Consider the following 68,999-nt stretch of genomic DNA (forward strand, 5'->3'; position numbering starts at 1 on the left):
TCTATACGGATCATAAGAGTCTCAAGTACTTCTTTACTCATAAGGAACTCAATATGAGGCAGAAAAGATGGCTAGAACTAATAAAGGATTATGATTTGACCATCAATTATACTCCAGGAAAGGCTAATGTTGTAGCAGATGCCTTAAGTAGGAAGAGCACTGGAGGAGTGGAACAAGAGTTATCACCAGAGTTGAGGAAGGAAATAAGCCAAGCCCAAATACAACTTTGGGAGAAAGAGGCTCATGAAGGGCTATCGGCTTTACAAGTAGCCGATGAGCTAAATGTTAACTTCAAGAATGAGATAATGATGGGTCAGTTGGACGATCCATTCATCGTGGAGGAGATGAAAAGGATTGACGAAGGAAGACCATCAGAATTTCACCGAGGAGAATCAGGATCACTATGGTTCCAAAAGAGGATTTGTGTTCCAGATATTGCTGAGATCAAGGAAGTAATACTCCGGGAAGCCCATCAAACACCATACTCCATACATCCGGGAAGTACAAAGATGTACATGGATCTCAAGGAGTTATTCTGGTGGAATAATATGAAGAGAGAGATAGCACAATACGTGGCGGAATGCCATACCTGCCAAAGAGTGAAGGCTGAACACTAGAGTCCGGCAGGAAAATTACAACCTTTACCAATCTCAGAATGGAAATGGGAGGAGATAGGAATGGATTTCATCACCGGACTACCCATGACCAATAAAAAGAAGGACATGATATGGGTAATCGTGACCGGTTGACGAAAAGTGCACACTTCTTAGCGGTAAATCAGCAGGATAAAGGAGAGAAACTCATCGATCTTTACATCAAAGAGATCGTGAGTAAACATGGAGTGCCCAAGAAGATCGTGTCGGATCGAGGATCCGTGTTCACGTCAGCATTTTGGAAGCAATTACATGAAGCTTTAGGCTCTAAGTTGGATTATAGTACCGCCTATCATCCTCAGACGGGTGGACAAACAGAGAGAACTAACCAGATCCTAGAGGATATGCTTAGGGCTTGTGCCCTAGACTTCGGAGGATCATGGAAGGAGCACTTGCCACTAGCAGAGTTTTCATACAATAATAGCTATCAAAGCAGCATCAAGATGGCACCGTTCGAAGCTCTGTATGGAAGGAAGTGTAGATCACCCATATGCTGGTATGAGGTTGGAGCAAGCAAGGAGTTTAATCCTGATTATGTCAAGGAAAAGCAACAAATCATTGACATTATAAGAGATAGGTTGAAGATAGCCCAAAGTCGGCAAAAGAGTTATGCCGATCAGAAGAGAAGAACATGGGAGCCACAAGTTGGAGACATGGTATATCTCAAGGTGAGCCCGATGAAAGGACTTCAGAGATTTGGAGTAAAGGGGAAGTTAAGCCCTAGGTACATCGGACCTTTTAAGATTCTGAGTCAAAACTGAGGGTTAGCCTTTGAATTGGAACTACCCGGGAGGTTATCCCAAGTTCACAACGTATTCCATGTGTCGCAACTCAGGAAATGCTTAAAGACCCCAGATGAGCCAGTGTCACATGATGAGCTCGAGTTACAACCAGATTTGACCTACATCGAGAAGCCAGCGAAGATTCTCGAGGAGAACTGGAAACAACTCAGGAATCGAGCTATTAAGTACTGCAAGATACAGTGGAAACATCACCCCGAGAGGGAAGCCACCTGGGAAAAGGAAGAAGACCCGAGGAAAACATACCCCGAACTCTTCAGGTATTACAACCACAACTTCGGGACGAAGTTTTCTTTAAGGGGGAAAGGCTGTAATGTCCCAGGTTTAGAGACGATCGAGGGGTAGATTTTAGAAAGGGATGTGCATTGCATCGTAAATTCTGGGGAAATTTCGCGCTTTTAAAACAAAACTGCATCGAAGGGGGACAAGTTTCTCTCTCGACACCTTACAGGGTTAGGGTTTCGAGAGTGCGACAAACTTGCTCTTATTCAACTAAACTAGGGTTTTGGAGAAGAGAGAAGGGATATTGCATCACAAACTTAAGTTGCATGATTGAATTCAATTTTAAGTTGCATGATTGAATTCAAACCTAAAGTTGAATTTGAATTTCAAATTCAAACATTAAATTGATATCTCATAATTCAAACTTGAGATAATTCAATAAACAATTATAAGTAATCAAGAATATAAATAGTACAACAATTATATAAAGCTCATTAAGGAAAATTGGAGCTTTATTGATAATCACACATGATACATTGTCATTTACAATATTCAGAATTGAATTATGACTTTACAACACATTACATGAAATGAATAAATGAAATAAGAAAAAGGAAAATTACAAGGAATTGAAATATCCTAAACTACACAAGTTAAACTTCAAGAACTTCTGTTTCAATATGATCTTGAGCTTCTCTTGATCATTTTCTTGATCCCTGCATAAAACAAAAAATCAAACATAGCATTATGCCAAGTGGCATTGCCACTTGGCAGGTTAGCAAAAACAATGTAATAGGAGAGGATATGGTCAAAGATCAGCCGAGCTGATCCATCCCAGAGCCAAGTCCCATACACACACACAAGCAGCTCACACAGCTTGAGTGCATGCTCAACAGCAAGCCAGGGAGTGCTGCATGCATGCCACACACACATAGCCAGGGGAGGGTCACCAAAGTGACCAGACATGTGCTGTCGACCAAGAGAGGCATGAAGAGGGCCAGTATAAAAGTTATTCACAGCAAACCCTAGCCATTTCATCGACAAGCATCACCAGGGTAAGAACACCAAGAACAGATAGAACAGGAAGAACACCAAGCTTTCCCAACCAGCCAAACTATCCAAAACAGCTCCACTTGAACTGTTATAGAACAAGGCACAAGCAGGAAAGCAAGCTCACATCACAATCCTGAAGCCAAATCCTCTACACCAACAACCATTTCTAGGAGCTGGAGTGAGGTATACCAATAAATCATGAGCAAGCAAGGTTTTGCTCACATAAATCCATCATATGCACAAGTCACAGAAGCAAAAGAGGTTAGAACCCTGTGTGAGTCATCATATGGCTACTAGCCAATTGGTGCAAGCAAAAATAAGAGAAACCAATAGGAAATCACCCAGGGAACATTGGTTATGCCAAACCAGTGGCATAACCAAGGAAATCCAGCAAGGAGATGGTCCTATCTAGCTAGCCAGATTCACTTAGCACCTATGACCACTACACCATCAGACAGATAGACTATCAAGTGTCTATTCATGTTTGTCAACATCAAAAGCATCTGGCAACCAAATATGGTCAAGCCAGAGAGCAATTGTCCATACACATCAAGCCAACAAGGGGTGGGAGCTTCACGAACAAAGAAAGAGTTGCTGTTGAGGCCACCTCAACCAGAAAACCATCCAACAAAGCCACCCATCATCACCCAGAGGGTTCAGAGTGAGCTAGGGTCCCCAGCAAGTCCTGGCATCCCTCTAGCTCAAGTCAATTGAGTTAAAGAATCATAACTGCAGAAACAGTTCATCTCATTTATCCAATAAATCTTGCCAAGCTACACAGATAAATGATGTATACAAGTAATCAATACACCAGAGCCTTGCAGTGGATCCAATGGATCACTGCAAGCATCAGCTGATGCTTGAGCAAGCACCAGCACACACCAGCACATGTCTGTGACACACACACATCACAGATTGAGCAGAAAGAAGGCATGCATGAAGCACAACAGTTAACCATCAAGCAAACTGATGATCATATGATCATCAGAGCTTGTTAGAACTTGCTACAGACTGCTAGAGCCAATCATGGCATAAGTACTTAGCCAGATACTGAAGAAATACCACCAAGCCATAACTGAATAAACAAAAACTGAATTAATGACTTTATAATTGTATCCAGAAGCACATCAAAGGCATGAGGTACCACTGGATTAAGTTACACAAGGAAAGCACACAGCACACATCACTGGTCCCTGCTCAAGCAATGATTACTTAAGGTAATCAAGCCAGGGATGAGCCATATAATTACACAAGATCAGGCAGTAGCCTAGCAACATCTGGAGCAACATGGCAATGCCATGAGCATCACAACATGCTAATGAGCAAGGGCAGAAGCTTCACAGCAACATAACAAGCATAGTTGGCACTTGCAAATGCAAGTATTGCAAGCAGCAGTAAGCCAGAGATGCTTAAACAGATGGCCTACACATATATCCAAACCACTGCCACAACTAGAGTGATCAAGCAAGCAATGAAGAAGACAGTAGCATAGACAGTAGCAAGGAAGGAACGACACAGTAGCAAGGAACCATGGCAAGAAAGATGAAGAAGAAGATACGCATAGCGTAGAGCAAGCACAACAGCTAGGAGTCATGGCGCATGTAGGCGTAGCAGCAGCAGCACTACAAGATGGATGCCCAGGCATCCAGAGTGAGGAGAGGAGGTAGAGAAGACAGGAGAGAAGGAGGCGAACATACCTGGAGCAGAGCACCGCGACGTGCCCATGGCGGCACGGCGGCACGGGCCGAACACGGCAGTGCCAGGCCGCAGCCAGGCCAGGCGTCGCCGGGCGCAAGAGCCCCAGCATCACCACGGCGAGGCACACGGCCGCGCCACGGCGCCAGGATCGTCGGCAGCGACGAATCGCCGTGGATCCCCACGGCCAGACAAGCAGAAGGGTTGGAGGCGAAACAAGGAGGCGACGAAGAACAAATCCGCGCGATGGATCTGAAGCGCCGTCGAACGACGGTTCAGATGCACCCCATCTCGCCGGCGGCGATGGCCGGAGTTGGTCGGAGAAATTCGGCGAAGGCGGAGGCGACGCGCGAGTCGCCAGAGCGCGAGGAGCTAGGGTTTCGCGAGAGAGAGTGAGGAAGGGGGCGACTGAGTCCGACCGAGCCGATCGGTGCGGCTCGGGTTAGACTCAACCCTATGGGCTCCACTGACAGGTGGGCCCAAGGGGCAATTTAGTATTTTCACAATTCCATTTAAAACCAGAAACTTTGAAATTAAATGGAAAATTGATAAGAGCTCTAAAAAAAATAACTAAAAATATGAAAACTGATCAGCATAAAATTCTCTACCTGAATAAAATATCAAAGGGAATTTTTGAAGACAACTAAGAATAAGTCTTAATTTGATGATTATAATAATCATTTAAATCACACCTTATATTTTCAATAATGAAAATAAGCCCATTAATGCTTTTGGACTTTAAAAACACCTTGATAACATTTCAAGGTTGTATTTTACCCTAAACAGAGTATCCCTAAATCATTCTTAGTATTAACCTCTCACATGAAATGATAAGACATTGGAAGGGGGGAACAAACCATAAAACTGGAATCATGCATAATTGCTTCTTTAACCATTGCCCTTATCGGACAATGATGCTATTTTTTAGAAACAGAGGACAAGGGTCAGTCCACACCATCCAACTGCAACACTTTGCAGTATTCAGGCAAGTTCATCACTTGCTCATGTCATTCGAGTATTTTTACCAAATTACTTGCAAAGTACTATGTTTATCACTATTGCATAAAAACCAAAACCACTATTTTCTTAACTATGAATATGACTATGTGGTGGGCAATGGAACCATGGATTGTGTTGATATGGTGGAGGTTCCATTGCAAGGGTTTATATCCATCTAGGATTAAACAACAAATGTCGTCCAGTGATTCTTGTGCCGCAATACCCGTGTTAACCATAAGATCCGGAGTGGGACGGAGTAGTCAAAAGTGTTTCCACCTCTCGTTCATCAACGGATGCTCATTACTGGGTGCACATGATCTTGCGAGACATGATGCAGGGGTGGGAACCCGTAGAAGTCCCAACGGTAATGAGGTCTATGATGGGTTGCAACTGCCAGCGTAGGAATGTATGGTAGAGCCCTGCATTGACGTCGTGGTCGGGGTCCACCCTGAAATATATGGGAATAATGGGACCGGCGTGGACCCAGGGTCGGAGTTTGCAGCAAAGGGTGGGTGTTCGAGGTAGTGGAGGAACATGATTGGCTAGACCTTATACCGGGCCTCACACCATGGGAAGTGTGGACAGGAAAGCTGCCCGGTTGGCACCATGGTTAAGATCTCTTATGGGTAAAGCAACACACCTCTGCAGAGTGTAAAGAACCGTGACCTGTTGATGCGTGCAGTTGACACGTCCGTTGGGAACCCCAAGAGGAAGGTGTGATGCGCACAGCGGCAAGTTTCCCTCAGTAAGAAACCAAGGTTTAATCGAACCAGTAGGAGTCAAGAAGCACGTTGAAGGTTGATGGCGGCGGGATGTAGTGCGGCGCAACACCAGAGATTCCGGCGCCAACGTGGAACCTGCACAACACAATCAAAGTACTTTGCCCCAACGAAACAGTGAGGTTGTCAATCTCACCGGCTTGCTGTAACAAAGGATTAGATGTATAGTGTGGATGATGATTGTTTGCAGAAAACAGTAGAACAAAGATGTGCAGAGATTGTATTTCAGTAAAGAGAATTGGACCGGGGTCCACAGTTCACTAGAGGTGTCTTTCCCATAAGATAAACAGCATGTTGGGTGAACAAATTACAGTTGGGCAATTGACAAATAAAGAGGGCATGACCATGCACATACATATTATGATGAGTATTGTGAGATTTAATTGGGCATTACGACAAAGTACATAGACCGCTATCCAGCATGCATCTATGCCTAAAAAGTCCACCTTCAGGTTATCATCCGAACCCCCTCCAGTATTAAGTTGCTAACAACAGACAATTGCATTAAGTATTGCGCGTAATGTAATCAGTAACTACATCCTCGAACATAGCACCAATGTTTTATCCCTAGTGGCAACAACACATCCATAATCTTAGAGATTTCTCATCACTTCCCAGCATTCACGGAGACATGAACCCACTATCGAGCATAAATACTCCCTCTTGGAGTTACAAGCATCTACTTGGCCAGAGCATCTACTAGTAACGGAGAGCATGCAAGATCATAAACAACACATAGACATGAATTGATAATCAACATAACAAGTATCTCTATTCATCGGATCCCAACAAACGCAACATATAGAATTACAGATAGATGATCTTGATCATGTTAGGCAGCTCACAAGATCCAACAATGAAGCACAATGAGGAGAAGACAACCATCTAGCTACTGCTATGGACCCATAGTCCAGGGGTGAACTACTCACTCATCACTCCGGAGGCAACCATGGCGGCGTAGAGTCCTCCGGGAGATGAATCCCCTCTCCGGCAGGGTGCCGGAGGAGATCTCCAGAATCCCCCGAGATGGGATTGGCAGCGGCGTCTCAGTAAGGTTTTCCGTATCGTGGCTCTCGGTACTAGGGGTTTCGCGACGGAGGCTTTAATAGGCGGAAGGGCAGGTCAGGGGGCCACACGAGGGCCCCACACTACAGGTCGGCGCGACCAAGGGCCAGGCCGCGCCGCCCTAGGGTGTGGCCACCTCGTGGCCCCACTTCGTCTCCTCTTCGGTCTTCTGGAAGCTTCGTGGCAAAATAGGACCCTGGGCGTTGATTTCGTCCAATTCCAAGAATATTTCGTTAGTAGGATTTCTGAAACCAAAAACAATGAAAACAAAGAATCGGCTCTTCGGCATCTTGTTAATAGGTTAGTTCCAGAAAATGCACGAATATGACATAAAGTGTGCATAAAACATGTAGATATCATCAATAATGTGGCATGGAACATAAGAAATTATCGATACGTCGGAGACGTATCAGCATCCCCAAGCTTAGTTCTGCTCGTCCCGAGCAGGTAAAACGATAACAAAGATAATTTCTGGAGTGACATGCCATCATAACCTTGATCATACTATTTGTAAAGCATATGTAGTGAATGCAGCGATCAAAACAATGTATATGACATGAGTAAACAAGTGAATCATAAAGCAAAGACTTTTCATGAATAGTACTTCAAGGCAAGCATCAATAAGTCTTGCATAAGAGTTAACTCATAAAGCAATAATTCAAAGTAAAAGCATTGAAGCAACACAAAGGAAGATTAAGTTTCAGCGGTTGCTTTCAACTTGTAACATGTATATCTCATGGATAATTGTCAACATAGAGTAATATAATAAGTGCAATATGCAAATATGTAGGAATCAATGCACAGTTCACACAAGTGTTTGCTTCTTGAGGTGGAGAGAAATAGGTGAACTGACTCAATAATAAAAGTAAAAGAATGGTCCTCCAAAGAGGAAAGCATCGATTGCTATATTTGTGCTAGAGCTTTTATTTTGAAAACATGAAACAATTTTGTCAACGGTAGTAATAAAGCATATGTATCATGTAAATTATATCTTACAAGTTGCAAGCCTCATGCATAGTATACTAATAGTGCCCGCACCTTGTCCTAATTAGCTTGGACTACCGGATCATCGCAATACACATGTTTTAACCAAGTGTCACAATGGGGTACCTCCATGCCGCCTGTACAAAGGTCTAAGGAGAAAGCTCGTATTTTGGATTTCTCGCTTTTGATTATTCTCAACTTAGACATCCATACCGGGACAACATGGACAACAGATAATGGACTCCTCTTTAATGCGTAAGCATGTAACAACAATTAATTTTCTCATATGAGATTGAGGATATATGTCCAAAACTGAAACTTCCACCATGAATCATGGCTTTAGTTAGCGGCCCAATGTTCTTCTCTAACAATATGCATGCTTAACCATAAGGTGGTAGATCTCTCTTACTCCAGACAAGACGGACATGCATAGCAACTCACATGATATTCAACAAAGAATAGTTGATGGCATCCCCAGAAACATGGTTATCGCACAACAAGCAACTTAATAAGAGATAAAGTGCATAAGTACATATTCAATACCACAATAGTTTTTAAGCTATTTGTCCCATGAGCTATATATTGTAAAGGTGAATGATGGAATTTAAAGGTAGCACTCAAGCAATATACTTTGGAATGGCGGAGAAATACCATGTAGTAGGTAGGTATGGTGGACACAAATGGCATAGTGGTTGGCTCAAGTATTTTGGATGCATGAGAAGTAATCCCTCTCGATACAAGGTTTAGGCTAGCAAAGCTTATTTGAAACAAACACAAGGATGAACCGGTGCAGCAAGACTCACATAAAAGACACATTGTAAACATTATAAGACTCTACACCGTCTTCCTTGTTGTTCAAACTCAATACTAGAAATTATCTAGACCTTAGAGAGACCAAATATGCAAACCAAATTTTAGCATGCTCTATGTATTTCTTCATTAATGGGTGCAAAGCATATGATGCAAGAGCTTAAACATGAGCACAACAATTGCCAAGTATCACATTATCCAAGACATTATAGCAATTTACTACATGTATCATTTTCCAATTCCAACCATATAACAATTTAACGAAGAAGAAACTTCGCCATGAATACTATGAGTAAAGCCTAAGGACATACTTGTCCATATGCTACAGCGGAGCGTGTCTCTCTCCCACAAAGTGAATGCTAGGATCCATTTTATTCAAACAAAACAAAAAAAACAAAAACAAACCGACGCTCCAAGAAAAGCACATAAGATGTGATGGAATAAAAATATAGTTTCAGGGGAGGAACCTGATAATGTTGTCGATGAAGAAGGGGATGCCTTGGGCATCCCCAAGCTTAGACGCTTGAGTCTTCTTGATATATGCAGGGGTGAACCACCGGGGCATCCCCAAGCTTAGAGCTTTCACTCTCCTTGATCATATTGCATCATACTCCTCTCTTGATCCTTGAAAACTTCCTCCACACCAAACTCGAAACAACTCATAAGAGGGTTAGTGCACAAAAAAAATTAACATGTTCAGAGGTAACACACTCATTCTTAACACTTCTGGACATTGCATAAAGCTACTGGACATTAATGGATCAAATAAATTCATCCAACATAGCAAAAGAGGCAATGCGAAATAAAAGGCAGAATCTGTCAAAACAGAACAGTTCGTAAAGATGAATTTTAAAATGGCACCAGACTTGCTCAAATGAAAATTCCCAAATTGAATGAAAGTTGCGTACATATCTGAGGATCACGCACGTAAATTGGCTTAATTTTCTGAGCTACCTACAGGGAGGCAGGTCGAAATTCGTGACAGCAAAGAAATCTGAAACTGCGCAGTAATCCAAATCTAGTATGAACTTTACTATCAAAGACTTTACTTGGCACAACAAAACACAAAACTAAGATAAGGAGAGGTTGCTACAGTAGTAAACAACTTCCAAGACACAAAATAAAAACAAAGTACTGTAGTAAAAACACATGGGTTGTCTCCCATAAGCGCTTTTCTTTAACGCCTTTCAGCTAGGCGCAGAAAGTGTGTATCAAGTATTATCAAGAGACGAAGTGTCAACATCATAATTTTTTCTAATAATAGAATCAAAAGGTAACTTCATTCTCTTTCTAGGGAAGTGTTCCATACCTTTCTTGAGAGGAAATTGATATTTAATATTACCTTCCTTCATATCAATGATAGCACCAACAGTTCGAAGAAAAGGTCTTCCCAATATAATGGGACAAGATGCATTGCATTCAATATCCAAGACAACAAAATCAACGGGGACAAGGTTATTGTTAACGGTAATGCGAACATTATCAACTTTCCCCAAAGGTTTCTTTGTAGAATGATCAACAAGATTAACATCCAAATAACAATTTTTCAGCGGTGGCAAGTCAAGCATATTATAGATTTTCTTAGGCATAACGGAAATACTTGCACCAAGATCACATAAAGCATTACAATCAAAATATTTAACCTTCATCTTAATGATGGGCTCCCAACCATCCTCTAGCTTTCTAGGAATAGAGGCTTCGCGCTCTAGTTTCTCTTCTCTAGCTTTTATGAGAGCATTTGTAATATGTTGCGTGAAAGCCAAATTTATAGCACTAGCATTAGGACTTTTAGCAAGTTTTTGCAAGAACTTTATAACTTCAGAGATGTTGCAATCATCAAAATTTAAACCATTATAATCTAAAGCAATGGGATCATCATCCCCAATGTTGGAAAAAATTTCAGCAGTTCTATCATGCGATTTAATGATTTAGGCGGTTTCTCGCTTTGCATTAGAAGTGGAAACATTGCTAACACCAATTCTTTTATTATTAATAGTAGGAGGTGCAGCAACATGTGTAGCATTAGCATTACTAGTGGTGGTAATAGTCCAAACTTTAGCTATATTATCTTCTTTTTCATTTTCTTCTTTTTCCCACCTAGCACGCAATTCGGCCATCAATCTTATATTCTCATTAATTCTAACTTGGATGGCATTTACTGAAGTAACAATTTTGTTATCTATATCCTCAGGTTTAGCAGCCATTTTATTAATTAAAGAAGATTGTGACGCAGACATGTATGAGATTCGGTTTTCAGCATTAGCAAGTTTAGTTTGCAACCCAGAAATCTCCATATTCAAATTTTCAAGTTGATTTCCTATATTCTTCAACAAGGTAGATTGCTCATTCATAGTTTTAGTAAACAATTTATTTTGCTCATATTGTGACTGCATAAAGTTCTTGGTGGATCTTTCAATTTCTAACATCTTTTCCTCATTAGGTGAAGCGTATCTACTATAAGAGTTACTATTAGCAGGATATGGCCCAGAATTGTTATAATTGTTATTTTTAATGAAATTCACATCAACATATTCTTTTTGAGCACCCAATGACGCTAACGGAACATTATTAGGATCAACACTAGGCCTACCATTCACAAGCATATACATAATAGCATCAATCTTATCACTCAAGGAAGAGATTTCTTCGACAGAATTTACCTTCTTACCTTGTGGAGCTCTTTCCGTGTACCATTCAGAGTAATTGATCATCATATTATCAAGAAGCTTTGTTGCTTCACCAAGAGTGATGGACATAAAGGTACCTCCAGTAGCTGAATCCAATAGGTTCCGCGAAGAAAAATTCAGTCCTGCATAAAAGGTTTGGATGATCATCCAAGTAGTCAGTCCATGGGTTGGGCAATTTTTAACCAAAGATTTCATTCTTTCCCATGCTTGTGCAACATGCTCAGTATCTAATTGTTTAAAATTCATTATGCTACTCCTCAAAGATATAATTTTAGCAGGGGGATAATATCTACCAATAAAAGCATCCTTGCATTTAGTCCATGAATCAATACTATTCTTAGGCAGAGATAGCAACCAATCTTTAGCTCTTCCTCTTAATGAGAAAGGGAACAATTTTAATTTTATAATGTCACCATCTACATCTTTATATTTTTGCATTTCACACAATTCAACAAAATTATTGAGATGGGCAGCAGCATCATCAGAACTAACACCAGAAAATTGCTCTCGCATAACAAGATTTAGTAAAGCAGGTTTAATTTCAAAGAATTCTGCTGTAGTAGCAGGTGGAGCAATAGGTGTGCATAAGAAATCATTATTATTTGTGGTTGTGAAGTCACACAACTTAGTATTTTCAGGAGTGACCATTTTAGCAGTAGTAAATAGAGCAAACTAGATAAAGTAAATGCAAGTAACTAATTTTTGTGTGTTTTTGATATAGCAAACAAGATAGCAAATAAAGTAAAACTAGCAACTAATTTTTTGTATTTTGATTTAGTGCAGCAAACAAAGTAGTAAATAAAACTAAGCAAGACAAAAACAAAGTAAAGAGATTGAGAAGTGGAGACTCCCCTTGCAGCGTGTCTTGATCTCCCCGGCAACGGCGCCAGAAATTTGCTTGATGCGTGCAGTTGACACGTCCGTTGGGAACCCCAAGAGGAAGGTGTGATGCGCACAACGGCAAGTTTCCCTCAGTAAGAAACCAAAGTTTAATCGAACCAGTAGGAGTCAAGAAGCACGTTGAAGGTTGATGGCGGCGGGATGTAGTGCGGCGCAACACCAGAGATTCCGGCGCCAACGTGGAACCTGCACAACACAACCAAAGTACTTTGCCCCAACGAAACAGTGAGGTTGTCAATCTCACCGGCTTGCTGTAACAAAGGATTAGATGTATAGTGTGGATGATGATTGTTTGCAGAAAACAAGAGAACAAAGATTGCAAGAGATTGTATTTCAGTAAAGAGAATTGGACCGGGGTCCACAGTTCACTAGAGGTGTCTCTCCCATAAGATAAACAACATGTTGGGTGAACAAATTACAGTTGGGCAATTGACAAATAAAGAGGGCATGACCATGCACATACATATTATGATGAGTATTGTGAGATTTAATTGGGCATTACGACAAAGTACATAGACCGCTATCCAGCATGCATCTATGCCTAAAAAGTCCACCTTCAGGTTATCATCCGAACCCCCTCAAGTATTAAGTTGCTAACAACAGACAATTGCATTAAGTATTGCGCGTAATGTAATCAGTAACTACATCCTCGAACATAGCACCAATGTTTTATCCCTAGTGGCAACAGCACATCCATAATCTTAGAGATTTCTGTCACTTCCCCAGATTCACGGAGACATGAACCCACTATCGAGCATAAATACTCCCTCTTGGAGTTACAAGCATCTACTTGGCCAGAGCATCTACTAGTAACGGAGAGCATGCAAGATCATAAACAACACATAGACATGAATTGATAATCAACATAACAAGTATTCTCTATTCATCGGATCCCAACAAACGCAACATATAGAATTACAGATAGATGATCTTGATCATGTTAGGCAGCTCACAAGATCCAACAATGAAGCACAATGAGGAGAAGACAACCATCTAGCTACTGCTATGGACCCATAGTCCAGGGGTGAACTACTCACTCATCACTCCGGAGGCGACCATGGCGGCGTAGAGTCCTCCGGGAGATGAATCCCCTCTCCGGCAGGGTGCCGGAGGAGATCTCCAGAATCCCCCGAGATGGGATTGGCGGCGGCGGCGTCTCAGTAAGGTTTTCCGTATCGTGGCTCTCAGATCGGGGGTTTCGCGACGGAGGCTTTAAGTAGGCGGAAGGGCAGGTCAGGGGGCCACACGAGGGCCCCACACTACAGGTCGGCGCGGCCAAGGGCCAGGCCGCGCCGCCCTAGGGTGTGGCCACCTCGTGGCCCCACTTCGTCTCCTCTTCGGTCTTCTGGAAGCTTCGTGGCAAAATAGGACCCTGGGTGTTGATTTCGTCCAATTCCGAGAATATTTCGTTACTAGGATTTCTGAAACCAAAAACAGCAGAAAACAGCAACTGGCTCTTCGGCATCTTGTTAATAGGTTAGTTCCAGAAAATGCACGAATATGACATAAAGTGTGCATAAAACATGTAGATATCATCAATAATGTGGCATGGAACATAAGAAATTATCGATACGTCGGAGACGTATCACCTGTCACTCCCTGTTCCGGGATATGGAACTGCGAACGCGGCCGGAAAGGAGCTCCATGAAGTTCTAGTAAACCGGTGAAGGCTGACGGACATAGTTCTTTGAAATAAAAGCAACCTCTTGAAGAAATGTTTATCAAAACCTGCATTGGTATTAGACTTTCTGGTCTAATATCGTAGCTAGTGCATTAAACACCTCTTTTCTATAATGAACTTGTTGAGTACGCTCGTACTCATCCCAATCTTAAATCCCCTGCTTAGATTGTCTGAACCGTCTGGAGGAGGACAACGACAACCCTGAAGGAGCCGAGATCATCGGCTATGAAGAACCAGACCTCTCTGGAGGTGTTGAAGGTGTAGACTACCTTATAGTCTACGGAACCGGGGAGGCTTCCGGAGGAGATCAAGTCTAGAGTGACCGAGTAGTAGTAGTATCCGAGCAGCACGAACTCTTAGTACTTAGCTGCTCGAGGGAATAAATGTACCACTTAGCAAGACTCTTGTATTATAAGTTAAGTTGGGTTCGCCTCGAACCCAGGAGTATTCCTCTTAGGACCCAAGAGGAGCTCCGAGATGATATGTATATTATGCTTGTAATAATAAATGAATAAGTTATGGACCTGCTATGTTCTGTTATACTACTCTGAGGGATGTAATATTTGCGGAATGGTACTTCGTGAATGTTATATCAATGACTGGCATACTACAACATGCAGTGGTATGCAGGGTCACCACACTACTCGTGCTGGCCGTACAAGTTACCGTCCAAATTGGCGTGTCCTGGTGTAAGTCCAGCCAGGGCGCCGGACAGGCCGGCTGGATCTCTCGGCCAGGCCGGGCAGGGTGGTGTTAAGTTCCAGGGGCTACTGGAACTGGCCGGACTTGTGGCCGGCCAGACCGGCCTGTCCTAGTGCATGTCCGACCATGGCGTCGGACAAGCCGCAAGAACCGCCCGGTGCCAGGCCGGGCGAGATGGTTTAAAATTCCATGGGCTACTGGAACTGGCCGAACATGTCGTCGGACAGGCCGGCTAGCGAGCTTGTTTGTCCGGCTTGGCCAGATGGCTAGCTTCGGCGATTTGTCGGTCTGTCCGTCCCTGGTGGCCGGCCTATCCGGCGTGTGTAAACAACAAGCATCTTGCTCTACCGGCCTGTCCGACAATACTTGCCGGCCTATCCGACAGATGATTTACACATGAAAAATCAATGTAAACAAGCAAAATTATTGTCAACGAAATTCACATATGAAATTACATGAAGTATCACAAACATTCCATTACAACACAGTAGCTAATGGAATGCAACACACGAAATCTTACACATGGAATCCAACAACATAGTCTTACACATGAAATCCAACACACATAGTCTTACACATGGAATCCATCAAACATAGTCTTACACATAGGTAATGGATAAACAAGTTTCACATGCCAATAATAATCAAAGATTGAGCGAGACATGCAACTTTATCTTTATCATTACTTATCGAAACTATCATTCTACTTGCTTCAACTATCACGCGGCCTCGCCTTCAATTTCCCTCGGGCTCATCTCCATCGCTTGAATCATTGTCGAAGTACTCTGTGTAGCCTTTGGTGGGAAATGTATACCTGGGAGAAGCGGTGCTTGATGATGCAACCACTTCATCATCACTAGCATGTCCACCAAGTTCACGAACTTGAGCTTTGTACTTGTTGATTTTCACACGATCAACTGATTTGAGTTTGGCTATCTCGTCGGCATTGGATTTGCAAATCCCAAAGAGCAATTTTTGAGTCTTTGCCATGAAGTTATTGAACTTGGAAGGCATGCTACAACGATCACGAGAAGGACCAGCTTGCTTTTTCTTGGAGGTTCGAGCAGCGGTGGCGGCCTCACCACTACCATCTGTTTGAGGAGTCCACATTTTGTGCTTGCAATCCTTGAAGACCTTCTGCTGAAACTTCGCATCAATGAGCACTTGGATGTATGGTGCATATGGGAAGGTCCTATCTTGCAGATAAGAGGCAAGGCGGATTTGTTCGTAAAGAAAATCTGCCAAATCAAACCTCTCGGTACCATTAGTGTGTGATGACCCACAAGTATAGGGGGTGTATCGTAGTATTTTCGATAAGTAAGAATGTCGATCCCAACGAGGAGCAGAAGGTGTTGACAAGCAGTTTCGATGAAGGATTCACTGTAAATGCTCACAGACAAGTATTCAGGGGGTTTTGATGTAACAGTTGAATAAAGTACGAGTAAGTAAAGTGCGAGAGTAACAATTGCAGCGAGTGGCCCAATCCTTTTTAGCACAAAGGACAAGCCGGTTTGTTTACTTATAATGACCAAACGTTCTCGAGGACACACGGGATTTTAGTCTAGTGCTTTCGCTACATACGGCTAAATAATCTTCATCGTTATGATAAGTGTTGTGTGGGTGAACCTATGCTAATGTACCACCCTTCCTAGGACTAATACATACTTGTGATTATACCCCTTGCAAGCATCCGCAACTACAAGAAAGTAATTAAGAATAAATCTAACCACAGCCTTAAACTCTGAGATCCTGCGATCCCTCCTGCATCGATATACCAACGGGGGTTTAGGTTTCTGTCACTCCGGCAACCCCGCAATTAGCAAACGAATACAAGATGCATTCCCCTAGGCCCATAAATGGTGAAGTGTCATGTAGTCGATGTTCACATGACACCACTAGAAGAATAACACCACAACTTAAGTATCATACCATTGAATATTACTCATCCATAATTCACTACTAACATTTAGACTTCACCCATGTCCTCAAGAACTAAACGAACTACTCACGAGACATCATATGGAACATGATCAGAGGTGATATGATGATGAATAACAATCTGAACATAAACTTGGTTCAATGGTTTCACTCAATAACATCAACAACAAGTAGAGATCGATACCGGGAGAGTTTCCCCTATCAAACAATCAAGATCAAACCCAAATTGCTACGGTGGTGACGATGTCCAGCGGTGATGACGGTGGTGATGATGGTGGAGATGATGATGATGGTGATGGCGATGATGTCCAGCTCGATGACGGTGATGATGGCGTCGATTTCCCCCTCCCGGAGGGAATTTCCCCGGCGGATTCCTGCCCGCCGGAGAGCTCTTTTCTCTCTGGTGTTCTCCGCCCCGCAGAGGCGGCTGTAACTCTCCGTGAGGTACCCTCTGTGGCTTAGGTTTTCGGGACGAAGGATTTCGCGAAGAAAAGGAGGCGAAAGGGGTCGTGGGCCCCCCAAACCACATGGCGGCGCGGCCAGGGCATGGGCCGCGCCGCCCTAGGGTGTGGGCCCACCCTGGGTCCTCCTGGCCCCTCCTTCTGGCTTCCTTCGTCATCTTGAAAAATAGGATTTTTGGTATAATTTCCTCCCACAGTTGATCTTCCGAAATTTTGCGTTCTGACGGTGCTTTTTCCAGCAGAATCTTGGCTCCGGTGCTTGATCCTCCAATAATGATGAAACATGCAAAATAGATGAAATAACATAAGTATTGTGTCTCAATATGAAATATATCAATGAATAACAGCAAATTATGATATAAAATAGTGATGCAAATTGGACGTATCAACTCCCCCCAAGCTTAGACTTCGCTTGTCCCCAAGCGAAACTGAGCTCGATAGACAGGACCACATGTTTATGGAGTGAAGAGTCGATAAATAAAATACGGACAAGAAGCATCATATTCATTCACACAGGACATTATAGTAAACAACCTCTTATAACTCATCTTGAAACAAGTATAAGGTAATCACAAGTAAAGGTGCATAAGAAATCATAATTAGTGATGGCAAACTTCGTTCTTGGTCAGAGAACAATTAACAGATTATATTTATCTCATTGAGCAGCGCTCTCATGTTAAAGTTTATAAGGCACAACTTGCATACTCAATCATAATGGTCTCTTCATAATCATTGATAACGTGCAAAGCTATATTCATTCAGATAAAACTTGTACTAAACAAGGAAGAATAAAAGACATGATGAAGCAAATCACAATATAATGGTTTGATCACAACTACTCAAATGCTTGCTTGAGATGGAGGGAAATAGGTTTACTGACTCAACATAAAGTAAAAGACAGGCCCTTCGCAGAGGGAAGCAGGGATTAAATCATGTGCTAGAGCTTTTTCAGTTTTGAAATCATATAGAGATAATAAAAGTAACATTTTGAGAGGTGTTCGTTGTTGTCAACGACTGGTAGCGGGTACTCTAACCCCCTTGCCAGACAACCTCCAAAGAGCGGCTCCCATATTATTTTCGTTTTGTGTGGCACTCCTTCCAACCTTTCTTTCACAAACCATGGCTAACCGAATCCTCGGGTGCCTGCCAACAATCTCATACCATGAAGGAGTGCCTTTTTATTTTGGTTTTATTATGATGATGACACTCCCCCCAACCTTTGCTTACACAAGCCATGGCTAACCGAATCCTTCGGGTGCCGTCCATCAATCACATACCATGGAGGAGTGTCTATTTAGTTTGATTAATTTGGGACTGGGAATCCCATTGCCAGCTCTTTTTGCAAAATTATTGGATAAGCGGATGAAGCCACTAGTCCATTGGTGGAAGTTGCCCAACAAGTTTGAAAGATAAAACACCACATACTTCCTCATGAGCTATGAAACATTGACACAAATAAGAGATACTAAGTTTTGAATTGTTTAAAGGTAGCACATGAAGTATTTACTTGGAATGGCAGAAAATACCATGTAGTAGGTAGGTATGGTGGACACAAATGGCATAGGTTTGGGTTAAGGTTTGGATGCACGAGAAGTATTCCCTCTCAGTACAGGTCTTTGGCTAGCAAGGTTAATTAGCAAGCATAAGAGTTGAGGGAAACAAACAAATATACATGTGATAGAAACAATCATGCATCTTCCTTGTAAGCACAAACAATTTTAACTTAAGAATAATAAGCTATGAGCTAACAAGAAAGAAAGACAATGAAACATCTACATGTATTTCTCTTTTCTACTTAAACCTCAAAGTGTTGTTGCTATTGACCAATGCTAAGTTTGCCAAAACCAAATAGATTTATTCAATGCTCCCAAAGTGATACCAATACTAATGACAAGGTAAATCATATAATAGAGATTGCAAACTAAAATAAGATGTGCAATATGTAAATGATAAGACTTCTCATTAATATTCCATAACGATAACTCACACCAAGGGATACATAGATAACCAACTAAAGGAGAGATACTTCCAACTGCAACCCATCTTATACGATAACTTCCCTACTCATGATATGACACTACTTGACAATAAAAGTAAAAGGTAGTGATAATGTGATACCGCGGCACTCCCCCAAGCTTGGAACAAACCAAGGGGATGCCAATACCGATGATGAATTACTCCTTCGGCGATGGTGGTGATGAATTCCTGACAAGCTTCTCAATAAGCTCCTGAAGCTCGTCAATCCTGTATATGAGATTGCGAATCATCTCTGAATTGTGCTCGACGCGGTTAAAGAGTCTGTCTGATGGCGAGTCCCAGCTCTTGGAGTTATTTCCCCACTCTTCAGCCTCAGGCTCCTTCTCTCCTGCAGTGTTAGAGCGATCTATATCCCACTGGCTAGGCAATGCTACCTTGGGAGTCCCTTCAATTTGATTATTGAAAATTAGATTGTGGAAGGGGTGATGAGTGCCTGATGGAGATGTTTTCGGAGCTAGGTAATGACGTGGAACCGCTCCTCCAGTGCGAATTCTTGCGCTCTTGTTTGCACTAAAAGGGTTGTCCACCACCTTGATGCTTGCGATGGTAGCATGCGGGTGTGCGCGCGAGTCTTCCTCCACCTCTTCTTCATCTTCTTCCTTGACGTCCTTGTCTTCCTCTTTCCACCCAAGATCTCGATCATCTTCATCCGGAAACTCCTTGCCCTTGTTCTTGGAGACCATGGTGCTTCTAAACCGAAAACAAATCCTGGCAGAAACAGCTCGAAACAAAACACGTCGAGAAAACGATATACGGACCTCCAGGGGTCCGGGGGATTATATAGCAAAATTTTTCGCGACAAACGGAAAGTACCAGATCGAACCAGAGTCGGAAAGGGGCGACGGGGCGGCCAGACCATAGGTCGGCGCGGGCCCAGGCTAGGCCGCGCCGGCCTATGGTGCCACGCCCTCGTGCGTCCTTTCCACTCCGTTTCGAACTCGTAATTTTTCATATTTTCCAAAAATAGCAAAAATATTGTTCGGAAAGTAAATTGCGTACTTTTCTTTACCAGTACTGTTACCTATTCAAAGTCGAGTTCTGGCGGACTGTCAATTTGCCCTTTGATGTAGGCCTCCGGTGTTTCCACTTGAATAATATCAACATCAACATTATAAGAATCACCCGAGATATAATGCTTGAGTCTTTGTCCATTAACCACTTGCGTAGCATTGCCTTGGAGAGAGCTAATTTTGATTGCTCCTGAACGATACACCTCCTCGACAACATATGGTCCTTCCCATTTCGAGAGTAATTTCCTTGCAAAGAATCTGAGACGAGACCGATACAATAGGACTTTATCCCCAATATTAAATTCTCTTTTGATAATTCTCCTATCATGCCATTTTTTAACTTTTTCTTTAAAGAGTTTAGCATTTTCATAAGCTTCACTTCTCCATTCATCTAGAGAACTTAATTGCAACAACCTCTTATCACCGGCAAGTTTAGGATCTCGATTTAATTCTCTAACAGCCCAATAAGCTTTGTGCTCTAGTTCTAAAGGTAAATGACAAGCTTTCCCATAAACCATTTTATAAGGTGACATTCCCATGGGATTTTTATAAGCAGTTCTGTAAGCCCATAGTGCATCCTTCAATTTACTAGCCCAATTCTTTCTGGTTTTATTAACGGTCTTTCCCAAAATAGATTTAATTTCTCTATTCGATAATTCTACTTGACCACTAGTTTGAGGATGATAAGCGGAAGCAATTCTATGATTAATACCATACTTAGCAAGAGTTTTTCTAAAACCTCCATGAATAAAATGAGAACCTCCATCAGTCATAATATATCTAGGTACTCCAAATCTAGGAAAAATAATATCTAAAAGCATTCTTAAAGAGGTCTCACCATCAGCACTTTTTGTAGGTATAGCTTCCACCCATTTAGTAACATAATCAACAGCAACAAGTATGTGAGTGTTACCTTCTGAAGATGGAAAAGGTCCCATAAAGTCAAATCCCCAACAATCAAACGGTTCAATAACAAGAGTATAATTCATAGGCATTTCATTACTTCTGGAGATATTACCAACCCTCTGGCATTCATCACAAGATAAAATAAACTTTCTCGCATCCTTGAAGAGAGTTGGCCAATAAAAACCTGATTGTAAAACCTTTTGCGCGGTTCTTTCTCCGGCGTGATGTCCTCCATAAGCACTACCATGACATTTACTCAATATCTCTTGTTGTTCATATTCAGGAACACATCTTCGCATAATACCATCCACTCCTTCTTTATATAAGTGTGGGTCATCCCAGAAATAATGCCTCAAGTCATAAAAGAATTTCCTCCTTTGCTGAGCTGAAAAGGTTGGAGGCAAGTACTTGGAAACAATAAAGTTAGCATAATCAGCATACCAAGGACTGTCTCGCGAGCTCACCTTTATTACAGCCAATTGTTCATTTGGAAAACTATCATTAACAGGAACAGGATCATAAGCAATATTTTCCAATCTAGACAAATTATCAACAATGAGGATTATCAGCACCTTTCCTATCTACAATATGTAAATCAAATTCTTGCAACAGAAGTACCCATCTAATAAGCCTAGGCTTAGCATCTTTCTTTGTCATAAGGTATCTAATTGCAGCATGATCAGTATGAATAGTAACTTTTGAATCAACAATATAAGATCTGAATTTATCACAAGCAAAAACTACAGCTAATAATTCTTTTTCAATCGTAGCATAATTTCTTTGAGCAGCATCAAGAGTTTTACTAGCATAATGAATAACATTCAGTTTTTTATCTACTCGCTGTCCAAGAACAAATACTACAAAGAAAATCACTAGCATCACACATAATTTTAAATGGTAAATTCCAATCAGGAGGTTCAACTATAGGAGCAGTTGTTAAGGCTTTCTTAAGAGTTTCAAAAGCTTCCTTACAATCATCATCAAAAACAAATGGTACATCTTTTTGAAGAAGATTAGTAAGAGGCTTTGAAATCTTGGAGAAATCTTTAATAAATCTCCTATAAAACCCAGCATGACCAAGAACACTACGAATACCTTTAACGTCCCTCGGATAGGGCATCTTCTCAATTGCTTCAACTTTAGCTCTATCAACTTCAATACCTCTCTCAGAAATTTTATGTCCCAATACAATTCCTTCATTAACCATAAAGTGGCATTTCTCCCAATTAAGAACAAGGTTAGTTTCTTCACATCTCTGCAAAACTTTATCAAGGTTTCGCAAGCAACTATCAAAAGAATTCCCATAGACGGAAAAATCATCCATGAATACCTCTACAATACTCTCACAAAAACCATGAAAAATAGCAGACATGCATCTTTGAAAAGTAGCAGGAGCATTACATAAACTAAAAGGCATACGTCTATAAGCATAAGTTCCATAGGGACAAGTAAAAGTAGTTTTCTCTTGATCTTTAGCTTTAACAGCAATTTGTGAAAACCCAGAATAACCATCAAGAAAACAAAAATGAGTATTTTTAGACAATCTTTCTAGCATTTGATCAATAAATGGTAAAGGGTAATGATCTTTCTTAGTAACTTTATTAACTTTTCGAAAATCAATGCACATTCTATACCCTACAACTACTCTTTGAGAGATAAGCTCATCATTATCATTAGGCACAACTTGATCATTCCTCCTTTCTTGGGAACGCAATGCACAGGACTAACCCATCTACTATCAGCAATAGGATATATAATACCAGCTTCAAGAAGTCTTAATACCTCATTCCTTACCACTTCCTTCATCTTCGGAATTAGACGACGCTGAGGTTCAACAACAGGCTTTGCATCATCTTCCATATTAATAGCATGTTGGCAAATAGACGGAGAAATCCCCTTCAAATCATCAAGAGTGTAGCCAATAGCGCCGCGGTGTTTCTTCAATATTTCCAATAACCTTTCTTCCTCAATCTCTGAAAGCTTAGAACTAATAATAACAGGATATATTTTCTTATCATCAATATGAGCATATTTAAGATTATCAGGCAAAGGCTTTAAATCAAAAACAGGATCTTCCTTTGGTGGCGGTGTTGTACCCAAATCTTCCACCGGTAAATCATGCTTGAGAATAGGTTGGCGAAGAAAAATTTCCTCAAGCTCATCTCTTTCTTTCCTAAAAACTTCACTCTCGCTATCCTCCAAATGTTGCTGCAAAGGATTGTTAGGAACAAGAACGATAGATGCACACTGTTCCATTTTAAAATCATTACTAGGCAAATCAGCTTTATAAGGAGTTTTAGTAAATTTAGAGAAGTTAAACTCATAAGATTCACCAGCAAATTTAGTCAAAATTTTCTCTTTCTTGCAATCTATAATAGCTCCACAAGTATTTAGAAAAGGTCTACCAAAAATAATAGGACAATAATCACTAGCAAGAGAACCAAGTACCAAAAAGTCAGCAGGATATTTAATCTTACCGCATAAAACTTCCACATCTCGAACAATACCAATTGGAGAAATAGTTTCTCTATTAGCCAGCTGAATAACCACATCAATATCTTCAAGTTCACAAGAATCAATTTCGTGCATAATCTCCGTGTAAAGCTCATAAGGAATAGCACTAACACTTGCACCAATATCACATAATCCATAATAGCAATGATCACCAATTCTAACAGATAGCATAGGAACACTAGCTTGTTTGGGTTTATTAGGATGTGAAACAATATTAGAAGCATCTTCACAGAAAATAATATGACCATCCTCTACATTTTCAGTCACAAGATCTTTAACTATTGCAACAAGAGTTCAACTTTTATTTGTTCTTCAGGTTCTACAGTTTCTTTTCACTTTTATGAACCGCACTATTTATAACAGAGTACTCCTTCATTTTAGCAGGGAAAGGAGTTTTTTCAATATAAGCTTCAGGAATAACATGATCAGCAGTTTCAACTACAACGCATTTATTAATAGATGAATCAATTTTATCTTTATACGGTTCATGATACTTATCAAAATTCTTCTTAGGCAATTCATAATGAGAGGCAAAAGCCTTATAAAGATTTACAGCAACTTGAGAATCAAGACCATATGTAGCACTCATATTACGAAATTTATCAGTATCCATAAAAGCTTCAATGCATTTATAATCATAAATTATACCTGATTCTCTATCCTTGTCGTTCTCCCATCCTTCAGTATTTTCTTGGATCCGATCAAGAAGGTCCCTTTTAAACTCTTCTTTGTTGCGTGTAAATGATCCGAACAAGAAGTATCCAAAGAAGGTCTTGTCTTGAAAAGAAAGTCTTGCATAGAAATTATCAATAATAACATTACCAGGAAGCTCATGAATGGGGCATTTCAAAGCATTAAAGACTTCAATCTCCCCAAGCTTGGGCAATACTCTCTCCATCATGAGGCCAAAAATTATATATGCGATTCCGATCCTTGTGAATTTCACTTGGAGGATAGAACTTAGAATAAAACCGGGCACAATATCATTCCATTCAAGAGAATCCCCATTATCCAAGAATTTATACCAATGCGCCGCTTTACCAGACAAACGATAAAGAGAATAGTTTCTTCCTCACTTCATCCATATCAATACCTGCACATTTGAATAAACCGCATAATTCATGCAAAAACAGTAAATGATCACCAGGATGGACAGTTCCATCCCCTTCATAGCGGTTATCCATAACGCGTTCAATAATTTTCATAGGTATTTTATATGGTATCACTTCCTCACCTGGCGCCTCATCCACTACCGTTGCAGTAGTAGTAGATTTCCCAAATAAAAATTGAAGAGAAGATCTCTCAATAATGACTTATAGCAAGAAAGTAAATAAAATCAGCACAACAAGAAAGGTTTTCCTTACCAATTCCACTTACCAATAGCGCTTCACTCCCCGGCAACGGCGCCAGAAAATAGTCTTGATGACCCACAAGTATAGGGGGTGTATCGTAGTATTTTCGATAAGTAAGAATGTCGATCCCAACGAGGAGCAGAAGGTGTTGACAAGCAGTTTCGATGAAGGATTCTTGTAAATGCTCACGGACAAGTATTCAGGGGGTTTTGATGTAACAGTTGAATAAAGTACGAGTAAGTAAAGTGCGAGAGTAACAATTGCAGCGAGTGGCCCAATCCTTTTTAGCACAAAGGACAAGCCGGTTTGTTTACTTATAATGACCAAACGTTCTCGATGACACACGGGATTTTAGTCTAGTGCTTTCGCTACATACGGCTAAATAATCTTCATCGTTATGATAAGTGTTGTGTGGGTGAACCTATGCTAATGTACCGCCCTTCCTAGGACTAATACATACTTGTGATTATACCCCTTGCAAGCATCCGCAACTACAAGAAAGTAATTAAGAATAAATCTAACCACAGCCTTAAACTCGAGATCCTCGCGATCCCTCCCCGCATCGATATACCAACGGGGGTTTAGGTTTCTGTCACTCCGGCAACCCCGCAATTAGCAAACGAATACAAGATGCATTCCCCTAGGCCCATAAATGGTGAAGTGTCATGTAGTCGACGTTCACATGACACCACTAGAAGAATAACACCACAACTTAAGTATCATACCATTGAATATTACTCATCCATAATTCACTACTAACATTTAGACTTCACCCATGTCCTCAAGAACTAAACGAACTACTCACGAGACATCATATGGAATATGATCAGAGGTGATATGATGATGAATAACAATCTGAACATAAACTTGGTTCAATGGTTTCACTCAATAGCATCAACAACAAGTAGAGATCGATACCGGGAGAGTTTCCCCTATCAAACAATCAAGATCAAACCCAAATTGTTACGGCGGTGACGATGTCTAGCGGTGATGACGGTGGTGATGATGGTGGAGATGATGATGATGGTGATGGCGATGATGTCCAGCTCGATGACGGTGACGATGGCGTCGATTTCCCCCTCCCGGAGGGAATTTCCCCGGCGGATTCCTGCCCGCCGGAGAGCTCTTTTCTCTCTGGTGTTCTTCGCCCCGCAGAGGCGGCTGTAACTCTCCGTGAGGTACCCTCTGTGGCTTAGGTTTTCGGGACGAAGGATTTCGCGAAGAAAAGGAGGCGAAAGGGGTCGTGGGCCCCCCAAACCACATGGCGGCGCGGCCAGGGCATGGGCCGCGCCGCCCTAGGGTGTGGGCCCACCCTGGGTCCTCCTGGCCCCTCCTTCTGGCTTCCTTCGTCATCTTGAAAAATAGGATTTTTGGTATAATTTCCTCCCACAGTTGATCTTCCGAAATATTGCGTTCTGACGGTGCTTTTTCCAGCAGAATCCTGGCTCCGGTGCTTGATCCTCCAATAATGATGAAACATGCAAAATAGATGAAATAACATAAGTATTGTGTCTCAATATGAAATATATCAATGAATAACAGCAAATTATGATATAAAATAGTGATGCAAATTGGACGTATCAGTGTGCATCAGAACCAATAGGTCTATGGGAAAGTTCCTCACTTCTCCCTATCACCAATCTTAGGAACTAGCGCCGTGTTGATGATCCTGTGCATGAAAGGATACGGTGGCACAAGTAGAGATGTGCTCTGTGCATTGTCTACGGTAACAACAGCATCCGCACGATGAAGAGGGGCAAGAGCAACACCGGTCATTGAGCCACATGTGTCCGATCTGGCATGGATCTTATAGAGATTTGCATCTGTATGAATATTGAGTAGGCGGGCAAACTCTTCGAAGGTGACTATCAACTGCGTCCCTTCGGTACTCCATACAAGTGACCTGTCATCATCCGGAACAAACCGACAAGTGGCATAGAATTGCATTACAGCTTCTTCACTCCAGTCTCGAGAAAGAGTCAAAATGCCCACGCAACCCCATAGCATCAATTATCTCCACACACCCTAAGAAGCTTGCACTGTTGTTATCAATGAACTCCATGTTGACTGATTTATGAGGAAGGATAGCATGCTCTAGAATTATGCTTTCATAGATATCTTGGTGCACACGAGACCAAAACCTTGGATCAGTAGCATTATTTTTTCCGCAAAACGACCAACTTTCCTTGCAAGAATGTAATCCTTCCTCGACATTTTCTTGTAGTCTTGCAACTTGTAGATTTTGGGGTGTTTTGGCCTTCTTTTCTCCATGACTAGGCGAGTACGCATGGGCAAGCCACGAGCAGGAGCAGGAGCACGAGGCTGAACAGGAGCACGCGCACGAGCAAGAGCCGGGTTCTTAGTTGTTGTGTTGCGGCTGGAATATCGACGTTTTTGAACAACCTCAAGATGAACCGGGTCCTCATCATCATCCTCATCCTCTCCCTCGCTTCCAGTGTCATCCACGTCCTTACTGACATCCTCATCCTCTTCGGAACTCTCAACCTCAACATCTTCGTCAATGGTACCACTTCCACATTGTCCTTCATCACCAATAACCGGCCGCTTGCGGGGTCGACCTCTTTCTTCACTATCGGAGATGTGAGCACGACGAGTACCTATATGTCAACAAAACTCTAAATGTGTTGTAGTTTTCACATGCTTAAGAAATGTAGTCGTCATCAGTACTAAGGCCGGTTGGACTGCTTCATCGACTGATCCGACTACACCATGGGCGACATGAACAATTTCCATGGTGGTGGTGGTGGTGCTGGTGCGACATTCCCAATTATGCTTGTGCATCTATCATGTTGTTTTGGGTACACGGAAATTGGCACCAACTCTAGTAACACAAGGGTAGAGATATGCGGGACGTAGATGTGGGAGTAGTCGTTAGGTGCAATAATATATGTGAACAATCCGGTGCGTGTTGCTTGCAGCGCGCGGTAGTATATGCTCCAAAGATGTTCTTCTTTGTATTAGCTAGAATGGCATGGCATGGCATGGCATACAGGACGAAGTAAAACAAACACATGATGTTCTTTGCCTTGCCCTCCACCCACACGTTTTCTGTAGCGGAAGGAAGGCACGGCACGGCACGGCACGGCACACCAACCGCGACCCGACCCGACCCGACCCGAGCCAACAGCCAAGCACGACGAGCACGGGCTCGAGCCGGACCCTGTCTCGCTGCTTAGCGAAATACCGGAAACACCCCGGGTGAAAGCCACACGCACAGGGGCAGCGACGTAACACTCTCCCCGCCCCGCACGCACGCACGCGTCGTCTTTACTAGGCTAGGCCGAGGCAGATTCCCCTCCCTCCCACCTCGCCCAGCCCAGCCCAGCCCTGTTCCGCGTCCGTCCTATCTACCCCGCCACCGCGCAATCCCAACCAAACCCTAGCTAGCTCGCTCGCTCGCACGCCCCCCCAGATCTCCTCGCCCTCCCATGGCCGCTCCCGACCAACGGACCTCTAGCTAGCTAGCGAGCCGCGCGCCAGCAGATCGGGGCCACATGGAGGCGGCGGAGGACGCGGCCGCGGCGCCCGAGTCGTGGGAGACGGCCGACCTCGACGGGGCCATGAGCCGCCTGCTCCTCTCCTCCTCCTCCTCCACCTCCGCGCGACGCGTCGCCTCCTCGCCGGACCTCGCCGACGACGACGACCACGACACGCAGGCGTTGACGGCCACGCAGGCTTCGCTGGCGCGGCAGGATCCGGCGAGCGCCGACGATCTCGTGTCGCAGGTCGACCAGTTCCTCCGGGAGGCGCTCGAGAAGCCCCGAGAGCGGCTATCAGGTAAAATCCGACCCGAAACACACCAGTCGGAGCAGCGGCCCCGTTTCCCTTGCTTACGCCACCATAGTCCTAGTTTTTTTCTTTTTTGTGCGCGAGTAGCTAGCGAGCTCGTGTCTAGCTCCGCGGTTCAATTGCGCTAGCGCAGGACGAAATTCTCCTCTGGAATTGTGCTAAATCCGTGCTGTTGCGTTCAACCGTGTCCGGGCACCATAGTCACGGCGTTTGTTTCTGCCGGCTGGCCGTGGTCTGCTTCACTAGTTTGCTGGGTCTGTTTCTGTACATACGCACCCAATTCCCGGAACGAAATCCAAACGCAGCAGCATAGCCTGCGCGCCTACTGTTGTGCGACCGTCGCATGCTACTATAAATTGAGCTGCATACTGCTGTTAGCACATTGTGTGGCAGTTCAGTACCAACGTTGGGCATGTACCAGAAATATGTGTTAAGCTATCGTTTATTGTGCACTGCATACTCTCTGATTCTGAGGTTGCTCAATTACAGTCAGCTATTCAAAAAACCAAAACAGTCTGTATTTGTTTCATCGTTTCCGCATCTGCTCTTACTGCTTGATTATTAACTTCCTAATCATAAACTCGAGTTGAGCAATGCTTGAATGGATGGCTGTGTCTCATGTCACTCTTGTCTCATTGCAGTGCTACGCATGGAGCAAGACATCCTCAAGTTCATCCACGACCCTAGGCAGGCGCAGTTTGAGTTCCAGGGCCTTCCGACATCGTACCTGCGTCTCGCCGCGCACCGTCTGGCGCAGCACTACTTCCTGCAGTCGATCGCCATGCCGGATCCCAGCTTGCCCGATGGGACCACCTCTCGGATCATCCTTCGCAAGACGTCCGCTGAATGCCGCCTGCCCGTGATCCGCCTAGCCGACATTCCGGTGAACCTTCCTCAGGAAGAGACCAGCACCGTGGCCACCAAAGTAGCTATCAAGCAAAGGCCCCAGAAGAACCACCATGGTGGTGCAGGTGCAGGTGCTAACTTGTCCAGAGGCAACCTTCAGAAGAGCGTTGAGGAGAGGAAAGAGGAGTACAACAAGGCACGTGCTCGCATATTTAGCACCACTAGCAGTGGCAGTGATGCGCCTGATGGAAGACCGGTTGAGGAAGTCATCTTGCCCAATACCCTGCATAGGTCCACTTCCTTGGAGCTGAACTCAAACACCCGCTACGCCGAAGTGTCTGAAGCTACCCTTGAAAGGAGTTTGACTAGCACATCATCTAGCAGCAGATCAAATAGAAGCAGGATTGACAAGGAGCCCCCACTCAATAGAGGCAGGCAAGGCAATAATAGGGTGGCAATATTTCGTGACCGTGACTCAGAACGCAAGGATCCTGATTATGACAGAAGCTATGACAGGTTTGCTACACACAACATGGTTTTTGTTTCTTGCTATCTACGCTTGGTTTTCCTCTACTGTGGTTGTAGTCCCATATTTTACGATTTTGCTCTGCTGCTGTTTGCTTTTTCTTAAAGACTTCCTCTGCAAAGTTTTATCCGGAAACTATTAAAGTACCTAGCTAAGTTCTATTGATCTGTCTTCGTGTTTTGGTTATTGATATGATCTGTTCAATTAGATTGATAGGTTATGCACTTCGATTTGCAGAAAGATAGTGGGGATGAATGTAAAACATGTAGACAATGGCTGTCATGTCAGAATTTGTAAATTTGAAGGGGGTCTAATGCTAAAAATCAAATCAAAGCTGTTCACATGTTCTGATGAAGATGATCAAGCTATAATCATGGTTTTTGTTTGTTGCTATCTAGGCCTTGTTTCTCTGTACCGTGATCATGACAACCTTTTGAGTTACCTTTATCATGCCTGTGTGTAGTCCCATATTTTATGGTCTGGTTTGCTTTTGTATATTTTTTGCTGTTGGCTTCCTCTGCACACTTATCTTTGTAAACTACCGTATTTCTGGCTAAACTCTATGTCTGGCTTATGGTTTCTGGTTATGGATAGAATCCATTCAATTATAATAGTATTTATAGATTATGACTTACGGTTATGGATTTGATCCATTCAATTAGTATTTATAGATTATGACTTACGGTTATGGATAGGATCCATTCAATTATATTTATAGATTATGCACTGTGATTGCTGAAGGTTTGAGCAAATGCATGTAAACATAGTGTGTCATGTCAGAATTTGTAAAACATGAAGGGGGTCTAATGGTGCAAAATTAAATCGAAATAGTTCACATGTATTCTGTTGAAGACGATTAGGTACTTGTCGACATTGCACGGAAGAAGTACATATGCATTTAAAGGTGTTAAATTTGTAATTATATTCTCACTTCCATAAATATAGGACGTGCACACCCTTTTGATATGGAATTTATTACAAGTTCACTCACAGTTGAGTTACCATTCCAGGTACATGCAAAGATTTGATCCTAGTTTTGGATTTAATGGAGGCGCCTACACCATTCAACCTCTGTATGCTCCTGCTGTTACCTACAACACTGAGTTCCCCCAGCTTGGGTCACCACAAATGTCTCCGGTTGCTGTGGAGCAGCCTCATCCAATGGCTCAGCACATGCCTGGGCCCTGGTCACCGGCCCAATCACCTAATGCAATTGGCTACAGGCCTGCAGATGGTGTCATGCCACCCTACAGTCCTGGTCAACCTGGTGCTCCTGTCAGGTCTTCTGTTTTCATGCATGCTTCCCAGCAATATGCCATGCCTTCACGCCCAGGAGTCTCATTTGTACATCCACAGGATTCCATGCGACCATTTGCACAGGTCTGCATGCACACTTAACATCTGTATGATTTGTCCTATCATTCTTACTGAGCTGATATCCAGAGTATTGTTGATAGATGTTGGTTCCAGAAGTAAATAATACGATTTTCTGTTACCTTACCGTTATATTGTATGAATTCTGCCTATAAATATTTTGCGAAGCTTCTGTTTTTGCTGGTATACATATAGTTACCTTTTGACAATTAGCTTCTATAGTTGAAAACATAACAAATTACCTATTCTGTATACACTATATGATGGTTGTATTCTTCAAGTTAAAAAGTGGAAATTGAGAGAATGAAACTTCTTGTACAGCCATAGCCGTTTTTTTATGATTCAGTTGTGAAGTTGGTTACTTTCTGGCCTGACCCATATCATGTTCTTGATGTACAGACTCACCAACAACAGCAAGCTGAAGCTAGTCTACGCCTAGCCCGGCCCCGGTGAGGGGCCTGGGCATGCCTGCTCCTGCCAGCACACACTGAATATGCAAATCAAATCGGATGAGGCATCATTCTCATCTCTGGCTGGCAGGAGCAGGCATGAAATAACCGAGAGTCGCACGGCTGGGCCAGTCATCTGCTTGATCTTATCATGCTCGTGCGATTCTCGGTGTGGATCCTCCCTGCACTCCGTGATGTTGGGAGGGGGCACCTAACTCCATTGTCCGTGACGTAAACTGCAGACCGTTGCTTGGACCTCTCAAGTCCTAGCATAGAAGATGCTGAGAACTGGAGGGCAGAGCAGTCCTTGTCTGTCTTTCTTCTCGGTGCTGTGGCTCCTTGCATACCAAGATGTGAGATGCAAGAGGGGCACATGTTACGTATGGCCCTTGGAACACGAGGGGCCCCGTTCCGTCAACAAGAGAGGAGAATGGGCACATGTTACCTATGGCTCCTTGGAAGACGAGGGACACCGCTCCGTCAACAAGAGAATGGGGCACATGTTACCTGTGGCTCCTTGGAAGACGAGGGGCACCGTTCGGTCAACAAGAAAAGAGAATGTGGCAAATGTTGCCTATGGCTCCTTGGAAGACAAGGGGCACCGTTCGGTCAACAAGAAAAGAGAATCGGGGCATCAAGTATGTGGATAGACAACCAAGACCTGGGTTAGTCCAATTCCCTGTACATGTACAAGCACTCTGCTTCTTTAACTTTTTTTTTGTTTTCACCTAACTGACGGTGACGAACTGCTACATGCAGGTGCCCCATTGGGAGTACCAGACCTGGCACTTGTTCTCCTCTGGCTCGGCTGAAGTTGCCCTGATTGTGGCCCAGCTTCAGATGGAAGGGTTGAGCCATGATTGCGGCCCAGCTTCAGACAGAAGTTAACGAAGCTGTATCGCCTGCTGCCAGGGCACCCTTGCCTGCTCTCAGGGTCTGTGGAGAGAGCTGCAGATGATGACGATGAAGAGTTTCTAGTCGTGAATTTGTGTTGTTTTAAGTTTGCAACTTTAGCATCAGTAGAGAGTAGCTAGTATGTGTTGTACATGAGCGTTTGTAGTGGTAAGTGAGTGGTGACCCAGTTTGTTTTAAACCATGTCGTTATGCTACAACCGGAGTAAGATGGATTATGGTATTACAAAGTCCCAGTCCCAGATGAATGTCAACATGTTTGTGCCTTGGAAGTGAATTTGCTTTGCGTCTGTGTGTTTTGGGTAATGTAGTCAAAAGGGTCATCTTTGCTTGCTGCTCGTGGTTGTTGGGCATAGGTGAGATGGAGACTGCTCGTGGGTGTTGCGTCAAATGGATGAAGAGGAACTGGAAAGAGTATCTTTTTGAACAGCATTATTAACTCAAAAAAGTATATAATACAGAATTTGACAAATATATACAGCCCGTAGTTTGAAATTTCTGAACCATGTTCCGATTTGTTTTCTCAAGGGAAAAAAAATCTTGCTGTTTGCTGCCAATCTATCTATTACTCCCTCCGTTCCATGGAATGTTGATCCATGAGCATTGAGGGAGTAGTTTGGGTCTGGGCCGACAAAGACTAAAGTGCTGTTTATTTTCAGCCCATCCCATGGATGGCCGCAATCCGTTGGAATCACCGAATCCAACGGCTGAGAGAAACCCGCGGAGCCCGACTGAAGCTAAAGGCTTTCCAGAGACGACTCCTCGCCGCCGCCGCCCTCCATTCCTCTTCCTCCCCATCCAAACCCTAGACGACCAGGTACGTACGTGTGCTCCCCTTCTTCCCTTGCTAGCAGGTCTCATCGCCCGTCGTCGATTTTGCTTCCCGCCTCCCGATCTCACCGCCGCCTCTCGCGTTTCCGTTGTCTGCAGGTGGATCGTCGACCAGCGACCGGCCGCAACCATGAGGTACTACCGCCACTGATCTCCGCTTCTCGTGCGATTGTTTGCTGGATTGTCTCCCCGTAGCACCACTTGAGATGATACAGATGTAGCGCGCCTTCTGGCCCGTAACGAATTCTGCTAAATAGATTGCGTTTGGATTTTGGGTTCATGCCACTTCTTCATCTAGTTGGACCTGGATTTATACGGTTTGTCCGATGGTTTGTATATATCGCGATGCGTTAAGGCAGTATTCCCCCGCTATCCGCTTATTACCACTATTTACTTTGACATAGGATAGGGGGCAAACTCGTTTCTCCATAAGTAAGTAGTCACTTGCCGTTGCGCAACTGAACTGCGTGGTGCAAAATTATGAGCAGGTAACTGACATGCGGGGATTGGTTCCATACAAGTTACCTCGGGCGGACATACATGATTTGTGGTAGAGTTTGTATATGCTCATGCTGTGGTGCCATGGAGACTATTCCTGTGCTACTATCTGTTGTTACCTGTTGATGATTATAATATATCTGCTCGAGCTCGTTTGCTAGACTAGTGCTCTAGTTGGCTATTTCCAGTTCAACCACTATTGTTTTTGACCCTGTATACTCTGCTTTGCAGTAAGCTGTCGACCGAGGCCCTCAAGGAGGCCATCACCCAGGTCGTGACCGACGCCAAGGAGAAGAACAGGAAGTTCACCGAGACCATCGAGCTCCAGATCGGCCTCAAGAACTACGACCCGCAAAAGGACAAGCGTTTCAGCGGCTCCGTCAAGCTGCCCCACGTCCCGCGCCCCAAGATGAGGGTCTGCATGCTCGGTGATGCGCAGCATGTGGGAGAGGTATTGCACTGTTTTCTTTCGTCTAACACGCATGGTGATGCTATTAATGCTAGTTGGCTCACTTGTTTTTCCCTTCTGATTGCAGGCTGAGAAGATTGGTCTTGATTCCATGGATGTTGAAGCTCTTAAGAAGATGAACAAGAACAAGAAGCTTGTCAAGAGGCTCGCCAAGAAATACCATGCTTTCTTGGCCTCAGAGGCTATTATCAAGCAGATTCCCCGTCTCCTTGGTCCTGGTCTCAACAAGGCAGGCAAGTTATCTCATCTGTCATCTATTAGTTGCTTGTTTCTCAGCTGGTTGATTTAATTCTCGTGGCTACAACTTAGAACGACCTTTCTTTGGTTTTGACTGTGCGACATATATTTTCTGTCTTGGACCTATTAATTGTCGTAGTGATGGGTTTATCTGCTAGCATAACCACATGTTGTGTTACTTGCATTTTAGTTCCTCTTGTCCTTATATGGGTGGACACTCTATTGTGTCAGGTGGATTTATATGTGACGAGATAGTGCACAAAGCCCCATTTCATATGCACCTCAATCCATAGGTTTTGCAAAGAAATTATCGTATTGATATTTCGTACCGCTTAGCTGCATTACATCACAATCTATGCCTGCATGATGAGAGTTCGCATCTTCTCCTTGTTGCACATACATTTACCTTACTCTCCTTGTTCTGAATTTGTAGAGTTTAGCTGCATTACATCACAATCTATGCATTCCTGATGAGAGTTCTTTGCATCTCTTTGTTGTGCATACTACATGCCTTCGTTATAATTGTTCTGAATTTGTAGAGCTTAGCTGCATTACATCACAATCTATGCCTGTATAACAAGAGGTTGTGGCATCACCTTGTTGTCATTAGCACATTGCCTTGATTATCCCCGTTCTGTATGCTGATACTGCATATTAGTCATTATGTTTTGATGGGATATTAGAGCTTGGAACAGCCTTCCTTTGTTCATGACTTCATGTAGCTGTTTGTCTTGTGTATCCTTTGTTGATTACTTAATTAATTAATATAGTGGTGTGTCTATTGTTTCTGTTAACAATCACCGGCCAGCTGAACCTTGTAGGCATGTCTTTTTTTGCTTATATTTTTATTCCCAATATCCATGAAAAGTGTTGTCTGCCAGGTTTCTATATGACGAGATCATGCACACAACCCCATTACAGTTTCACCGGGATCCGTAATTTCTTTTAGTACTCTATGCACACAGCTGTATATCTCCGTGATTGATTTATAAATTATATTGCACTGTATGCACTGCATGGTGAGAGCTCGTGCATACTGCATGATTATCCTTGCTGTGAACTTCTGACCCTGCATATTGATTGTTGTGTGTTTTGATGGCACTACAGGCAAGTTCCCGACTCTGGTTTCTCACTCAGAGTCTCTGGAAGCCAAGGTGAACGAGACGAAGGCCACGATCAAGTTCCAGCTGAAGAAGGTGCTGTGCATGGGTGTTGCGGTGGGCAACCTGTCGATGGAGGAGAAGCAGATCCAACAGAACATCCAGATGAGCGTCAACTTCCTGGTCTCCCTGCTCAAGAAGAACTGGCAGAACGTGAGTCTCCCTGTTCAGCATTATTCCCTGGGTTTCTCTTTCATCTTGTTGATCCGCATCCATTGAAATGCTCAGGCAGAAGAGTTGCTAGGCCAAGACTGATTAAAAATTTTGGTTGTTGCTTTTGTGTTGCAGGTGAGGTGCCTGTACATCAAGAGCACCATGGGGAAGCCGGCCCGGGTGTTCTAAGCCCAGTGCATCTGCCATCTATATAATCAACACTAGCTACCGTAGTTTCCTTGCCGTACGTGTTTGGGCTTAGAAATGCCGTGGTTTTTGTTAATGTTTCTGTGTCGTGGTGAACATGATGAAAAGAACCTGTTACCAATATATTGATTGTCTATGCTGTGTACCCTAATGCTGCTGCTTCTTCATCTGGTTTGTGTTTGCTGTACGTTGCTTTGGAATGAGAAGGAAAATTCGTGTTCGTGGCATTGTGCAATAACAAGATTCTGACAAGAACCTAATATTACGTTCAAAACAAGAGTATGAACAAGAATCTATTCTTCCGATCAAACACACCTAATACACGGCCATGGCTGATAACCGCCGCTGAACACACGCCTCAAAGATCTAGAACCCTAAGGCTTTTTTTTTTCTTTCTTTCTTTTATTCTGTTGTCTGGGGAAAAAGACACAACCAACGTCCCCAAAAACCCGCCATGATCCACATCGAGCTTGCCATCCCAGGTTCAGATCGAGACGTGTTCCTCCTTAACTTACACCTAGCTAAAAGCTGACTCGATCGCAGTGCACACTTCTGATCGTAACAGTGACACCTCCGTCAGTTAAACAGACATTACGGGAAACGCTACAGCTGGCGAGAACACAAGCATTAAACAGAGAAGCATAGCTGCTTAAAAAAAAAAAAAAAACGGTACAACGCAGACGCTCACAAAAACACACATACAAACACCCCTATGAACGCACGCACACCCTACTCCTATGAGCACCTCCGAGAGACTGAGGCGACATGTCTTGAGGTTGACACCACTGACGCCTCGCTGCTGACAGGCACGTCACCTACCACTAAAAACATAGCGCCGGATAAATCCAGGTAAATGCAAACATTCATACCAAATCTATGACTTAAACCTGGGTGGGCTGGTTCCACCGCATGGGACCTAACCATCAGAGCCAAACTCTGTTTGCATAGCTGCTTTATTCTACTGCAAACAAAAGCCATACTAACACATTTATTGCATCTTCTGCGTCTTGTAGAGGCCGGTTTATCGAGGAGTGCCTGCATGGCTTCTTTCATCTTCAGTAGAGCACACATTGTACACGTCCCTGGGAGCGATCACCGTGGCCGTGTGCCGGAGCCTAGGCCGCCAGACAGCGAAGCACCTTAGATGAAGTTCCTAGTGGTCAGGGCATGTTCGTCGTCTTGAGGATCATAATCTCCAGCGAAAGACTTGGATCCAACAAGATTGCGATTGCACTGGGTTACTTCAAAGCCTGTGCAGGTCCCATTCCACCTGGCTGGTGGTTCCAGGACCCAATTGTCTGCCTTCGTGCCCTCTATGCCACTGCCATCATCCGCATCGCCGTGGCTTGCCTCTTTTGGGCAAAGAAGACCTTCAACCACTATCCCATGGGGCTCCTTGGAACATGTTCTAAGTTATTTACGAGACAACTGTTGGTAAACAAGAAACGGCATGAACATGTGACATGGGATCAAGGAAGCCAAACTCACTCCTCGTACGGGCAAACACCTGGCATATTTGTTTCACTTCAACATCTCATAAAATTGTAGTGTTAATTAGTAGAATAGCTACTAGTCTAGAACTACATGCATCCATCCAACTTAATACTTTCCAGGAGGAAGGAAGACTCTTTGCGATGGAGCATATATAGATACGAACCAAAATGTTTATCATTCTATAATCATGCATGTAGTCATTTTTTTTGAAAGCTCAACGGTGGAGGGAGCATGACTCATGAGTGTATTACGGCGAGCATGCATGCATTTCGTTCGCGCTATCAGGCACCATGAATCTCCACATGACGGACGCATGCATGCAAATTATGCGTGACTCTATTTTTTTATTAAATTCCTACTTTATAGTTGTGGCACAACTTCTTATTTATGTGGGAGCCATAAATGTCTTGATCATATTCGCTGTCATGTTCGTAAATGGCTCAGAATGGTCTAAAGATAAGAATTATTGGAACTATTGGAGATGGGTTTACTTCAAAATCAATCGATGCTCACTTGTTTTTCCCTTCTGATTGCAGGCTGAGAAGATTGGTCTTGATTCCATGGATGTTGTAGCTCTTAAGAAGATGAACAAGAACAAGAAGCTTGTCAAGAGGCTCGCCAAGAAGTATCATGCTTGTTAGATTGATCTCTCCCGCGTGGGCCCAATGGCCCACCGGGCCCCTTTGACCTGCGCCCTGATTGGGGGCGCCCAACCCGTTATGGTTGGTGGGCCCCTATCGCCAGCGCTATAAAGAGAGGTGGGGGCCGGTGGCTCGCAGTACGAGGTTCACCAGCGTTGCCGTACGACCCACCGAAATACCAGTCCGATCTAGGGTTAGCGCTGTGCCGACGGGAAGCTCCGCCGCCGCCGCCGCCACTATCTCACCCACGCCACCGCCATCACCACCATGTCGACGCTCGAAGGATCATCCTCAAAGGGAGAAGGTATGTCTCTACCTCCCTCGATCTCTCTCGGATCTCGCAGTATACATATAGTAATAGCATCTACCGGATTGCATCTTGTCTAGTCGATCCGACAGATCTATCAATGGTATCAGAGCTGCTAGTTCTAGATCTTTTTCGGTAGAATGTATGAACAGCAACCCCGTCCCAAACAAAAGAAAAGCAACCGGTCGAAACCCTCGGGTTCGCCGGCAAAGTTCGTGCCGCCGTAAGGCTGCGCCGCCCCTCTCGATCCCGATGCGCATCGGCAAGCCGAGGCATCGGGAAGAAGGGCTACTCCTCTAGCTTATGCGAGACGGAGCAAAGAAAAGAACCTCACCGGCCGGGGCCTTGTGCTCGCCGAAAGCTCACCGGCTTACCGTGCTGCGGCCAATGTTCAAGAAATCGTGAATCGCTAACTTATCGGTCAGTCTTAAAATGGAGATTAATCGCTTGTCGGACGATTAATCGATTTTATCGGTCGGCCATTTATCGGCTTAATTTTTTGTAAATTCTAATTTTCAGCACTAAATTTTATATAATATGCTATGCATAGATAATATTGAAGCATTGAACAGAAGTATTACCTTGATTTCTTGCATTTGAATCAATAAAAATGAAAATTTTGAGGTAATGTATAGTTCTACAAGACAATAGAACAAAAATAACGACTGCTGACCGAATTTCAGCGAAATTTCATTGAAAATCGGCCAAAATATCGGCCATCGGACTGAAAATCAGCCAAAATATCGGTGCAGCGATAAATTAGCCGAGATGCTAAAATCTTATCGGTTACCACCCGATTCACGATAAATCGGCCGATAAATCGGTATCTCGGCCGATTTTTTGAACAGTGGCTGCGGCACGTCGCCGGCAAAGAAAGGGCACCACCACTGCACCACTTGACGGCGGTGCACCCAACACTCAGATGGACGCACTTACCGACAAGAGGCACAGGGGGCGCCGCTGCTTCTCGTTTCGGCTTTGGCCGACGGGATCTGGTGCCTGCGGGCTGGTTTCCTCCGTCGGTACAGAAAGGAGCGGGAGAGCCCCGCCGCCGCCTGACCCAAGCACGCGTGCGTGAGGTGAAGCCTCCGCGCAGCCGCCGGAGTTCGAAGAGATACGGGAAGGGAGACAGTGGGAGGAGGGCAGGCTGCTCCGCTCGCCGCCGGTGACAAGCTGGCCAGGCGTGCGTGCGAGCTACTGCCACCGTCTCCCAGTCGCCAGAGAGTGGCCAGAGAGCGGGTCGGGGGAAAAATGGCTAGGGTTAGGGTTTCTGGCCGTTGGCCGGCCCTCTTATACCGAGCGAAATAGAAGGACGACCGTCCATCGAAACGGACGACCAGGATAGGGCCACGTCGGCGCGTGGAGGCCGCGTTTGGCAGGCCGTGTGGGTCACGCGGGCCAGACCGTGTACAGGCCGCTGGCCAGGCCGTGTCTGGGCCGCGCGTGCGGGCCACGAGCAGGCCGCAGCGTGTGCGCCGCGTCGCTGCGTGCCGCTCGGCAGCGTGGGAGCTGCGTTGCTGTGCGCAGCACGGTGCGTTGGGCAGCGTGGGCCGTGGGCCGCGCTGTCAATTTTTTACAGTTTTATTAATTACAGAGGTATTTTTAGTCAGTTTTGGGTCATTTTTTGTCCAAATTTTGTCTAGTTTTTTCTGAATAAATAGGACCAACGAAATATTTGTTCAGAAATTAAAAAGTAAAGGATATGTCTCTGTAAAGTTCAATAGTTAAATAGTTTAAAGTCACAGTTTCCGCTGTAAATAGTAAAAGAAGCATTTTTTAAATTCAAAATGATAGTTAAAATTCAAAGTTAAATGAAAAGTGGTTATTGTGACAATTATGGTTATGTTATTTTTTGACCAACGTTATTAATGGCATGACCATGGTTTTGTTGCAATGATGATATGTGCATTTATCTCTATTTCTTCCCAACGGTGATATAGTTTTATTTGCATTAACACAGTTGCATGTTTTAATTCGGACCAACGTTGGATTATAATTTGCAATTGTACTGTTCTCACTTCTTTGTGGTTTTCAGGAGGGTTCTACTTGATGAGCTGCATCAAGGATGTTCCCACCCTTAGAGGGGATAACTATACAGAATGGAGGAAGAAGGTGGAATTCGCTTTTGTCTGTGCTGAGGTGGACTGGGTGGTTGAAACACCGTAGCCCATCAAGCGTGCTGACCCTGTCAGAGATGACACGGATACTGATGATGCATGGGCTAAAAAGAAAGGGGACCATGCTCCAGTGGAGATGTCCTACACCTTAGAGAACAGAAAGTGGCAGACTGCCAACAAAAAGTGCATGGCATTCATAAAGAATATAATTGAGAACGCCATCGTGGGCTCAATTACAGAGTGTGCTTCTGCTAGGGAGTACTTAGAAAAGATAAAGAGCTAGTTCACTAGTTCTTCAAAGACATATGCTACCCAGCTGTTGAAGCAACTGGTGACAGAAAAGTACACTGGAGGTGCACATGGCATCAGGGAGCACATCCTCAGGATGAGCAACCTGGCTGCAAAGCTGAAGCCCATGGATGCTGACCTGGAGCTGAAGCCTGCACTTCTAGTTCACTTGGTGATGGCTTCATTGCCACAACAGTTTGACAACTTTATTGTCAATTACAACATGAACCCTGAGAAATGAGACATTGAAAAGACCATTGCCATGTGTGTGCAAGAGGAGGACAGACTCAAGGCACAGAATGGAGGTACTCTCAATTATGTGAAGGACAATAAGAAAAGGACATTCACACCAAGCAACAATGGCTCTCCTTCAAAGCAATATGGTAAATCCCCAATGCAGCATCATCAGAAGTTCCAGCACAGGCCATTGCCAGTGAACAAAGATCAGTGTCTTCACTGTCATAAGACTGGGCACTACAAGAAAGACTGCCCTGCTTTTCTGAAAGAATTAATGGCAAAGAAAGGTAGCAATTTAGTTTCCTTTGTAAATGAATCCCTGTATACACAGTCTTCAAAATCTACTTGGTGGATTGACTCAGGTGCAACTGTTCATGTTGCAAATTCTTTACAGGGATTCCATTCGACGAGGACTACGAAAAGAGGCGAAGGATGCGTTGAAGTCGCGAATAGAATTCAAGCAGAAGTTGAAGCTGTTGGCGACGTCCTCTTGGAGCTAGCTGATGGCTTGACTATTCTCCTTAGAGATGTCTTATTTGTTCCTTCCATACATAGAAATTTAATAAGTGTATCGCGCTTAGATAAAGACATTTATCAATGTTATTTTGGACATGGAAAATGTGCCATATGGTGTAATAATTCTTATGTTGGGGTTGCTATACTCCTTGATGAGCTTTATTTATTGTCCTTGCGTGAAAAAGTATTGTCTGTGTGTAAAGTGAATGAACAAATATCCTCGTCGGAAAAAGAAGGAAAGAAAAGAAAAAGAACTGATGAATCATCGAAATTATGGCACTATTGCCTAGGCCATATTTCGAGGGGGAGAATAGAAAGACTCGTTAAAAATGATATTCTTCCTCCATTAGAATTCTCAGACATAGAACAGTGCATCAATTGCATTAAAGGAAAATTTGTAAAGCAAATTAAAAAGGGTGCAAATCGAAACACAACAACACTAGAAATAATTCACACCGATATATATGGACCATTTCCTATAAAAAGTGTGGATGGATATGATTCGTTTATAACATTCACGGATGATTACTCCCGATATGGTTATATTTATCCAATAAAAGAAAGAATAGAAGCGTTGGATAAATTCAAAATATTCAAAGCTGAAGTTGAAAATCAGCATGATAAAAGAATAAAGATAGTCAGGTCTGATCGTGAAGGGGAGTACTACGGTCGACATACTCCATATGGCCAAGTCCCTGGACCTTTTGCAAGGTTCCTACAGGAGACTGGAATAGTCGCCCAGTACTCGATGCCGGGCGAACCTCAGCAGAATGGGGTAGCTGAAAGGCGCAACCGTACCCTCATGGATATGGTGCGCAACATGATGAGCTATTCCACCCTACCATTGGGATTGTGGATTGAGGCATTAAAAACCGCTATTCACATTCTAAACATAGTACCAAGCAAATCGGTGCCCAAAACGCTGTATGAGCTATGGACAGGGAGAGTGCCTTCTTTAAACCACCTGAAAGTGTGGGGGAGCCCTGCTGAGGCCAAAGTATTCAATCCAAATATCGCAAAGTTAGATACCAAAACAGCCAGCTGCCATTTTATTGGCTATCCTGAAAAGTCAAAAGGTTATCGTTTCTACTGTCCAGAGAAATTCACAAAGTTTGTAGAAACGAGACGTGCTGTCTTCTTAGAAGACGAAATGATGAGGGGGGAGCATGGTAGCTCCGAAAAATGATCTTGAGGAGAAGAGGGTGCATGCACCTAATCCCATGACTCAAGAGCCATTTTTTGCGCTACCATGTGCACCTGTACCGACGATCCCTGCGATTGTGGTGCAAGCGCCTGTTGTGACTCCACCCATGACAACGATGAGTGAAAATTCGGAACCTGTCCGTCAGGAGCCGAATGAACCATTTGTTGAGCATGAAAGGGAGCAACAACAGCCACCTCCAGAAGCTGAGCCACAAGTTGAGGAACAGAATGCTCCAGAGATTGAGGCCCCTAAAAGGTGTACAAGAGCTAGAAAATCAGCCATTTTGACTGATTACAAAGTTTACAACACAGTTCATATGGAAGGTGATCCCACTTCATATGAAGAAGCCATGAGAAGCCCAGATTCATCAAAGTGGGTGGAGGCCATGGAAGACGAAATGAGATCGATGAGTGCCAACCATGTTTTGGACTTAGAGAATATTTCTAAAGGAGCCAAAACAGTAGGCTGCAAATGGGTCTACAAGATAAAATATGACTCCAATGGAAATATTGAAAAGTATAAAGCACGACTTGTGGCAAAAGGATTTACTCAAAGAGAAGGGATAGATTACAATGAGACATTTTCTCCGGTCTCATGTAAGGATTCCTTCAGAATCATCATGTCACTAGTTGCACATTTTGATTTAGAGTTGCATCAAATGGATGTAAAGACGGCATTTCTAAACGGGGATTTAGAAGAAAATGTCTACATGAAACAACCCAAGGGTTTTATCATGGAAGGCAAGGAAGAAATGAGATGCCGCCTAAAGAAATCCATTTATGGATTAAAGCAAGCCTCCAGACAGTGGTATCTAAAGTTCAATGAGAAAATTAAGAGATTTGGATTTAAAGAAAATATTGAGGACAATTGCGTTTATGCAAAGTTTAAAAGTGGAAGATATATTTTCCTGATCTTGTATGTGGATGATATTCTGCTTGCCAGCAGTGATATTAGTCTACTGCAAGAGACAAAGAAGTTCTTGTCCTCAAATTTTGATATGAAAGATCTTGGTGAAGCGTCATATGTTTTGGGCATAGAAATTCACCGAGATAGAAACAATGGAGTATTAGGACTATCGCAAAAGGCTTATTTAGAAAAGATTCTAAGTAAGTATAATATGCATAAGTGCAGTGCCCCACCTGCCCCTATAGTCAAGGGCGACAGTTTTGGGAAACATCAAAGTCCCCCAAATCAATACGAGCTCGATCAAATGAAAGCGGTTCCATATGCTTCGGCCATTGGAAGCCTATAGTATGCACAAGTGTGCACTCGCCTTGACTTAACATTTATCACCGGAGTACTCGGTAGATATCAAGAAAATCCAGGTTTTGAACACTGGAAAATGGTAAAGAAGGCATTGCGTTATGTGAAAGGCACAAAAAATCACATGCTAACATAGAGAAGATCCGATTCCCTAGAAATAAGAGGGTATTCAGATGCAAATTTTGGGGGGGATAAAGATGATAGAAAATCCACATCTGGATATGTATTCACCCTCGCAGGGGGAGCTATTTCGTGGAGAAGCTCCAAACAGACGATAGTTGCATCATCCACGATGTATGCAGAATTTATAGCATGTTATGAAGCCACGGGGCAGGCATTATGGTTAAAGAAATTTATACCCGACTTGAAAGTGGTAGATTGTATTGACAAACCACTAAAGATGTACTGCGACAATGAGCCTGCAGTATTTTATGCTCACAACAAGTCGAGTAATGCTACAAAACCGATTGAGGTTAAGTATTATGTTGTGAAACACAAGGTCCAGGATCAAACAATAAGTCTCGAGCATATAAGGACAAAAGATATGCTTGCGGATCCGCTAACAAAAGGCTTACCACCCAGCGTGTTCAAGGAACACGTAGCCGGCATGGGTTTAAGGGAAAGTCTTACCTGTCCTGGATCATAAGAGGACCAAAAGTAAAAGAATTTGTTTCAAAACAGAGAAGTGTATTGTGGCTGTCTGATTCTATCAGCAATAGAGCTGTGACGATGAAACATGCCCTATGGACTGATCCAAAATAAAACAAATAAAGCGAAAGTATAAAGTTAAAAGTAAAGTTGAGATCAAGGGGGAGAATGTTAGATTGATCTCTCCCGCGTGGGCCCAACGGCCCACCGGGCCCCTTTGACCTGGGCCCTGACCGGGGGCGCCCAACCCGTTATGGTTGGGGGGCCCTGTCGCCAGCGCTATAAAGAGAGGTGGGGGCCGGCGGCTCGCAGTACAAGGTTCACCAGCGTTGCCATACGACCCACCGAAATACCAATCCGATCTAGGGTTAGCGCTGTGCCGACGGGAAGCTCCGCCGCCGCCGCTACTATCTCACCCACGCCACCGCCGTCACCACCATGTCGACGCTCGAAGGATCATCCTCAAAGAGAGAAGGTATGTCTCTGCCTCCCTCGATCTCTCTCGGATCTCGCAGTATACATACAGTAATAGCATATACCGGATTGCATCTAGTCTAGTCGATCCGACGGATCTATCAATGCTTTCTTGGCCTCAAAGGCTATTATCAAGCAGATTCCCCGTCTCCTTGGTCCTGGTCTCAACAAGGCAGACAAGTTATTTGATCTGTCATCTATTAGTTGCTTGTTTCTCAGCTGATTGATTTAATACTTGTGGCCAAAACTTAGAACGACCTTTCTTTGGTTTTGACCGTGCAACATATCTTTTCTGTCTTGGACCTATTAATTATCATAGTGATGGGTTTATTGTTATCACCAAGTTGTCTGCTAGCATAACCACATGTTGTGTTACTTGCACTTTAGTTCCTGTTATCCTTATATGGGTGGACATTCTATTTTGTCAGGTGGATTTGTATGTGACGTGATAGTGCACAAATCCCCATTTCATATGCACCTCAATCCATAGGTTTTGCAAAGAAATTATTGTATTGATATTTCGTACAGCTTAGCTGCCACTACGGGAAAATATGTCTTTGCCGTGCAACTATTTGCACGGCAAAGGGCCCTATATGCACGGTAAAGCTTTTACCGTGCGACTCAGCACGGCAGAGGTCGCACGGCAATGCCATTGACGGCAAAGGCTTCTTTGCCGTGTGACTCGCCAATGTTGCACGGCAAAGGCTTTGCTGTGCGACACCGCACGGCAAAGGTCGCTTCTTTGCCGTGTGCCAAACATGTTTTATCTAAAAAAATGCCAGCTGATCTGGGAATCAAACCTAGGACGCAGAGTAGGGAAAGCATGCGACCTTGCCACTAGGCTAAGTGTTTGTTTGTTGATAACTATACCACGCCACACCTTTTGAGATGAGAAGAAATCCAGTTTTTACATCTTTACCGTGTGCTTACACTAGGCAAAGTCTTCTTTGCCGTGCGTTTGTTAAAAACACTAGGCAAAGACTGCTTTGCCGTGCGCCAACGTTGCACGGCAATGCCTAACGCCTTTGCCGTGCACCGAATGTTTGCCGTGCGGTGTGTTGGGCCATTGCCGTGCACCTTTCTTTGCCGTGCGGCCTCTTCCGTCGTTGCCGTGAATCTTATCTTTGCCGTGCGCTCGTGTCTATCTTTCCCGTGGCCAAGATCTTTGCTATGCGTTTTTATCTGTGCACACGGCAAATAAATCTTTGCCGTGCGGGAACACACGGCAAAGAAAACCTGCACGGCAACGCCTATTTTTCCCGTAGTGTGCATTACATCAGAATCTATGCCTGCGTGATGAGAGTTCGTATCTTCTCCTTGTTGTGCATACATGTGCCTTACTCTCCTTGTTCTGAATTTGTAGAGTTTAGCTGCATTACATCAGAATCTATGCATGTATGATGAGAGTTCTTTGCATCTCTTTGTTGTGTATAGCATATGCCTTCGTTATCATTGTTCTGAATTTGTAGAGCTTAGCTGCATTACATCACAATCTATGCCTGTATGACAAGAGTTCGTGGCATCACCTTGTTGTCAATAGCATATCCCTGGACTATACTTGTTCTGAACTCGGATCCTGTATATAGTTCATTGTGTTTTGATAGCATATTAGAATTTGGAACAGCCTTCCTTTGTTCACGACTTGATGTAGATTAGATGTGTGCCTTATGTCTCTGTTGGTGATTAATTACTTAATATAGCGGCGCGTCTATTGTTTCTGTTAACAATCACCTGCTGGCTGAACCTTGTAAGCATGCTGTCTGTTTATATTAATTTTCATTCCCAATATCCATGAAAAGTGTTGTCTGTCAGGTTTGTATTTGACGAGACCATGCACACAGCCCCATTTCAGCTTCACTGGAATCCATATTTTCTTTTAGTACTCTATGCACACAGCCATGTATCTCTGAAAATTTATTAATTATATTGCACTCTGCACTGCATGGTGAGAGCTTGTGCATACTGCATGATTTATCCTTGTAAACTTTGATCCTGCATACTGATTGTTGATGGCATTATAGACAAGTTCCCGACCCTGGTTTCTCACTCAGAGTCTCTGGAAGCCAAGGTGAACGAGACTAAGGCCACCATCAAGTTCCAGCTGAAGAAGGTGCTGTGCATGGGTGTGGTGGTGGGCAACCTGTCGATGAGTGTCAACTTCTTGGTGTCCCTGCTCAAGAAGAACTGGCAGAACGTGAGTCCCGGTTCTACTTTTTTTTTTGAAATGGGGGTAAACCCCGGCTTCTGCATCATGACGATTCACACGGCCTTTTATTAATAAAAAGATCCAACAAGTATAGTTTACAACTCACGCATCACCAAGGATTGATACAAAAATCAACCATCGAAAAGTAACCATACTATGACTACACATTAACATAGCCTTCTAGTATGCCGCCAACTAGCCTGGCACAAGATATCCTGAGCAACCATCAGGAGCCGTGTGCAACCAGTAACCATAGCATCCCGCTGCCCCTCCGGTGAGAGTAGAGCCCAAAGTTGGACCCAATGGGACACCATATGGATAACCTGCAAGAAATTAAAAGAAGATTTTTTTATTAAAGATTATATCATTTCTAATCCTCCAAATAGACCAACATAAAGCAGAAACCCCTATCCGGATAAACGCCTTAGATTGTCTATCTACTCCATTTAACCAATTACCAAACATATTGGTAATATTAGTCGGAGGTGGAAGATCGAAAGTGAAATTAATCGTTCGCCATAGGAGCTTAGCTAAAGTACATTCAATAAAAAGGTGTTGAATTGTTTCCTGTTCCCCACAAAAAACACACTTTGTACACCCATTCCAATGCCGTTTAACCAAATTATCCTTAGTTAATAAAACCTTATTGCTCAAAAACCACATGAAAATTTTAATCTTAAGTGGGATCTTAACTTTCCATAAGTACTTCCGCAAAAAAGGGGTGTGATCACACATGAGATCCTCATACATTGACTTGACTGAAAACAAACCATTTGATGTTAACTTCCAAACAAAGCTATCATCAACTTCAGTCAAATTAACCATCATCAACTTCCTGCATAGTTGTAGCCAAGCTGTCCATTTATTACCACTAAGCACCCTTCTGAACGTAATATTCAATGGTGTTTGGGCTAACACCTGTGCGACAGTCACATTTTTATGATGTACAATATTATATAAGGACGGATATTGATGAGCTAAAGAAGTAGTTCCTAGCCATGTATCTTCCCAAAAACGGGTGGTCATCCCATTGCCCACCTTGAAAAAACCCCTAGAAAAGAACTCTTGTTTAACTCTCATTAATCCTTTCCAAAAGGGGGAATCGGTGGGCTTAACTTGCACCTCCGATAACGTCTTATGTCTTAAGTATTTATTATGTAGCAATTCTTGCCACGCCCCGTCTTCATTTAGAAGTTTAAAGAGCCATTTACTCAATAAGCATCTATTTTTGATTTCGAGAACCTCAATACCTAATCCCCCTTGATCTTTAGGTCGACAAATAATGTTCCATTTAGTGAGCCGGTATTTTTTTTTTGTTTTCGTCGGACTGCCAAAAGAAACGAGATCTATAGAAGTCCAGACGTTTCCTTACCCCAACAGGTATTTCAAGGAAAGACAACAAAAACATCGGTAGGCTAGTTAATACTGAATTAATGAGTACTAACCTATCACCATAAGATAGTAACTTCCCTTTCCAGCATCCTAATTTACTCTCAAACCGTGTTTCTACCGGATACCAATCTGAATTCCTGAGTTTTTTGTAATGGATTGGAATGCCCAAGTATCTAAAGGGGAGATGACCAGCATCACATCCAAAGATCTGTTTATACTGTTCCTCTTCCTCTTTCGCCTTACCAAAACAAAAAATCTCACTCTTATGAAAGTTAATCTTAAGCCCCGATAGCTCTTCAAAGAGACATAAAATTAATTTCATATTAACAGCCTTGTTAAGGTCATGTTCCAGAAAAAGGATAGTGTCATCAGTGTACTGTAGAATAGAGAGTCCTCCATCAACAAGATGTGGAATTAACCCTCCGACTTGACCATCTTCTTTTGCTCTTTCAATTAAGATGGCAAGCATGTCTACAACGATATTAAAAAGCATCGGAGATAGAGGATCTCCCTGCCTTAGGCCTTTTTTTGTCTGGAAATAATGACCAATATCATCATTTACCTTAACCCCAATACTACCACCTTGAACAAATTGTTGCACAATTCTACCCCATTCTGGAGCAAAACCTTTCATTCTCAAAGTTTGCTGAAGAAAAGGCCATTTCACTTTATCGTATGCCTTCTCAAAATCAATTTTAAATAGCACCCCATCCAATTTTTTAGTATGCACCTCATGTATTGTTTCATGTAGTATTACTACCCCTTCTAAAATATTTCTTCCTGGCATGAAAGCCGATTGAGTTGGCTTTATAACTCTAGGGGCAATCCCCGAGATACGATTTGTGCCAACCTTAGTAAAGATCTTAAAGCATACATTAAGCAAACAAATAGGTCGGTATTGCTGAATTTGAACCGCATTTTATTTTTTAGGTAATAATGTAATAACTCCAAAATTCAATTTATAAAGGGGCAATTCCCCCTTGGTAAACTGAGAAAATAAAGCCATTAGATCATCTTTTATGACGGTCCAAAAAGTTTGATAAAACTCGGCTGGAAAACCATCTGGTCCAGGAGCTTTATTCAGTTCCATTTGAGAAATAGCCTCAAATACTTCCTCAGATGTAAAGGGGTCTGTTAAGATCTCATTCTCCAAAGGTGAAATTTGCGTAATATCGTGAATGTCACCTTCAACTAAAGAAATATTTGAAGGGGCCGGTGCCCCAAACAATTTCTTATAGAATTCAGTGATATAAACCTTCAGGTTATCTTCCCCAACAATAGTCCCCTCTTGTTGCTCTAGTTGGAAGATTTTCTTTTTTCTGTGTTTACCATTAGCTATTAAGTGAAAGTACTTTGTATTATTCCCACCTTATTGAATATGCTTGACTTTTGCTCTTTGTGCCCATTTAGACTCTTCTTCTCTTCTTAATTTGTTCAAGCTATCATTAGCCTTTTTAAACTCTTCTCTTTCATTTGTATCTAAAATATTTGTTTCCGCTTTCACATCAAGGTGATCAATAATATTTAACAATCTCTCTTTTTCTTTCTTGTACTTGCCACTTTGATTTTTTGCCCAACCCTTTAAGAATCTTCTTATATGACGTAATTTATTTAACCAAATTTCCATTGGATTAGCTCCACCTATAACTGAGTTCCACTCCTTTACTATCATATCAAAAAATCCCTCTTGACGCAACCAATGTAGCTCAAAAGAAAATTTTGCCTGATTACCCAAATGTGCTTTCACTCCCGAGTCTATCAATATTGGAGTATGGTCAGAATCAGCTCTAGTTAAAGCTCTTACCGTCACCAAAGGAAATTTTTGCTCCCATGAGATTGATGCTAACAGTCTATCAAGCTTTTCATATGTAGGTTGTTCTCTCCTACTTGCCCATGTAAATTGGCTCCCAGAGAGAGCAATTTCACGCAAGTTGAGATGCTCAATGATAGCATTAAAAACAAAGGGCCAACACGCCTTGAAATTATCATTATTTTTCTCTTCCTTCTTACGAATGATATTGAAATCACCACCTACCAACATAGGTAATGTTTCAGATTCACATGTTCTGACTAGTTCTGAAAGAAATTCCGCTTTGTGCATGTCTTGGGTAGCCCCATATACCGGCACCAGAATCCATTCAAAACCATCTCTCTTACATTTAATGTGAAGCTTAACACAAAAATCTCCCGTGCTTACCTTTAGCACTTGTAATGTGTCGGAATTAATTCCCACTAAAATTCCTCCCGAACGGCCATGCGGGGGTAAACAAAACCACGAGAAGTTATTACCTCCCGCTAATTGATTCAAAAAAGGAATCGAAAAATTAGATCTTCCAGTCTCCAACAAGGCTATGAAGTCTAATTTATGTTCCCTAATTGCTTCTTTGACAAACAAATGCTTCGCAATGTCTCCAAATCCTCCTGAATTCCAAATAATACCTTTTAAGTTCTGCATTAAGAGAATTGCTTTTTAATTCTTTTCCTAGTACTTTTACGAATATTACTAGAATCATACACTTTTCTTTGTCTAGTTTTCTTTACCTTAACTAATGGTTTAAGATGTTCCAAATGATCATCAAAATCAAGTGGAATATCTTCGTCATCGATCAAATCCTCACACAAGGTGGAAACTTTTGACAATACAAGAGTCTCCAGCCCTTCCTCCTTGTTTTCATTCTCAATCTCTTTTTTTTTTCAAAATTGTCAAAATACGTCCCTCCTCTACCAATTTAATGCCGTTAATGGATTTGTGAATCTCCCCTGTTGAATTACCTAAGGATATCCCTAAACGATGTGCTCTCTTAATTATTTCCGACTCCGGTATATTAACAATAGAGAAACTAGGATTCGACGACTGACCTATATTGGAACACTCATCACGTGATTGTGCATTCTTCATTGCCTTCTCCAGTTGAGGCATATCGGCATTGGGCTGGCTTCCCAATCGTGAACTCGATCTTAATCCATTTGAGGGTTTTGGAATACCCCCGAATGCAATAACCTCTTCTGTCGAGGGAAAATGGGACACACGTTCATTCTCAATCTCGGACAAAAAAACAGATGATGTACCAATATTAGAAAAAATCTTAGAAGAGGCCGGAGACTCACCATTGATCTTCCTAGGTGAGGCCTCCCTCATCCTCTCATGAAGATCAATTGCCTTCTTCTCCCTCTTCTCATCCAACACCATATTTGCCGTATCACTATCCATTGTTTTTTCCAACGAAACAACCCTGGTTGATAGCAAACTTGACCCTACATAATCCGAAATAATCTCATGAGATACTCCATCAGAATGTCCGAAATCATCAAGAGAACAACAAAAATTAAAGTCATTACAACACATACCATTGCTCCCAGTAATATTGTGCACATGACCCACCGAAATCTGTCCTCCCATTTTAGAATGATCTCCTCTTGAAGATGTCCCATGTTTATATAAGCTATGATCATCAACCAAACCAAGAGAAGTATTCCCATTTGGCCCCAAACCCCCACCTGTAAAATCAAAATCGCTCTCAGATCGTAAAGTTTGAGACAAAGAAACCACATCATCATGCTGAAAATGTCCAATATGACCAACATGTTCATTATTTGCATCAAAACCGAAAGAAAACACACCTTGGGTCTCAACAAACCCCTTCACAGAAGATCCAACCTGCACATTGGGGCAGAGGTCAACCCCTGCACCACTATCTTCATCGCCTGGCGCGCAAGGAAATGACAGGCCAGCAGGTGTATGTAGGATTTTCTGCGCAGTGTGTAGCTTCGTCACAGCCGATAGCTCACACGGTCGCTGCGCAGAGGATCCGGCGCCCACCTCACCGTCGCCCACTTGCTGCTGACCGACCGCAGCAGTGCGCGCAGATGCTGTCGGTACAGCGCGCGGCGAAGAGCTTGCATGCAAAAGACCACCTCGGCCAGTGTGCATCAGCTGGTTGGCTGCAGGTTGCACCAGCACAGCGCCTGGCTTCTGCAGTCCAATGACTGCATTCCGACCAGGGGAGGGCCCTCCGACCTGAACAGATCCCGAGAAAGCTCCTCTGACTACAAGATCAGCATCAGAATCCGTGTTAATTTTGTCATCTAGTACAGGAATAATAACATGAGATATAGGATGGAAAAGAAGACCAATTTGGTCCGAATTTTTTGCAGCATCAATGTTACCTGGAGAGGCATGTTTTACATCCAAAGATCCAAACTGAATAGCCTCTAGAGACACACCTTGCTCTTGCATACCATCAACCCCATTATGTTTACTCGAACTGTGATGATCATCATTTTTATCTCCCTCCTCCAACTCATTATTCTTGTTAACCATATCTATATCATGATTATTACCCTTGTTTCCTTCTCCCTGTTTGTCCTCACTATCTCCATCAAAACCCTCATTTGCATCCACCATATTGACCTCTGCCAACTGTTCCTCGCTCTCTACTTCAAAACGAAGCTTATAAAAACCTCTCCTGATAAACATGTCACAATCTGCTGGAATAAGTCTATGATCAAGACACCCTATCTTGGTTCGGAGTACTTTATTTTTCCGAGTATACGCCATATCCACATCCAACGTCTTGCCAAAAAGAGTGCCAACTCCGAAATGCTTAGGGCTGAAATTAAATGGGACATGACATTGGCTATTGCAATTTTTGTTTTGCAGGTGAGGTGCCTGTACATCAAGAGCACCATGGGGAAGCCTGCACGGGTGTTCTAAGTCTGTTCCCTTGCCGTCTATATTGATAATATCTTAGCGGACTTCCTTGCGTGTTTATGCATGTAGTGGTTTATCATCGTCATAATTTTGCGTGTGGACTGGTCCTGCTGAATGTGATGAGAGAATCTAGTAGCGTTTTTCATTGTACAAGGTGTCGTGATGGAACTATGTGCTCGTCAAGATCGCTAATGATAGAACCTGCTATATATGTCGTGTATGCAGTTGTACCTGGAGCCATTTGTGCACACGATGCCGCTCGTTTTTCTGGTTTTGTGTTACCATACTACTATATTTTTGGCTGTTACATCTGAGAGTGCAGCTGATATTTACATGGACTGTTCTGACGGAATTTCTGCATAGCGACGAGGATGCAACCACTACACTTGTGTAGTGGATTAACTGTTTTTTTGAAAATCTGTTGTGCGAGAATAAGATTTAGACATCGGTTTGCCACACTTTTCTCTTCATTTCTCTTATTTGCCACATGACCTTTAGAGAATAGTGTGGTAAATTATAAAATCCTAGGTTCGATGTTATTACTTTCTCTATGCAAGCCACTTAATTCCCGTGCAGGATATTTCCTTTGCGTGAGCGCTTTAGGTTTCGGAAGAGATCGATTTTGTTTACGATTGAGATGTTCAGGTTCGGTAAGAGTTCGGATTGAGATGTTTTGCACTGGGTTACTTCAAAGCCTGTGCAGGTCCCATTCCACCTGGCTGGTGGTTCCAGGACCCAATTGTCTGCCTTCGTGCCCTCTATGCCACTGCCATCATCCGCATCGCCGTGGCTTGCCTCTTTTGGGCAAAGAACACCTTCAACCACTATCCCATGGGCTCCTTGGAACATGTTCTAAGTTATTTACGAGACAACTGTTGGTAAACAAGAAACGGCATGAACATGTGACATGGGATCAAGGAAGCCAAACTCACTCCTCGTACGGGCAAACACCTGGCATATTTGTTTCACTTCAACATCTCATAAAATTGTAGTGTTAATTAGTAGAATAGCTACTAGTCTAGAACTACATGCATCCATCCAACTTAATACTTTCCAGGAGGAAGGAAGACTCTTTGCGATGGAGCATATATAGATACGAACCAAAAATGTTTATCATTCTATAATCATGCATGTAGTCATTTTTTTTGAAAGCTCAACGGTGGAGGGAGCATGACTCATGAGTGTATTACGGCGAGCATGCATGCATTTCGTTTGCGCTATCAGGCACCATGAATCTCCACATGACGGACGCATGCATGCAAATTATGCGTGACTCTATTTTTTTATTAAATTCCTACTTTGTAGCTGTGGCACAACTTCTTATTTATGTGGGAGCCATAAATGTCTTGATCATATTCGCTGTCATGTTCCTAAATGGCTCAGAATGGTCTAAAGATAAGAATTATTGGACTATTGGAGATGGGTTTACTTCAAAATTTGACAGGTCATCCGAGCAACTTTGCATGCAACAAGATTTTTGTGCCAACAAGTGGCAGTTTTTTTTTGCCAACGTTGTCATGAGAAAAGGAGAAATGAGCCGACCTCTCTAGTCAGAAGCATCAGGATATTCACTGATTTTCACCCCTCAAGTATTCATAGTGAGTGGGTCCTCAAAGATGTCCAGATTCAGAGTCCTACCGAAGCATATCTGCATATTGTTGCCGCATCCTTTGCCGAGTCCGATTGAACACACGAGATGTGCTGGCATCTTGTCTTTGTGAGAGACGTGTGTATGCTTGAATTCGGGTTGACATTGGATCCTGGGAATATTTGGTAAAAAGGATTACCTCCATGATTAAATTGTTAGAAAGGACCACCTCCAAGTGAAATTGACAAAAAATACCACCTGCACCATCGCAGCAAGCTCCCCAAGCGACATGTGGCACCTGTCGCCACAGCCTGTGGCGGCAAGCTCCCCCAAGCGGCACGTGGCACCTACCGCCACAGGCTGTGGTGGCACGTACTGTTCACCCGCAGGCTATGGCGGCAGGTGCCACGTGTCGCTTGGGGGAGCTTTCTACCATGGCGTAGGTGGTCCTTTTTGTCAATTTCACTTGGATGTGGTCCTTTTTAACAATTTACTCGTGAAGGTAGTCATTTTTACCGAAAATTCTGCTCCTGGAGCTGCAACTCTCTCCCTCAAGTCTGTTATGAGCAAACTTCTCAAGCTCTTGGTGTTGTGTTTTTCTCAGTCAACTGTTTGAGTAGGAAACAAACATCCCCGTGCTACTGCCTCCCGATCTCACCGTTGCCTCTCGCGTTTCCTTTGTCCGCAGGTGGATCTTCGACCAGCGACCGGCCACAACCATGAGGTACTACCGCCACTGGCCTCCGCTTCTCGTGCGATTGTTTGGTGGATTGTCTCCTCCTAGCTAGTACCACTTGAGATGTAGCACGCCTTTTGGCCCGTAACGAATTCTGCTAAATAGATTGCGTTTGGGTTTTGGGTTCATGCCAGTTCTTCATCTAGTTGGACCTGGATTTATACGGTTTGTGCGATGATTTTTATATACCGCGATGCATGAAGGCAGTATTCCCTGCTATCTGATTTTTTTTTTCGAAATGAGGGCTGACCCCGGCCTGTGCATCAATCGATGCACGCAGTCCTAGATGCATCAATCTGCTTATTTGTACTACTTTATTTCGACATGTGGGCAAACTCATTTCTCGATAAGTATTCAGTTGCCTTTGTGAAACTGCGTGGTGCAAAATTATGAGCCGGTAACTGACATGCGGGGATTGGTTCCATACAAGTTCCTTCCTATGATTACCTTAAACGTACATGATTTGTGGTAGAGTTTGTATTCACTGTGGTGCCATGTAGAATGTTCCTGTGCTACTATCTGTTGTTACCTGTCGATGGCTAAAACATATCCATTCAAGCTCGTTTGCTAGAGAGTAGTGCTCCAGTTGGCTATTTCCAGTTCAAACGCTATTGTTTTTGACTTTTTACGCTCTGCTTTGCAGTAAGCTGTCGACCGAGGTCCTCAATGAGGCCGTCACCCAGGTCGTGACCGACGCCAAGGAGAAGAACATGAAGTTCACAGAGACCGCGGTTGTGTAGCTTTTGTGGGTAGCCAGGGTGGCTGGGTGTGCCCTTGGGGGTAGTCGTGTTTTGGGTGTGGCCCTGTTGTTTGTAGGTTTTTGCCCGGTTTTCTCCTAAAAACCGTGCACCTTCTGCTTAATTAATGGATGAGGCAAAGCTTTTGCCTCCGTTTCAAAAAAAAAAAAAGTTCACAGAGACCATCGAGCTCCAGATCGGCCTCAAGAACTACGACCCGCAAAAGGACAAGCGTTTCAGCGGCTCCGTCAAGCTGCCACACGCCCCGCGCCCCAAGATGAGGGTCTGCATGCTCGGTGACGCGCAGCATGTGGGAGAGGTATGTGGCCGTTTTCTTTTCGTGGAATACGCATGGTGATGCTAGTGCTGTTGTGCCAGATGAATGTTATTAGCATCTAGCTAATGTTACAAACAACTTTGTTACACACGCCATATGAATGTTATTTGCATCTGTGACGTTTCAGAATGATAGTTGGCTCACTTGTTTTTCCATTCTGATTGCAGGCTGAGAAGATTGGTCTTGATTCCATGGATGTTGAAGCTCTTAAGAAGATGAACAAGAACAAGAAGCTTGTAAAGAGGCTCGCCAAGAAATACCATGCTTTCTTGGCCTCAGAGGCTATTATCAAGCAGATTCCCCGTCTCCTTGGTCCTGGTCTCAACAAGGCAGGCAAGTTATCTCATCTGTCATCTATTAGTTGCTTGTTTCTCAGCTGGTTGAGTTAATTCTCGTGGCTACAACTTAGAACGACCTTTCTTTGGTTTTGACTGTGCGACATATATTTTCTGTCTTGGACCTATTAATTGTCGCAGTGATGGGTTTATTGTTATCACCAAGTTGTCTGCTAGCATAACCACATGTTGTGTTACTTGCATTTTAGTTCCTCTTGTCCTTATATGGGTGGACACTCTATTGTGTCAGGTGGATTTATATGTGACGAGATAGTGCACAAAGCCCCATTTCATATGCACCTCAATCCATAGGTTTTGCAAAGAAATTATCGTATTGATATTTCGTACCGCTTAGCTGCATTACATCACAATCTATGCCTGCATGATGAGAGTTCGCATCTTCTCCTTGTTGCACATACATTTACCTTACTCTCCTTGTTCTGAATTTGTAGAGTTTAGCTGCATTACATCACAATCTATGCATTCCTGATGAGAGTTCTTTGCATCTCTTTGTTGTGCATACTACATGCCTTCGTTATCATTGTTCTGAATTTGTAGAGCTTAGCTGCATTACATCACAATCTATGCCTGTATGACAAGAGTTCGTGGCATCACCTTGTTGTCAATAGCATATCCCTGGACTATACTTGTTCTGAACTCGGATCCTGTATATTGTTCATTGTGTGTTTGATGGCATATTAGAATTTGGAACAGCCTTCCTCTGTTCACGACTTGATGTAGATTAGATGTGTGCCATATGTCTCTATTGGCGATTAATTACTTAATATAGCAGCGCGTCTATTGTTTCTGTTAACAATCACCTGCTGGCTGAACCTTGTAAGCATGCTGTTTGTTTATATTAATTTTCATTCCCAATATCCATGAAAAGTGTTGTCTGTCAGGTTTGTATTTGACGAGACCATGCACACAGCCCCATTTCAGCTTCACTGGAATCCATATTTTCTTTTAGTACTCTATGCACACAGCCATGTATCTCTGAAAATTTATTAATTATATTGCACTCTGCACTGCATGGCGAGAGCTTGTGCATACTGCATGATTTATCCTTGTTGTAAACTTTGATCCTGCATACTGATTGTTGATGGCATTACAGGCAAGTTCCCAACCCTGGTTTCTCACTCAGAGTCTCTGGAAGCCAAGGTGAACGAGACGAAGGCCACCATCAAGTTCCAACTGAAGAAGGTGCTGTGCATGGGTGTGGCGGTGGGCAACCTGTCGATGGAGGAGAAGCAGATCCAGCAGAACATCCAGATGAGTGTCAACTTCTTGGTGTCCCTGCTCAAGAAGAACTGGCAGAATGTGAGTCCCGGTTCAACTTGTGTTCACAAAATGCTTAGGGCTGAAACTAATTAAACGGGACTTGACATTGGCTATTGCAATTTTTGTTTTGCAGGTGAGGTGCCTGTACATCAAGAGCACCATGGGGAAGCCTGCACGGGTGTTCTAAGCCTGTTCCCTTGCCGTCTATATCGATACTATCTTAGCGGACTTCCTTGTTTTTGCATTTCGTGGTTTATCATCATCATAATTTTGAGTGTGTACTGGTCCTGCTGAATGTGATGAGAGAATTTAGTAGCCTTTTTCATTGTACAAGGTGTCGTGAACTTTGTGCTCGTCAAGATCGCTAATGATAGAATCTGCTATATATGTTGTGTATGCAGTTGTACCCGGAGCCATTTGTGCACGATGCTGCTCGTTTCTCTGGTTTTGTGTTACCCTACTATATTTTTGGCTGTTGCATTTAAGAATGCAGCTGATATTTACATGTACTGTTCTGATGCATTTTTTTCATAGCGCCGAGGATGCAACCACTAGGCTTGCGTACAGATCAACTGTTTTTAAAATCGATGTGCGAGAACAAGATTTAGGCATCAGTTTGCCACACTTTTCTTCATTTCTCTTATTTGCCACATGACCTTTAGAGAATAGTGTGGTAAATTATAAAATCCTAGGTTCGATGTTATTATTTTCTCTATGCAAGCCACTGAATTCCCGTGCAGGATAATTCTTTTGCGTGAGCGCTTTAGGTTTGGGAAGAGATCGATTTTGTTTACGATTGAGATGTTTAGGTTCGGTAAGAGTTTGGTTTTGTTTGGTTCGGTAAGAGTTCGGATTGAGATGTTTTAGGTTCGGTAAGAGTTCAACTTTGTTAACGATTGAGATGTTTTAGGTTCGGTAAGAGTTCGATTTTGTTTAGGATTGGGATGTTTAGGTTCGGGAAGAGGTCGATTTTGTTTCGGATTGAGCTATATTTAAGGAGGGCCGGTGGACCTATTACTAGGTCGATCAGATCTGCAACTTGCGTTGTTTCCCCTTCCAGGAAGAAGAGATCTACGCCATGAAATCCTTTCGACTTGGTCTGACCAGCATCTTCTTGCTCCTCCTCCTCCTCCTCCTCCTCGCCGTATCGTCCCGAGCAAAAGAAGATCCTGCTTACCGCAGCTACATCGTTTTCATCTCACGACCGGCGGATGCCGACACCATGAGCCGAAGCGCGCATCGGCGGTATCAAGAGAGCTTTCTGCCATCTCCGCGACCTTTCTGCTCCTACACAACGGTCTTTTACGGCTTCGCCGCCCGGCTCACCGAAGCCGAGCTCGCGGAGATGGGGAAGCTGCCGGGCTTCCACCGTGCGCTCCCCGACGGCAAGAGCCAGCTCTTCCTGTTAGACTAGGCGTTGCCATCTACTCCCTCCCTCCGTTTGGGGTTGGATATGTAAGACATTTAGTAATTTTCTTTTTTGGTTCACCCAGTCTAGTTTGTATCTAGTATATTTTCAATTTGTAGATTGATCTACTTTAATTTGTATCTAGATTTTAAAAGTAGCTAAAATATCTTACATTGGTGTATAGAGAAGTCGTTTCATAAAAAAATCGATTTATCATGTGAAGTGCAAAAAAGACAAAATTTAGGGAAGTTTTAGCTGTACATGGCACAAATCCATACTAACAAAGGACAGAAGCAAGTCTGGCATGTCAAGTTTGAGGTGCCTATTTCAGTCCATAAAATGCCTTGACCAAATGATATAAATGATGAGGATGACCAGGATCTTCAAACCTAGGAGGCTGACACATAAATACCTCCTCTTCCAGAACACCATTAAGAAAAGGATTTTTTTTTGAGAACCCACGGAAGCTCCGAGCGTCATTCCATTAAGCATCGAAAGCACAAGAAATACAAGAGGCTACCATTACCCCACCACGGCTTCACAGGTGACAGCCAGCCGAGGACACGATCGCGAAGACCCCCCTTCCCGGACTAGCAAGCCTACTCTCATCACTCCTACAACCCAGCCAGGCGGCTCATTCCTCCCGGATACCAATGGCAACGGCTAAGGCCACCGAGGAAGCACCGTTAAAGACTCTAGCATTTCTTTCTCACCATTTACGAGGAGCACCAAGGAGTTGAAGTCCTTGCACTTGTCCCGTGGGGCAGTGGCGACGACTCTGGCCACCAAACACTCAACGTTGACGTTGGCGTAGGCCTCGGAGCGTGCGATGCAAGGCCAGACGGCGTCGGCGAACGTGTACTGAAGCACTAGGTGGTCATAGGTCTCAGCCACGGAGCTGCAAAGCGTGCAAACACTATGGTTTGGTAACCCCCACTGCTGCAGCCGATCCGCAGTCTAGCAGCGCTGCCGAAGGGCGAGCCACCCATGGAAGCGGAACTTGGCCAGTGCGAAGGAGTGCCAAAGCTGCACCACCCTAGGTAGTGCTATCTGCCCACTAAAACATGTGAGGTAGGCATATCTCGAGCTATATTGCCCGTCCGGAGACCACTTCCACCTGAACAAGTCCTCCCCCTGTTGGAGCTGGATGTTGGCGTCGTGGATGGTCCTCCATAGGCTAAGGTACTGCACAACCGCGTCTACTGTCAAACAGCCGACGATGTCGCGTACCCGACATTATTAGTTAGGCCATCCTGGAGGAGACGCCTGCGCTGAAGCCCTGGTCTCACCAAGTTGAGAACCGCCGGTGCAAAGGCACGAACCGGGATACCATCGATCTACGGGTCCTCCCAAAACAACACCTTGGATCCCTTGCCGATCGTGATGGTGACCGAGGCCATGAAGAGTGTCTGTGCCTCAGACCTAACAGAGAAGCAAAGGCCCGACCACGGCTTATCTAGCGCCATTTTTTGGAACCAGATCCAGCGGGTCCGCAGGGCCGCGTTCATCCACCGTAAGTTGTGGAGTCCAAGCCCATCGAGGGCCTTAGGTTTAGACACATTGTGCCAAGCGACGAGATAGTGTCCACCATGGGCATCATCCTTGCCGACCCACAAGAAGCCCCGTCGAAATTTATCGATGGCGCGAAGCACCCACGGGTCCAGGTCAAGGGCCATGAGCTGATAAATGACCGAGGCTGTCGAGGGTGCTCCTCGGCAACACCCACCTTTTGGGGCTTAGGGTTGACGGAATCCTGCAGGCTGACACGAAACATCGGATACCAAACAAACGGGAAAAGAGATTTACCCAGGTTCGGGGCCCTCGATGAGGTAAAACCCTTACTTCCTACTTGTCTGATCTTGATTATCAAAATTATCGGGTTACAATGGGGTAGCCGAAGGCTAAGACTAAGATCTCGTTGAGAGGCTAAGATTTCTTATGACCTAGCTCTAGACTTGCGGTAATTCTGGCTATGTTTATTGTGTCCCTCGGTAGACCCTCTCCTGGCCCTTATATTATGAGCCAGGTCTCAAGAGTTCTGTCCGGGTTCGACTAGGTTACAAAGAGTTCTACGTCTAGACTTTCCTTGTTCTTCGTCTTCTTGCCTTGTTCATCAAGTATATTTCTTCGGAACCGACGTAGCGGCCCACCCTGGTTGGTGGATGATCTTCATGGGCCCCTGGTTGGGCCGTAAGAGGTAACATAATATGGGTTACGCGAAGGATAATGCCCACATCAGTAGCCCCCGAGTGACTGGCCGAAGTAAAGCTTCGGGCAGGGACTAAAGTTGTCTTTTGTCGAACATCCATAATTGTCGGAAAATCTTGTTCTTTTTTGAAAACAGAAAGCTCATTTTTATCGGGTGCGCGTCCAGCACTCCCGATGGGAGTAGCCCCCGAGGCTAGGCACGGATGCTTGCAACCATGTGTAGACTCAAGTTGTACCACTCGAATGTTTTCAATTGCCGATATGTTTTTTGCAAGCTATAGCAATCATCCGATATATTTTGTATATCGGGTCTTCAATAACTTCGGGTAAAGTCATGCCAATTGATAGTACATAAGGGATTTGAGTAATATGCCCAGCTTTACTCGATACATCGATACTGGTTAATTGCCGATGGCAAAACAACGTTACTCTACTTCAGAATCAAGTCACCGGGCATGATTTTGGGTCTTCTGAAACCTTCGAGTCCATAATTTTTATCGGGTGCGCGTCCAGCGCTCCCGATGGGAGTAGCCCCCGAGTCTAGGCACAGATGCTTGCAACCGCGTGTAGACTCAAGTCTTTACTACTCGAATGAGATAAACTTCTTCGGATGCTTCACGAGGAGCCGATACTTTTGATGACATCATCAATGACGTGGTCACTGCGGTGGTTTGATTGACAGGACGTGACCTGACGGGCCCACCCTACTTATGCGGCGTCAGTTAGGAAAAGAGTAGTCCTTGCGCATTGACCGAGGCGCCTCCTCGATTTTCGCACGTAGTGGGAGTAATGAGCCGCTGGTTACCTCTCTTGTTGACACGTGTACAATTGGATTCTCGCCCATCTTCCCACGATGCCAAAGTAACGGCCATGATCCCCAGTCATTCCTTGTTATAAATGGGGGACCTTTTCATATTTTCACTTTTTACGCCTCCATACTACTCATCTTCTTGCTTCCTCCTTGCCATTGCCTCTACTTCCACAAACTCTCAGCAACCATGGGCAAGAAGAAGGGATCTGCCGGCTCCAGTGCCAAAGCCAGTCTCGACTAGTCCGCGTCCACCATCTCCAAGCGCGAGGAGAACAAGATGAGGTCGCTAGGCCTCATCTCATCTGCGGAATCTGATTTTGCTCATCCAGGTTCTGCCTCTTGCCCAAGGCCTCCAAAAGGTTTTACAGTTATGTTCGTTGCCTTTCTGTTTCGTGGGCTTTCTCTTCCTGCCCACGAATTTCTTCGTTCTCTCGTCTTTTTCTACGGGATTCAGCTTTGGCAGCTGGCTCCCTTTTTCATTCTTCATCTCTCGATCTTTATTACCTTGTGCGAGGCTTTCCTTGGCATCGACCCCACCGGGGTTTGTGGAGGAAAATTTTCGATGTCAAACGCCACAATGGCAATGACGGCCCTCCTATGGTTGGCGGTGTCGGCTTCGTCGCCAGGAAGGAGGTTAACTACTTCAACTTCCCGATGAGGGAGTCGATCCAAGGCTGGTGACAGAAGTGGTTTTATCTTCGGGACATCCCAATATCAGGACGGCGCTCAAATCTGCCACCATTTGAGGATGTTCTTGCTGTCGTGCCGAAGAAATCTTGGCAAAACACTCTGACTGCCGAAGAAAGCGCAATAGCTGACCAATTGTATGAAAAGGTCTTGGATCTAAAGAATGCAGGGGGTCATATGATGTGCGGCACTAAAGTGGTCTCAGTGTTCCTGAAGCGTCGGGTGCAGCCAGTGATGTCAAGGGTTCATCAACTCTGGTTGTACACTGGTGTAACGGACAAATCGAGGGTCAGCCCAACCGATTTGTCTGAGGAGGATCTTCGATATGAGGTGCGGCGTCTAACTTGCCTCAGCCAGAAGGATATCATAGCTATGACTTCGGCTCGCCCTACTCTCGATCTTAAACACCTTCCTTCCGAGGTAATTTTTTATTTGTCTTTGCATCCGATGTTATTTTTGTTTGTGAATCTAAGACTCGTTGCTTTTCTTTCGACAGGCTTCTACTGTTGCTCAATGCTATCCACCTACACCCGAAAGTGGAGTAGCTCCAGAAGATGATGATGCTTCCGAAGAGACTGTTCTTGAAGATAGCGATGCTTCGGGTGATGAAGCCCCCGAGGACGATGCACATTTCAAGTCCATGCGTCGCAGGAAAATTAATGAAGACCTGATGGCGACGACGGAGTCGAGTCCTAGCGGACGAGATGACGATGATGCTGACGCAGCTGCTTTTCCTGCACCTTCTCAAGATACTTCGACTCCTCAGGCCTCAAAAAGACCATCAAGACTCTTTGCAGACGAGGACGAGATCGAGTCAATATCGTAAGTTTCTTCTTATTTCTTTTATGCTTGCATTTAGCTTCTTTTGGTTTTACTGAGATTCATTTTTACTTTATCCAGTTCTGAAGATGACGACGAAGTTCCTCTTTTAAAGAGGACAAAAATATTGTCTGATAAGGCAGAATCTGCAAAGGAGTCAATGCCTCTGACTCGTGGGATTAATCGGGTGGCCACTCCTTCGTCAAGAACAGTCGTGGCCAAAGTTCCCTTTCAACGGTTAATCCTTCAGCAAGCGCTTCCGCTCCTTCATCTTCGCGTGATCATGTCTATGTTGTGTACCGTAAGGCTGCTGCTTCTTCATCTGGTTTGTGTTTGCGGTACGTTGCTTCGGAATGAGAAGGAAAATTCGGGTTCGTGGCCGTGTGTGCAAGAACAAGATTCAGACAAGAACCTAATCTTACGTTCAAAACAAGAGTATAAACAAGAACCTAATCTTCCGATCAAACAGACCTAATACAAGGCCATAGTGTAGATCAGTCGCTGCCAATTAATAGAACACAATCGATCAAGCCTACTTGGGAGATCGATCGTTCCTAGTCACAGTAACCGGCAGCGGAGCCAGATCGGACAGACCGTAGTCGTTGGAGAGATCGAACAGAGCCTCCCATTCGTCCCCGTGTCATATTAAATTTCCATAATCAACCTTGCTCGGAAATTGTCTAGTAACCTAACACACAATTGATGCACCAAGTAAAATTGTCTAATAACCTAACACATAACTGTCGCCCTCGACAGCGGACCATACGCCGAAGGGCCGTATGATGATCTTCATCTTGACATCCCAGAGACTGTAATCCCTCTCTGTCAGCATTGGGTACTGAACGGGGACGTTGGTTGCCCTCATCGGGGCACGAACCGTGACCGTCCCATACTCTACGCCCGCCCTCCTGGCTGACGTCTGGTACGTGCACCTCCACCGCCACTTGCGCTCGCCGGCGTCCTCTCAGCCATGGCTGATCACCACCGCTGAACACACGCCTCAGAAATCTAGAACCCTAAGGCTTCTTTTTTTTTTTTTTTTTTGAGAAACACAGTACAAACGTAGACGCTCACATACACGCATATACACTCACCCCTATGAACGCACACACGCACACCCTACCCCTATGAGCACCTTCGGAAGACTGAGCCGGCGGATTGGATCTTGAAATTGACGAAGTCACCACAGGCGCCTCGCTGTCGACGGGAACGTCGCCTCCCACTGAATGAATATTCCGCCTTTATGAGACACACAGACGTCAAACCTGAGGTTTGAACTCTGGTGGGGTGGGGGTACAACCACTTCTGTTGTCCGGGGAAAAAGGCACAGCCAACGTCCCCAAAAACCCGCCATGATCCACATCGAGCTTGCCATCCCAGGTTCAGATCACGGCGTGTTCCTCCTTAACTTACGCCTAGCTAAAAGCTGACTCGATCGCAGTGCACACTTCTGATCGTAAGAGTGACACCTCCGTCAGTTAAACATACATTACGGGAAACGCTACAGTAACTGGCGAGAACACAAGCATTAAACAGAGCAGCATAGCTGCTTTATTCTACTGCAAACAAAAGCCACACTAACACATTTATTGCATCTTTTGCGTCTTGTAGAGGCCGGTTTATCGAGGAGTGCCAGCATGGCTTCTTTCATCTTCAGTAGAGCACACATTGTACACGTCCCTGGGAGCGATCACCGTGGCCGTGTGCCGGAGCCTAGGCCGCCAGACAGCGACGCACCTTAGATGAAGTTCCTAGTGGCCAGGGCATGTTCGTCGGGATCATAATCTCCAGCAAAAGACTTGGATCTAACAAGATTGCGATTGCACTGGGTTACTTCAAAGCCTGTGCAGGTCCCATTCCACCTGGCTGGTGGTTCCAGGACCCAATTGTCTGCCTTCGTGCCCTCTATGCCACTGCCATCATCCGCATCGCCGTGGCTTGCCTCTTTTGGGCAAAGAAGACCTTCAACCACTATCCCATGGAGCTCCTTGGAACATGTTCTAAGTTATTTACGAGACAACTGTTGGTAAACAAGAAACGGCATGAACATGTGACATGGGATCAAGGAAGCCAAACTCACTCCTCGTACGGGCAAACACCTGTCATATTTGTTTCACTTCAACATCTCATAAAATTGTAGTGTTAATTAGTAGAATAGCTACTAGTCTAGAACTACATGCATCCATCCAACTTAATACTTTCCAGGAGGAAGGAAGACTCTTTGCGATGGAGCATATATAGATACGAACCAAAATGTTTATCATTCTATAATCATGCATGTAGTCTTTTTTTCTTGAAAGCTCAACGGTGGAGGGAGCATGACTCATGAGTGTATTACGGCGAGCATGCATGCATTTCGTTCGCGCTATCAGGCACCATGAATCTCCACATGACGGACGCATGCATGCAAAATATGCGTGACTCTGCAAATTTGACAGGTCATCCGAGCCAACTTTGCTTGCAACAAGATTTTTGTGCCAACAAGTGGCAGTTTTTGTTTTGCCAACGTTGTCATGAGAAAAGGAGAAATGAGCCGATCTCTCTAGTCAGAAGCATCAGGATATTCACTGATTTTCACCCCTCAAGTATTGATAGTGAGTGGGTCCTCAAAGATGTCCAGATGGATGCAGAGTCCTACCGAAGCATATCTGCATATTATTGCCGCATCCATTGCCGAGTCCGATTGAACACACGAGATGTGCTGGCATCTTGTCTTTGTGAGAGACGTGTGTATGCTTGAATTCGGGTTGACATTGGATCCTGGGAATATTTGGTAAAAAGGATTACCTCCATGATTAAATTGTTAGAAAGGACCACCTCCAAGTGAAATTGACAAAAAATACCACCTGCACCATCGCAGCAAGCTCCCCAAGCGACATGTGGCACCTGTCGCCACAGCCTGTGGCGGCAAGCTCCCCCAAGCGGCACGTGGCACCTACCGCCACAGGCTGTGGTGGCACGTACTGTTCACCCGCAGGCTATGGCGGCAGGTGCCACGTGTCGCTTGGGGGAGCTTTCTACCATGGCGTAGGTGGTCCTTTTTGTCAATTTCACTTGGATGTGGTCCTTTTTAACAATTTACTCGTGAAGGTAGTCATTTTTACCGAAAATTCTGCTCCTGGAGCTGCAACTCTCTCCCTCAAGTCTGTTATGAGCAAACTTCTCAAGCTCTTGGTGTTGTGTTTTTCTCAGTCAACTGTTTGAGTAGGAAACAAACATCCCCGTGCTACTGCCTCCCGATCTCACCGTTGCCTCTCGCGTTTCCTTTGTCCGCAGGTGGATCTTCGACCAGCGACCGGCCACAACCATGAGGTACTACCGCCACTGGCCTCCGCTTCTCGTGCGATTGTTTGGTGGATTGTCTCCTCCTAGCTAGTACCACTTGAGATGTAGCACGCCTTTTGGCCCGTAACGAATTCTGCTAAATAGATTGCGTTTGGGTTTTGGGTTCATGCCAGTTCTTCATCTAGTTGGACCTGGATTTATACGGTTTGTGCGATGATTTTTATATACCGCGATGCATGAAGGCAGTATTCCCTGCTATCTGATTTTTTTTTTCGAAATGAGGGCTGACCCCGGCCTGTGCATCAATCGATGCACGCAGTCCTAGATGCATCAATCTGCTTATTTGTACTACTTTATTTCGACATGTGGGCAAACTCATTTCTCGATAAGTATTCAGTTGCCTTTGTGAAACTGCGTGGTGCAAAATTATGAGCCGGTAACTGACATGCGGGGATTGGTTCCATACAAGTTCCTTCCTATGATTACCTTAAACGTACATGATTTGTGGTAGAGTTTGTATTCACTGTGGTGCCATGTAGAATGTTCCTG

At 43.9% G+C, this 68,999-nt stretch overlaps 3 protein-coding genes and 1 long non-coding RNA gene across 4 annotated transcripts; all 4 read left to right on the forward strand.

The window, feature by feature from the left end:
* The first annotated feature begins 28,579 nt into the window (after positions 1-28,579).
* LOC127303059 (uncharacterized) lies at positions 28,580-33,442 on the forward strand. Its single transcript, XM_051333823.2, has 5 exons — positions 28,580-29,046; positions 29,700-30,420; positions 31,441-31,810; positions 32,204-32,918; positions 33,013-33,442. The coding sequence occupies exons 1-4, from the start codon at positions 28,764-28,766 to the stop codon at positions 32,255-32,257; spliced, it is 1,428 nt and encodes a 475-aa protein (XP_051189783.1). The 5' UTR covers positions 28,580-28,763; the 3' UTR covers positions 32,258-32,918; positions 33,013-33,442.
* A 417-nt stretch (positions 33,443-33,859) lies between these two features.
* On the forward strand, positions 33,860-36,871 carry LOC127303060 (large ribosomal subunit protein uL1). Its single transcript, XM_051333829.2, has 6 exons — positions 33,860-33,982; positions 34,096-34,131; positions 34,726-34,945; positions 35,031-35,196; positions 36,308-36,513; positions 36,649-36,871. Exons 2-6 carry the CDS (start codon positions 34,127-34,129, stop codon positions 36,700-36,702), a joined length of 651 nt encoding a protein of 216 aa, XP_051189789.1. The 5' UTR covers positions 33,860-33,982; positions 34,096-34,126; the 3' UTR covers positions 36,703-36,871.
* An 11,175-nt stretch (positions 36,872-48,046) lies between these two features.
* LOC139831158 (uncharacterized) lies at positions 48,047-54,448 on the forward strand. The gene is made up of 2 exons (XR_011745839.1): positions 48,047-48,103; positions 54,168-54,448. It is a non-coding gene; the product is annotated as an uncharacterized lncRNA (long non-coding RNA).
* A 2,943-nt stretch (positions 54,449-57,391) lies between these two features.
* LOC139830025 (large ribosomal subunit protein uL1-like) lies at positions 57,392-59,750 on the forward strand. Its single transcript, XM_071820516.1, has 4 exons — positions 57,392-57,598; positions 57,784-57,949; positions 59,066-59,271; positions 59,366-59,750. The coding sequence occupies exons 1-4, from the start codon at positions 57,407-57,409 to the stop codon at positions 59,417-59,419; spliced, it is 618 nt and encodes a 205-aa protein (XP_071676617.1). The 5' UTR covers positions 57,392-57,406; the 3' UTR covers positions 59,420-59,750.
* Positions 59,751-68,999: the final 9,249 nt, after the last annotated feature.

The sequence above is a fragment of the Lolium perenne genome, chromosome 5, assembly GCF_019359855.2.
Source record: "Lolium perenne isolate Kyuss_39 chromosome 5, Kyuss_2.0, whole genome shotgun sequence".
NCBI classification, from domain to species: Eukaryota; Viridiplantae; Streptophyta; class Magnoliopsida; order Poales; family Poaceae; genus Lolium; species Lolium perenne.

Excerpts from the sequence above, each read along its gene's own strand:
- LOC127303060 (XM_051333829.2), top strand. Across the intron at positions 35,197-36,307 it reads TCCTGGTCTCAACAAGGCAG|GCAAGTTCCCGACTCTGGTT; the intron begins GCAAGTTATCTC and ends ATGGCACTACAG. Across the intron at positions 36,514-36,648 it reads TCAAGAAGAACTGGCAGAAC|GTGAGGTGCCTGTACATCAA; the intron begins GTGAGTCTCCCT and ends TTTGTGTTGCAG.
- LOC127303059 (XM_051333823.2), top strand. The coding sequence starts at position 28,764 with ATGGAGGCGGCGGAGGACGCGGCCGCGGCGCCCGAGTCGTGGGAGACG. Across the intron at positions 29,047-29,699 it reads GCCCCGAGAGCGGCTATCAG|TGCTACGCATGGAGCAAGAC; the intron begins GTAAAATCCGAC and ends GTCTCATTGCAG. Across the intron at positions 30,421-31,440 it reads TATGACAGAAGCTATGACAG|GTACATGCAAAGATTTGATC; the intron begins GTTTGCTACACA and ends TTACCATTCCAG.
- LOC139830025 (XM_071820516.1), top strand. The coding sequence starts at position 57,407 with ATGGATGAGGCAAAGCTTTTGCCTCCGTTTCAAAAAAAAAAAAAGTTC. Across the intron at positions 57,950-59,065 it reads TCCTGGTCTCAACAAGGCAG|GCAAGTTCCCAACCCTGGTT; the intron begins GCAAGTTATCTC and ends ATGGCATTACAG. Across the intron at positions 59,272-59,365 it reads TCAAGAAGAACTGGCAGAAT|GTGAGGTGCCTGTACATCAA; the intron begins GTGAGTCCCGGT and ends TTTGTTTTGCAG.